Genomic DNA, 72,089 nt, shown 5'->3' with positions numbered 1-72,089 from the left:
TGGATGTACCCATTTGAAAGGTAATTTTTTTTATATTTTTCTCTCTAATGCTATTAAAAATTTATTGTATTATGAGATATATATTGTTGATAGATGCATGTTTGACCTCAAAAAAAAGTTCAAAATAAAGCAAAAGTAGAAGGTTCAATTTGTTCGGCTTACACTTTAGAAGAGATTTTAAATTTCTCATCTATGTACTTTGAGCCTCACATTCCAACACGTTACACTTGTCCACCTCATAATGATGATGGAGAACAAGTTATTATGGTTGACAAACTATCGATATTTAAACCACTTGGGCATGCCTTTGGCAGTTGCCGGTCAAGACTCTTGTAAGATCGAGAGCAAGATGCAACACAAATCTATATCTTTTTTAATTGCTCAGAGATCAACCCCTACATCAAGTAAGTATATATAATATGTTACACTAAGTTCTCTATGTACATGGTTTGGTTATATAATTATTTGTTAAGTGCAGATGATTTGATCTGGAGTTGCGAAGAGAACTTTCCCATCTCACTGATTCAGAATTACAAAAAGAACATAAAAATAAGTTTGTGGCATGGTTGAAAGAGTTGGTAAGGACGATGACATGCATTCTTTCTGTGTAAACAATAATATGTTACTTAATTGGTTGTGTTTATAGTCATTGTTTATGTTTATAGGTCCATTATGGTGATGTTGATGATCAAAGAATATGTGATTTACAAAATGGTCTGACCAAAGTTGTGCAATGTTACAACGAATACATCATAAATGGTTATCGATTCCATACAAAAGACTACGGTGTAAATAAGTCAATGATGAATAGTGACATGTGTGTCAAGGGTAGCAGTTACGGTGAAAATGAACTTGACTACTATGGTGTTATAGAAGAAATAATGGAGTTGACTTACTTAGGCATAAATAACAGGGTAACTTTATTCAAGTGTCATTGGTTTGATCCCACAACAACAAGAGTCGACAAAGCCTCAAGCATTATGGAGGTGAATCATAAATAAATGTTTGAAACATATGAACCATTCATATTAGCATCGCAAGTTCAACAAGTTTACTATACTTCATATCTGAATACAAGGAAGTCAGATAGAAATGAATGGTGAGCGGTTTGCAAGGTGAAATCTAAAGTATACCCCGAGTATGATCAGTTACAAGAAGACAAGATTGTTGAAGAGGGTGATTATTATCAATCAGATAATATGTATGACTTCTCTTATGGTCACAATGTCACACATGGTCTGTATGTCACATCTCTATTGTCCGATGGCATACATATGGAAGAATGTGATCCAAATGATATACTAAGTGGATGGGTGCCCGATGAAGAAGAAGAGGACGAAGAGGAAGAGGAGGAAGAAGAAGAATATGAAAGTCAAACAAGTGATGAGGAAGCATACTCGAGCTAGTGAAATATATTTTGTAATACATACCTTATGTTTGATGTGAATGATTTAAATGATTTAAATGTATTGCAATGTTTGATATAATGATTTAAATGTATTGCAATGTTTGATGTGAATAATTTGAATGTATTGCAATGATTTGAATGTATTGCATGAAGTTATTTTTTATTTGATTATGCATCAATGAAGATATAGAGTTGTGTAACTGATCCAAATAAAAATTTTATTTGTTAGAATATGGTTCATGAAGGTCATAGTGGTCGAGCACCTAGTGGTAGCTAGTGTCAGCCTTCATCTTCACGGGCTGCTTTGATAGGTATATCATTTAACTAATTGTATACTTGATTAGTTTAAATATGCATTGTGTGAATTTCTAACTCAATTTTCTATAGGTGATGTTTCGCCTGCACATGACCCACCTACACCATCTATTCATACACGTCACGAGACAACGTCGGATGCAGGGTCTTCTCAGTCTGACACACGATGACTCATTCAAATAGTATATATCGATAGTCGACCGTAAGTGTTTCATTGTCACTTATCCAATACTTATCTTATAAATAGTGTATATCGACAATCAATTGTTAATGTGTATCAATTCATGTACAACGCAAGGTTTAAGCCACAAGAAGTAGTATAAGAAATTAGAAAGTCACTACTACAACATTTTCTAGGATCAATCGCTCAATAAAAAGAGTACCCGAAAGAGGTGTTAGACAGATTATTATCCTCATTCATGGTATGCAATCATTTATCATAACTAATGTGCTTCATATTTAATTTTTTGTTATAGTCATGTGTGTTAACTTTCTGAAAGTATTTATAGGTTTCGCATCGCTTTACGATTGCAAACGAGGAGAAGGACGCGAGGGTAGTGTGGCAGAAGGTGGCTGGCTGCCAATTGATTTGCCAACATGCTGCATAATATGAAGACTGCATCAATAAAAGCAACTGGTGGGATAGATGATCCACTGCAGTGGAAGGGCTATGACCCTTCTACTATCAGGAGAGGTTATTGGGAGGGAATGTGCGACAAGTGGGCGAGCAATGAATTTCAAAACTGCTCATCAAAGGCTGCATAAAACCAAGCGAAGATGCTCGATGCCCATCTACACATGGGTAGATCTAGGACTTTTGGGAGCCACCAGAAGAAAATGGTAACTCATTAATATATATTGTCAAATTTATAAGTATTTCTGCATACTTTTTAATTGATTTTTTTATCATTTAACCTTAAAGAAAGCAGAAAAAAAAAAGCATTGTTCCTTACAAGGATGTGTTTGTTGAAACACATAAATGTAAGAGCACGAGAGAGTTTGTATTAGAGAAGACAAGAGCGACATCGGTATGTATTTATTGTATTAATAAACATTGTAATATACAAGTTACTATGAATTACATTATTATAAATATTGTAATTCTTAATTATTAATTCATATTATAATCATTACTTTGTAGGAGTCATACGAGCAGCAGATGATAGAGCGATATGGTGATGACTCCACTCAACATCTACCTTTTGATCCTGTAGCATGGGTGACTGCAACCAGTGAACCCAAAAAGGGTCGTGTGTTCGGGTTTGAGAGTAACATGAACACCACACCAATCGTTCCTTCCTGCAGCCAGGGCTCTCAGAGTTCTTTCGCCAGCATCAACTCCCACCGTCCGATTGACCCTGCTATGTCTTGGGATGGTGTATGTCAGCGTCTTGAGGGCAAAATGCGTGACTTTTTACATGAAGCCATTCCCAACCTTGTCCATAATGAGTTATGCAACTTTTTTTGGGACAGAAGAACTTCGTCTAAATTCAACATGAGCTCCGGTGCCGATCAGGTATAAAGATTCATGTAATTTGTTTTATGTCGTTAGATTTCAAGCTAGTATATACATGATTGAACACATATAAGCATGATTTCATCACTATAATTTTTTTTTACTGTCTTATAACACATATATGCATGATTGAATCACTATAAAAGTTTTTTGACAACCTTAAAACACATATAAGCATTCTTTCATCACTATGACAACTTTAGAACACATATGAGCATGATATTAGCATATATGAAGGTTTTTTGACTGCCTTATAACACATATATGCATGATTGAATCAATATGAAAGTTTTTTGACAACCTTAAAACACATATATGCATGATTGAATAACTATAAAAGTTTTTTGACTGCCTTAGAACACATATGAGCATGATTGAATCACTATGAAAGTTTTTTGACAACCTTAGAACATATATAACCATGATATTAGCATATATGAAAGTTTTTTGACTGCCTTATAACACATATATGCATGATTGAATCAATATAAAAGTTTTTTTAAAACCTTAGAACACATATATGCATGATTTAATCACTATGAAAGTTTTTTGACAACCTTAGAACATATATAAGCATGATTTCATCACTATAAAATTGTTTTACTGCCTTAGAACACATATGTGCATGATTGAATCACTATGAAATTTTTTTACTGCCTTAGAACACATATATGCATGATTGAATCACTATGAATTTTTTTTTACAACCTTAGAACATATATAAGCATGATTTCATCAATATGAAAGTTTTTTTACTATCTTATAACACATATATGCATGATTGCGATACATAACACATTTATTTGACAACCTTATAAACATTATATGCCTGCATGAATCACTGAGACATTTTTTTGACAATCTTAAAACACATATATGCATGATTGAATCACTATGAATTTTTTTTATCAGTCTTAGAACACATATCTGAATTTTGTTATTGTTCTTCACTTTATTGTTAGTCTATGTGTCATTCAACCATTTACTTTGATTGCATTAGACTAGATGCATTGCATATAATTTATTTCATTATATTTTGTTTATCAATACTAACATTCCAGTTCTCTAGTAGGATGTTGGAGATGATCAGTGTAGAGCAGCTGATGGAGGCATGGATGAAGGGGCATATCGAGACAATGAAGAGGATGATGCCCCAAATCTTGACGAGGATTAGATTAATCTGTTTAATTTGTTTCACGTACTTGTAACTAATTAGAACTTGTCAATGACTGTACTGTAACTTATAACTTATGTTAAATTTGTTTCACCTGTTTTGTATATGTATTTTTTATGTGTACTTTATTTTTTATACACAGGTTATATAAATTATACAATAATAAATTTTTCTCGATATTCATATTTCAAAAAAAAAATTTAAATTTGTGACGAATTAGCGATAGATACATATTTGTCGTTAAAATTTAGGGACAAATACATATTCATCATTAAATTTTAGCGGCAAAATACATTCCTTCGCAAAACCAAATCATGCCTTATTTAGCGATGAATTAGTGACAAACATTATCCATCACTAATTAGCAATGAATTGGTGACAGATAAATTTTATCATATTTTAGCGATCAGGATTATGCGATGGTCGATTTCCATCGTTAATTTGTCGCTAAACACGTTAGCGAAGGATTAGCGACGGATTAACGATGGATAACATCCGTCGCTAATTCATATTTTTCTTGTAGTGGGTAGCCATGACAATCAAAATTCTAATAGTAGAAATCCTGGTTACAGGAGCAAAAGTATCAAAATAATCAATACCTTTTTTTGTTTAAATCCTTTTGCAACCAAACGAGATTTAAATTTATCGATTGTACCATCAACTTTTAATTTCTTTTTGAAAATCTATTTGCAGCCAATAGTTTTGCAACCAATAGGTAAATCAACTAATTTCCAAACATTATTAGACATAATTGATTCAATTTTATCATTTATAGCTTCTCTTTAAAAAGCAACATCTTGAGAAGACATCGCCTCTCGAAAAGACACATTATCATTTTCAATTAGAAAGGTATAATAGTCATAACCAAAATTAGTTGGTTTTCTAAAGCGTTTATTGTGTCTAACTTCAGTTTTTGGTTCAACAACACAATCATTAGAATATTCAATCATGTCATTAACAAGATGTTCATCTACTATAATATGACTGCCATCAAAAAGAGAATCAAATGCATTTTTATATTTTATGAAAGATGCATATCTAGATTCTACAATAACATCATTAACAATGTCCAGAAATCTATATGCTTTACTATGTTCAGCATATCTAATAAATGCACATTTAAATGTTTTAGGTCCAACCTTCTTTCTTTTATTTTTTGGAATTTTAACATATGCTAAACAACCCCAAACACGAAAATAACTAAGATTAGGTTTCTTACCAAAACACAATTCATAAGGTGATTTTTTCAGATTTGGAATAAGGAACTCAGTTAAGAATATAACAAGCAGAAAGTATAGCCTCTCCCCATAAGTTGGAATATAAACTCGTATTAAGAAGCATATCATTCATCATTTCTATAAGTGTTTTGTTTTTTCTTTCTGCTACTCCATTTTGTTCAGGAGTTTTAGGAGCATATGTTTGATAGATAATATCATTATCTCCAAAAAATTTATCAAATTCTCAACCTAAGTATTCACCTCCTCTATCTGTTCTTAAATGTACAATCTTTGTTTTAAACCTATTTTGTACTTTAACAAAATAAAGGAGAAATTTTGAAAATGCTTCAAATTTATGTTTCATCAAATAAACATAACAAAATTTTGAGTAGTCATTAATAAATATAATAAAATACATATTGCTGTCATGATTCAAAACATTATCCATAGTACACATATCAGAATGCACTAATTCAAGCAATTTATAATTCTTTTCTACACTAGGAAATGTGAGTCTAGTTAGCTTGGTTTGAATGCATGTCTCACACTTATGATTATGTTATATTCTAACATGACAAAGAAGAAGACCAAAGTTATTCATATTATGAATGCAACGAGAATTTATATGTCCTAATCATGAATGCCAAAGAAAATAGGAGTCGATCATATAAACAGAAGTAATGGCTTCATTTATGCTCATCTTGAACATACCACCAATGACAAACCCTTTTCCTACAAAATTTTTCCCTTTAGTCACGGTTACAATCCCAGACTCAATAACAATCTTGAAACCATTTTGTGATAGTAGATCTGCAGAGATTAAATTTTTTCAAACTTCTGGAGCATAGTGGACATTCTCAAGTGTTAGGATTTTCTCGGAGGTGAACTTAATTTCCACACTCCCTTTTCCCAGCACTTTAGTTGAGGAAGAGTTTCCCATAAAGAGATTACATCCCTCCCCCACTACTTCATAGGACTTGAACAAGTTTCTGTCGTTTGCTGCATGAACAATGCTTCCAGTATAGAGGTACCAGTCCTTATTTGCTGCCACCATGAAGGTTTCAGAGATTATAGCAACAAGCCGCTCCTCTGACTCATTTGGCTTAGGACCAGTCCTCTTCCTTTCTCTGTACTCTCTAGCAAAATGGTCAAACTTACCACAAACATAGCAACTGATTTTCTTTTTATCAATTGACTTTTTCCCTTTCATAATTTTTTTCCTGGATTTTCATGATTTTCCACCCTTGTTACTAACAAAATTCACTTTAGGATAACCCTCTTTAGGACTCAAATTCATTTTGTCACGAAGACGAGTCTCCTCCTCAATTCGGATGTCCTTAAGAAGACCATCTAAAGTGATTTTCTCATTTTTATGTTTTAGGTGATTCCTATATTCTTTTCAGGAATCTGATAGTTTCTCAATGATGACAACAACTTGAAAGTCATCATCAAGATAGATACCTTATCCTTTGATCTTATAGGCCAATATTTGCATCTCATGAATTTGAGCAAGTATAGGCTTATCATCAACAATAGAAAAATTAACATACTGATCTACGATAAACCTTTTGTTACCAGCATCTTTTGCATTGTACTTGATGTCGAGAGCATTCTACAACTCTCTAGCCGACTTCAATGGTGAATACAAGTCAAAGAGAGAATCGGCTTAAGTATTCAGAATATGTCATTTGCATCAGTAGTTGTCAGTATGCCACTTCTCTCGCTCTTTCTTCAGTTCTTCTCTCTCAACTTGTCCAGCAACAACAGTGGGACATGCCTTTTTGAGGACATAGTCGATATACAACTCGATCAACAACAAGAAGACCTTTGATTGCCACCACTTGAAGTTTGATCCATCAAATCGATCAAGTTTTTTAAGGTCACAACTAAGCAGGTTCGTAGAGTTGGATGTCGAACTAGAGGCCATATTGAAGTTCTAAAATTGTTACTGCAAACAAATGACAAATAAGGATTTAAGGAAATGGAGATCTCAAGCCTAGAGGCACGTTCTTAAGATCACTATCTTTAGAACTTCAATCGCCCCAATCCAGGAATTTCGAAGATGCGAAAAGGGGTTTGTTACAACTGAGTTCCCAGGATACAACTAGGCTTGAACCTCAAGAGAGTCACTACTTTGCAAGAACAGATGACCTCTCCCACACTTGAACTCTGCAAGCCAAACCGGGAAGAAAGAAAGAAGAAAACTGGAGAGTCAAAAATTTGGATGCTTCAAAAGATGAAAAACAAAGAGATTTATAGACTTTTAGAAAGGCCAAAATGTTTTACGATAAATGAGATTAATGGCCATAATTCTAACGATTTGAAATTAGAACGAAAAGGTCCCTAAACGGTCACCCACCTTTGACTATTGATTAAAGGCCTTCAAAACCATCCAACAACCACAATGTACCATAAACTCTATATAAATGCAATTAAAAGCCTTTCAAACGACCAAACATCTCAAAACCGAAAAGTCAAAATGGACATTTGCACCTCACATGCACCTCACACCGTTGCGAGCGTGCGAAGTGCGCCATCAAAATGCCACATTGCGCCTCAAGTGCCCTTGCGCACACACACGTGCATGTGCGTGTGCATGTGCATGTGCATGAACGATACGTTCGTTGCTGCACGATACGTTCGTTGCTGCACGATGCACAACAATGTCTGCAAGCCACCTAAAGACTCAGGGATTACCAAAGTAAAGAATAGAGAACAAACCCTCTATTTAAACCACTTGAAAAACTTCTCTCTTAGATATGGGACTAAACATTTTCAAAGCACTTTTGGTGGGAAACAATAAATCACCAAGATTTTATAGTTATATTTAAAAACTTTTCTAACAGATCCAACCTTAAATCTCCTACAGACTACTTCTCTTTCACAAAATAATACATAATTCTAAATTTTGCAGTGCACTGTTGAGGATTTCCTAAAAATGCTCTTAAAATTTCTTACATTCCCTTCCAACCACGTCAACCACAATGAAGGGAGCAACCACCACTTCCGAGCAACAGTGCGCTTCATACCCCCTACCAGAGTCACAAAAAAGTTAAGCTGCTTAGAAGGAGAGTAGATAAGGTGATCTGTCAAATCATCACTTTAATAAAGTGATTTGACATCTTTCATCCCACAAGGACCTCAGGGTTCTTGCGTACATTGTGGATGGTGAGGATGCCAAATCACTTGATCTGCTCTCTTTTAGAAGGAAAGTTTTTTATTCAAGATCAATGCACATATTTAATGTTTGAATTACAACAGATGGTATATTAGAAAATCACAGTATAACTAGAACACTATGTTCATTATTTTGTACTCCATCGTCATTATGCAAATTAGCGGGGGTGTGACTACAACTCAAACTATGCCAAAGACTTACACTTTGTGAATAATACATTCATTTGCTGACATGTCTCTCTTTTCTGGATTCTCCCTCTCCCCATATGTCGCAGGAGCTCTTTGCTCACTATTCTATACTTGTCATTGTACGCATATATCTAGAGCTGAACCAAAAAGATGCTAATGACATTTTACTCTATCAGAAAAGAATGCAATCTAAAGTGGCAGGAGTACACACATTTGGAGAGGGTGTTGTGTGTTCTTCCCCAAAGACGCAGGGTTTGCTACAGTGCATGTTTGGGGGTTTGAATGAGCGCCACATATATAAGCATGTGGAGCTCGTATCCCCGTATGTGTCAGCATCACTTAGCGTCAGAGATCAGTGCAGTTGCAAAGACTTGAGTACTCTTTTTTGCCATGAAACGATGGTTCAAGAAAAGGACAAAAATGTCCTCTATCCAGAAAAAAGAGGATGATCTTAACTTTTTAAAAAGTTTAAACATTTCATTTTCGCCCTAAGTAGTAAACTCCTATACTATCAACAAATTACCCTTTGACAACACACCATCTGCTGTAAAAGGAGCTTCCTTTGATGACGCACCCTTTGCCATCGCCTGCCGCCACCGGAGCACCATTTGTCATCGTTTGTTGTCATCAGAGCACCCTTTGCCATTGTCTATTACCGTTGGAGCACCCTTTGTCATCGTCTGCTTGTGGGAAATAGTTAAACTACCAAAGGAATCAACATTCTGTTTATTGTTCATCATGATACCAGGGTGCAAGCGTCAAACTGAATAGATAGAATAGTGATTTATATGAAAGATAATGGTGGCAACGTCAAACTAGTAGATAGATAACAATGATTTGCAACAGAGATTAGATTAGAAAGTAATGATTTACAATAGAAATCAGATCAGAGAGTAGAGATTTATAGTAAAAATCAAATAAGAGAATAACAATTTACAGTAGAAATTAAATCAGAGAGTAGCGATTTACAATAGAAATCAAATCAATAAGTAACAATTTATAATAGAGATTAAATCAGAGGGTAATAATTTATAATAGAAATCATATAAGAGAGTAACAATTTACACTAAAGATCAGATGAGAGAGTAGCGATTTACAGTAGAAATCAGATCAGAGAGTAGCGATTTACAATAGAGATCAGATCATAAAGTAGCGATTTACAATAGAAATCAAATTAGAGAGTAGCGATTTACATTAAGATCATATCAGAGTGTAGCGATTTACAGTAGAAATCAGATCTGATCTTTGCTGTAAATCGCTATTCTCTGATTTGATCTTTATTGTAAATTGCGACTCTCTGATCTGATCTTTATTGTAAATCACTACTCTCTGATATGATTTCTACTGTAAATCGCTACTTTTTGATCTGATTTTTATTGTAAATCGCTACTCTTTGATCTGATCTTTGCTATAAATCATTGCTCTCTGATCTGATTTTTACTGTAAATCGTTACTCTCTGATATGATTTCTATTGTAAATTGCTACTCTCTGATATGATTTCTAATGTAAATTGCTACTCTCTGATCTGATTTCTAATGTAAATCGTTACTCTCTGATTTGATTTCTACTGTAAATCGCTACTTTCTGATCTGATCTCTATTATAAATTGTTATTCTATGTCTACTCAGTTTGATGCTGTCACCATTTTCTCTGCTATAAATCGCTATTATCTGTCTACTCAGTTCGACGCTTGTACCCTCGTATTATCATGAATAATAGACGGGATGTTGATTCCTCTGGTAGTTCAACTGTTTTTCATGAGTAGATTACAACAAAGAGTGCTCTGACAATAATAGACGACAACAAAGGGTGCTTCGATGGCAGCAGACGACGACAAATGATGCTCTGGCGGCAGCAGACGATGACAAAGGGTGCGTCGTCAAAGGGAGCTTCTATTACAACAGATGGTGCGTTGTCAAAGGGTGATCCAGAATGTTTAAGGAGAAATATTGTGAGGAGCTCGTGTTACAGAAGGGGAGTTTACTGCTTAAGGTGAAAACAAGATGTTTGAACTTTAAAGAGTTAAGATTATCATATCTTTTTTGGATGAAGGATATTTTTGTCTTTTTTTAGAATCATCGTTTCATGGCGAGAAAGGTGAGAAAAGGTACTTAAGTCTTTGCAACCACAGCGGACTCTGATGCTAACGGATGCCGACACACACAAAGATACGAGCCCCACATGCTTATATACGTGGTGCTCATTCGGACCCCCAAACACAGACCATTTGCTAAGTGCATCTTCGAGGGGAGAACATATAACATGCTTCAACACATTTGCAAACAAATCACTCCTCTCTTGTTTCTCCCTATCAAACATCATGTACAGGAATAAATTTATAATTTCAGTAACTGATCCATATCGTTGATTTCAAGCAATGCACTGAAAAGTCCTAAACAACTTTGGGAAAAGGACTATTCATAGTCAACAATACCAGAACGATTTATGGTTAGTGAAGTAATAAGGAGCAACCTCTTTGCGATTGAGTTTCCAACAGAGTAACATGACATTATAGATTCAAGCTGATTTTCAAGAAGTCAACACATGCACAAGCTACCATCAACGTAGACTTCCTGTGAACACCTATGGCATTGCCTGAACCACTCATATCTGGTGCCACTGGCTAAATGTTCATGCACTTTACATAACAAAGACATCTCTGCAACCGCGTTTGTATCTCTTCCATGAAAAACCGATACAGTGACACATGATGGAGTGCATATTTAACCACCAAAGAACACAAGAGTACATTGAGAAAAAAGGAAATAGAAAAGCTATCGACCCTTTAACAACATCCCCTAAATGAGACTACTAAAAATATTCCATATTATTTATACATGAAATATATAATTTTATATATTGTACTTAAAAAAATATGTATCTTTTATATATTACACTTGATAGTTCATATTTTATTTATATATTTTTTATTCGTCGTTCTTTTTTCATATATTTTATGCATTTTTTATACATTACACTTAAAATAATATATATTATACATAAATTTTTATATTTTATCTATACTGGTTGAGCTGAGCCGAGCTGAGCTGTAAGCTAACCGAGAAGCTCATGACTCAGCTCGCCAGCCATATAAACCGATCATAAACGAGTTTGTGATGAGCTGAACCGAGCCGAGTCTAGAGTTGCTCGGTTCGTTTACCAGCCCAAACCGCGAGTCCGCTCTCCGTCACGAGCCCAGCTGGACCCACCCCTGAATTATGGGCACGGACCGAGCCATGAGTCAAGTCACCGGAGCAAAAGAAAAGCGCCATCTAGCCGTTTTTATTCACCTCACTCTCCCTGAGGAGTCAAGAGAGGGTGGTATTGGTGGGTAAGCTGTCAAGCTTAGCTCTCTGTGGAAGAGAAGGGTGTGGCCATGGTGGCTCTCCGCTTTCCCCCGATGTCTCTCCTCGCCTCCTCCCCCCAAACCATCCTCCCGTTCTCCTCTCTTTCCCCTGCCTTCTTCCGGAGAGCCCACCGTCCTTCTCGGTTCCCATGTTTCTCTTCTCTCTCCACTCAGCAGAAGAACCAGCAAGAAACGGGGAAGGAGGACGGGGGCACCCTCCCGAAGGAAGGCATCGTCACCCCTCGATCTCAGGACTTCAATATGTGGTATATCGACATCATCTATAACGCCGAGCTCGCCGACTACGGGCCGGTGCGCGGCACCATGGTCATCCGCCCGTATGGGTATGCAATCTGGGAAGCCATCCAGGTGAGTTTTTTTCTGTGTTCTGGTTGTTTATTTCTTTGGAATTGGCGAGAACGGTTTGTGGGTATCGCTTATTTGTGGTGGTTTTGGTGGTGGGTGTGGCTCAGGACTACTTGAACGTGAAGTTCAAGCAGACGGGGCACAGCAATATGTATTTTCCGCAGGTATTTCCTTTGTTTCTCTTTTTGAGAAGATGGGTCGTTGGAAAGAGGCTTTAGTTTCCATAGGTGTTGCTTTCTTGGTTTTGTTTAATTGGTGGGAAGATAGATGCTTCTGTTATGAATGGATTGATTCATGACCGTATTCCGCTGATAATCCTGATTTCGTACTAAAGAAGAATGAGAGGGGATTTCAAAGACGGATTACCATTTTGTCGGTTTCTTTTGTGTTTGTGGGATATGTCTCTCGCTTGTATGATTCTTCAACGGTTGTGGTTGCTGTAAGTTTGATGATAATGAGTATCTTCTCTTCCTTTTGATACTTTGTCTTGGTTTCTAATTTCTAAACGATCTTCTATCTGACCCCCACAGAAGGCCTATCGAAATTTAGATACTACAGTTTCGTGAGCATTTAGTGGATGCTGTGCTATTTTTTCATAGCATGTTTGAAACATACAACAAACAACAACAACAACAACTATGCCTTCATCCCAAAACAATTGGGGTCGGCGATATGAACCAACAAAGAAAATCATTATGGGTCTTCCACATGAATCCTTCTCCTCCATTCATTTCTATCCAATGTCATGTCCTCGGTGAGGTTCAAAGCATTCATATCCTTTCTTATCACCTCCATCCATGTCTTCCTAGGCCTACCCCGACCTCTTTTAACTAATATATTTTCCCATTTCTCCATCCTTCTAACTGGAGCATCATTAGGCCTTCGTCGAATATGTCCAAACCACCGTAAACGATTCTCTCTCATCTTATTTTCAATGGGTGCAACGCCTACCTTCTTACGTATCTCCTCGTTCTGAATCTTATCTTTTATTGTATTTCCACACATCCATCTCAGCATACGCATCTCAACTACACTCATTTTTTGAATATGATGTCTCTTGGTAGCCCAACATTCCGTACTATATAGTAAAGCGGGCCTAATAGTCGTCCTATAAAACTTTCCCTTCAACCGCAATGGCATTCTACGATCGCACAACACTCCAGTTGCACTCTTCCATTTCATCCACCCAACCTTTATCCTATGATTTACATCTCCATCAATTTCTCCATACTTTTGAATGATAGATCCCAAATATTTGAAAGAATCATCCACCGGCATTTCGTGCTCATCAAGCTTCACTACACTCCCATCACTACTTCGTTGCTTACTAAATCGACATTCCATGTATTCTGTCTTACTCTTACTCAACTTAAAACCTCTTGCTTCCAATGTCTGTCTCCATAATTCTAACTTAGCATTAACCCCAGCTGTAGACTCATCAATCAAAACAATATCATCAGCAAACAACATACACCATGGCACATTTTCTTGAATTGATCTCGTAAGCTCATCCATCACTATAGCAAATAGGAAAGGGCTTAAAGCAGATTCTTGATGTAACCCAACCGTTATAGGAAAATTGGTTGTCACCCCTCCACAAGTGCGGACATTGGTTACTACTCCTTCATACATATCTTTAATTATACTAATGTACTTGAGAGAAACACCTTTCTTCATCATTGTCCACCAGAGAACGTCCCTAGGTACTCTATCGTAAGCCTTCTCCAAATCAATAAAAACCATATGCAAATCTTTGTTCCTCTCTCTATTTCTCTCAATAAGTTGTCTAAGAAGATGTATAGCTTCCATAGTTGATCTTCCAGGCATAAAACCAAATTGATTCTCCGATATCATGACAATCTTTCTCAACCTAGACTCAAGCACCCTCTCCCAAAGTTTCATAGTATGACTCATGAGTTTTATACCACGATAGTTTGTGCAATCTTGTATATCACCCTTATTCTTATATAGAGACACCAAAATACTCTTCCTCCACTCATTAGGCATCTTATTTGTCCGCCAAATCTTGTTAAAAAGATTTGTCAACCATTCTAAACCTTTCTCTCCCAAGCATTTCCAAGCCTCGATAGGTATACCATCTGGGCCAACTGCCCTTCTTGATTTCATTTTCTTCAAAGCCTCTGCAATTTCTTTTTTTTGAATCTTGCGCATGAAGTCACGATTCATCTCATGAAAAGGAATTGAAAAGTCTCCAAGATTCTGAGCATGACTTTCATTAAATAGCTTATCAAAATAATCTTTCCATCTCTCCTTAATCTCCTCATCTTTGACTAAAACCCTTTGCGTTTCATCTTTGATACATCTAACCATACCCAGATCCCTCGATTTCCTATCTCTCATCTTTGCAAGCCTATAAATATCCTTCTCACCCTCTTTGGTATCCAACTTGTCATAAACCTCCTTATATACCTTATCCCTCGCGTTCCGAACTACTTTTTTAGCTTCCTTCTTTGCTATCATATACTTCTCCAAATTCTCATTATCACGATTTTTACTTAGATTTCTATAACACTCTCTTTTAACCTTAATAGCTTATTTGACATCCTCGTTCCACCACGATGTATCCTTACCTAGCGGTGCACCGCCTTTAGACTCACCCAATACCTCCTTAGCCACCTTTCTCATGCCACCCGCTATCTTATTCCACATAGATTCTGAATCCTCCTCGAGACACCAATCAACTTCCTTAACTACCCGCTCTACAAACATTCCTTGTTTAGCTTCTTTCAGTGCCCACCACTTAATTCTAGGATCTATCATATGTCTATCCCTTTTGCGGTATTGTCTAATTCTAAGATCTAAAATTAAGACTCTATGTTGTGTAGCTACACTTTCTCCCGGTATAACCTTACAATCGATGCAACAACCCCTATCTCTCTTTCTAAGTAGGAAAAAATCTATCTGACTCGTATTAACCCCACTTTTAAATGTTACAAGGTGAGACTCCCTCTTCCTAAACCAAGTGTTTGCTAAGATCATATCATAGGACAAACCAAAATCTAAAATCCTTTCTCCACTTTCGTTTCTTTCTCCTATACCATAGCCTCCATGGATACTCTCAAATCCATCCCTACTAATGCCTACATGCCCATTAAGGTCACCGCTGATGAAAAGCCTTTCTCCATAAGATATCCCTTGTACTACTCCATCTAAATCTTCCCAAAATTGACGCTTAATGGAATCATCTAAACCTACTTGAGGTGCATAAACACTAATAATATTCATACCTAATACTAATTTAATAAGTAGAATCCTATCACCCTTCCTACGGACCTCAACTACATTATCTATAAACTCACGACTCATAACAATCCCTACTTCATTCCTATTCCTATTTATTCCTGTATACCAAATCTTATATCCCCATAGTATGTTTGAAACATGCAGAAATATTTTAAATAAAATCTCTGGTGACCATTTGTTTTTTTTTTAAGTAATATGGCTGTCTCCCAATCTCTCTTTGCTTCCCATATTGCTGTGTGATTTGGATATGCAGGCCGGAAACTATAATAAATTGATAGACTTTGCAGAAATATTTAATTTGTATTGGTGATCATGCTCCTAAACTTGAATGCATTATGGCGGATGTGGCTGTTAGCAATACACCTGCACACCTTGACGTTGCAGTTGCTTATGACAGTTGGCATAATTTTTCATTTTAGCAGAGTTGTGCAGTTATGTATATCACTGCTCAGTGGTAAACGAGCCATAGTTCATGTGGGGTGCATTTATCTTTAATAGTAAGCTGTCTTCTTAGGCTTCCATGTTACATGCAATTTCTTGTCATGCATAAACAAGTTTGTATCCTTGGATGCAAAACTGAATTAACATTATGCCTGAATCAGACATCCTGTTCAGATTAAGGAACATGTTGAGCAGCAGTAGACTTTTTCCAAAAACCAATTATTATATGTATTAACCATAATGGGGGTTATGCATTGCTTTCAAAAGAAACAAAAGGAATATGTTTCTGTGTGTGTTAATCTTTCTTTTTCGAAAAAGATAGCACACCTACTAGAGGCTAATTTTTAACTATCTATTGTTCTTCTACAATTTGTAAAATGTTATAAACCAACTGAGGTTCTTGAATTACATTTTATCTTCTGCTTTATTTTTATTATTGGGTGTCTGATATTTACATTATAACCTGAAACCAGTTTATACCTTATTCTTTTATCGAGAAAGAGGCTGCCCATGTTGAGGGTTTTAGCCCAGAACTAGCACTAGTAACAATTGGAGGTGGAAAAGAACTTGAGGAAAAGCTCGTGGTAATTTTCTTTCTATTAACTTGATTCTACTAAGCTGTTGTTTTTTAATGTTCTGAAATTAGGGCAGACAATTTTATCTTCCTTGATGTAGTCTGAACATTGCATTTTATTTCTTTGGAATGTACTTTTGAGGTTCTGGACAGGTTCGACCAACTAGCGAAACCATTGTGAATCATATGTTCACCCAGTGGATTCATAGTCACCGAGATCTTCCTCTCATGGTGAATCAGGTAAAACTTTTATCTCTGTTTTGTTTATATGGGGTGTGCATGCAAACATGCATATCCACCCATCTCAACACCGCCACACACACACAAAACACAACAGTAATACACAAAGTTCACTTAATTCTTTTTGCTCTGATGTTTTTGAAATTACTGTTAACCATGTCTTAGTTTCATTTATTTGGAGCGCCTATATTGGCATTTTCAATTCGCATGAAGTACAACTATCTTTTTTTGGAAGTATCCTTTATATTGGACATGTACTTTGAATGATTATATATATATATATATATATAAACCTTAAATTGTACTTTGCAGCTTGTCATCTTTGGATATTTCTTCATTTTTTATTTTATTAAGATTCTTCTATTTTTCCTTTTTATATAAAAATACCCTGCTGAGGTGTTATTTGTTGCATCATGCATTGCTAGTGGGCAAATGTCACAAGATGGGAAATGCGTACCAAACCATTTGTGAGGACTCTTGAATTTCTCTGGCAGGAAGGACACACGGCTCATGCCACAGAAATTGAAGCAGAGAAAGAGGTCTCTACTTACTGCACAATAAGAATCAGACTGACAGACATATAACATATATTTCCCAACTAAGATTTTGTTATTTCTATACTGCAGGCATTACAGATGATTGATATTTATAAGAAATTTGCTTATGAGGAAGCTGCAATGCCTGTTATTGTGGGAAGAAAGTCCAGACTTGAAACCTTTGCAGGTGCTTCTCGAACCTACACAATTGAAGCGATGATGGGTGATCGAAAGGCTCTGCAAGCTGGAACGAGTCACAACCTTGGGCAGAACTTTTCCCGTGCCTTTCTTACTCAGGTTTTAGAACTTTTTCATAAGATTTTGTTGTCAGGTCATATTTAAAGAAATGGTGGCATGCCCTGTCTTTTATCCTTCATCCTGATTTACAGAATTTTCTCGCATCTCTAAATGAGCTGCAGGAAAATAAGTGTATTGTTGTGTATGAAAGTCAATCTCTGTCAACAGAGTTTGCACTCTGCAATCAAATTTAAAGGTGTCATGTGTTGAGACTTATGTATCATATGTATATTAGCATTCTTGTGTGCTGGCTCTTTTTGTGTGTGTGTATATATATATAGCATTCTATCCAGGATTATTTTTGTACTTTCTCAGTTAGTGTAGAGTTAACAGTTTTTGTCCTATAGTGGTAGTAGAGGGAAAGTCCCCTTATATGACTGTATTCTTCTCATTTCAGAATTAATGAAGTTTCTCTCTCATCTTCTTCCTTGCTATCTCTCTCATGGTTGGAACTCTATTGCTTTGATATCATGGTGTCCTTTAATCCGCCCATTATTTCTAGTTCTGAAGACAACCATGGTTTTGTACTGATAGCATCTATCAAGCAAGAAGAAGCTCACACAAGGAAGAAGATTGAGAAGAGGCTTGAAGAAAGAAACTTTATTAGCTTTAAAAGAATGAATGCTACAACATATAGGGAATGTCCCCTTTAGCTTACACAAGAAGACAAAAATAGTTGACTATGGCTACTATAACTATGTTATAGAAATGCCTCTCTAGAATACACATATGTACAAAATAAAGGGAGTAGCACATATACATGTAATTTAAACTTTATTCCTTAACACTCCCCCTCAAACTTGAGATGATGTGAACACAATCATTCCAAGTTTGAAAAGAAAGGGTTGGAATGTTTTCAAAGGTAGACTCTTAGTAAAAGAATCTGCTATCTGACTAGCGGTCCCAATGTAAGACAATGATATGATTCCTTCCAAGTAGGCCCTATGAGTGAAGTGATAATCTATGTCAATTTGTTTGGTCCTCTCATGAAATTCTGGATTTTTGGTTATATGAATAGCACTTTGATTGCCACAATACAAGGTAGTGATACCCTCAACAATAACTCCCATATCCTGCAATAACCATCTCAACCATGTGATCTTTATAGTGACCTGAGCCATAACACGATACTTTGCTTTTACTGTGGAAAAAGCAACTCTGTTGCTTTTTGCTTTTCCACGATATCAAAGAATCTCCTAAAAATATGCAAAACTCAATCGGTCTTGACATACTTCCCCCCCAAACTCTGCATCACAAAATGCCTTAAATTTTAACGAAAATAAAAAAAAAGAATACAGCACAATGCATCATGCTCTTAATATATCTAATAATCCTCAATACAACTGCCAAGTGAAAATATCTAGGGGCACTCATGAATTGACTCTCTAGGTAATATCCGACTTGGAGATGGTCAAGTAAATTAGACTCCCTATTAAGTGTCTATATACAGTGGGGTCATGAAGAAGTTGACCATATGAATTCTTTAACTTGTAGTTGACTTCTATAGGAGTATCCACTTGCTTTTTGTCTTCACTTAGCATCGCTTTGTTAATCAGTTCAGCTGCATAATTATGATGAGTTAAAAAATAACCTCTTTGAGAGTATGCAACCTCAAGTACCAAGAAATACTTTAATTTGCCCAAGTCTTTCATTTCAATTTTTTTCGCCAACCGAGCTTTCACATTCTCAATCATAGTCTTATCATCCCCCACAATTATCATGTCATCCACACATAACAAAAGTATACACTGTCCTCGAGTAGAAGATGCAACAAATAATATAGGCTCATGAAAGCTTTATTTGAACTCCAATCTCATAACTGTAGTACTGAATTTGTGAAACCAAGCTCTTAGAGCTTGCTTCAAACCATTGTCCCCGATATCAGCAATATTTTGAAAATATCGCGAGAAATACCAATATTTTAAGGTAGCCGATATTAAGGGTAATATCTTGCGATATTTTTAAAATATCGCCAAAAGAGAAAATATCGAGATATTTTTGGAAAAAACTCTTTATTTATTTTAAGTTTGTATTTCCTAGTTTTTTGTTTCTTTTATATTTTAAAACCTTTAAAACATTGTTCTTTATATTTTTGGAAGAAAAATAATTCATAATTTATTATTTTTTTAGCTTTTTTGTTGTTGATTTATATTTTTTCATTATTTTAAACTCCCAAGATATTCTACCAAGGGATATAGTCAAGATATTCTCTCAGAAAAATACCCTCGCCGAGAATTACCTTTAACGATATAGGTGGCTATGCTTCAAACCATACAAAACTCTTTTCAACTTACACACTCTGCTCTCCTTATCAACCACTCCTCGAGGCAACTCCATGTATACTTCTAGATCCCCATTTAGAAAGGCATCTTGACATTTAATTGCCACAAGTCCTACCTTGTAACTACAACCATTGTTAATAAGGTTTTGATAGTGGTTATACGGGCAACTGGTGCAAAAGTTTCAACAAAGTCTATCTTGAACTGCTGACTGTATCCCTTTGCTACAAGAGAACTTTGTATCTTTCTATTGATCCGTTTGCCTTGGTTTTGATATTGTATGCCCATTTGCATCTAACCACATTTTTCCTATGTGGAAGCTTTACCAACTCCTGAGCCTTCATTCTTTCCAGTGCCTTAACTCTTCACACATAGCTTTCTGCCACTCAGGCTCCAACACAACTTCAACATAGGACTTAAGTTTATAATAGGATTGAATCATGGTTAAGAATGATTGTTGAATAACAGAAAAGGACTCATAAGAAACAAAGCAAGGAGGAACTAAAGGATGGGAGCTTCTATGCACCCGAGGAATAGGAGGAACAAAGGAAGATTCAAATGCTTGCTCTTCAGGATCGGCTTGAGGAACATTGGGACTTGGCTCAGATAAGTCATTATCCTGCTGATCGTGCTGCTCAAGGAAAGATTGGGTAGGGACATGTAGCGATCTTCTACTATAGGTATTCCACTCTTTCTCCTTTTCTTTCTCAAGATTTTATAGAAAAGAGACAAAGAAGGAGAAAACAGACTCAAGACTCTGAATTTGATGTTTTTCCTTATAATATGGTACGTGCTCTAAGAATTCTACATGCCTAGAAGTTCAAACTTTCTTTCCCACAGGATCAAAACATCTATATCCTTTATGCCCTTCTGGATACCCAATAAAGCAACACTAACTATTCTTGGTGACAACTTATCTGTAGAATGAGGGATAAGAACAAAGCTGGTGCTACCAAATACCCTAAACATATCATAGTCAGGCTCTCTTCCAAAAAGCTTTTGATATGGTGACATTTTTCCAATAATTCTTGACGACATCCTATTTATCAAGTGTACTGCAACTCCAATAGCCTCAACTTAAAACTCCTTAGGCACTTCACTGTTAAACAACAAGACTCTTGTAGTTTCCCGTGTGTGTATATTCTTTTTTTCAACAATTTCATTTTGTTTTTCACCACTGAGGTGGTATCCCATGTGATAAGTGTTAAAATGTAGTCTCTTATATATATATATTCATATATATATATATAGAAAGATACATATATATATATATATGTATCTATCTAAGTATATATATATATATATATATATATATATATATCTCAAACCCGATAAGGGTATTTATGTAAATTCACATATTTTATGCATATTTTCACTTGAGAATATGATTGTACTTTTTTCATTTTTAATTTCCTTTTGTATTTTTCTTTTTCCTTTTTTTCTTATTTTTTTACTTTTTGACTGATGTGACATGAGGGGGTCTTCAATACACATGTTGGAGCCCCCTCAACGATTACATTTCTAACCATTGGAGGGGCTCCAACGTATGTATTGGAGCCTCCCATGTCTCCAATGCTTATAAATAGGGGTGATCCCCTTTAGCCTTTTTTTATCTTTTTGTAAAGCCCCTTTTGGGACCCAATATATTGAAGTTGATATTTTTTATGCTTTTATGCATGTGTATCCGTGCCTTTGTGCACTTGTGAGAGTTCTCCTTTGTGCCTATGTGCACACTTCGTGTTTCTAGCATTGTGTTTATACACAAAATTGTTAGGTTTTATCACCCACGTTGCATTCACGCAGTAGCACCAGAGAAAAAGAGGTTGGAGACGTCTCCAGCAAAGAAGGGCTAACTTCGTTCACTTCTTGAGAACGTGCCCTAATACATCTTTATATTACTTATGGGTCTAAAATAACAATAGATAATGGGTCTGCTCCAGACCCAAACTCCAGACCCATGAGGAGATACAAGCATAATACATAATATAGAGATACAACAATGCAGTGACATAAATACCCCTGGATGACTACCATCCTTAATACCCGCCCTCAAGTTGTGCACGGTTTTGAACCATGGACAACTTGCCCTTTAAGTACCAAAAACGTATACTAGTGAGACCATTGGTAAAAAAATCTGCAACTTGATCTTCAGTGGAGATGTACACTGGGTCAATTTCTCCATCTTTAATTTTCTAACGAATGAAGTGCTGATCAATTTCTATATGTTTAGTACGACCGTGATGAATGGGGTTAAACGAAATTTGAATGTCACTTTGATTATCACAGTAGAGTGTGGTAGGCAAAAACTTTTCTCCTATCTCGTCCAGTATATGCCTCATCCAAGTGATTTCTGCGGTGGCTGCCGCCATAGACCGATATTCTGCCTCTGTACTGGATCGAGCAACGACTCGTTGCTTCTTGCTACTCCACCCCACCAGATTTCCATCGATAAACACATAGTATCCCGAAACTGATTTTCTGTCATCTGGATCTCCAGCCCAATCTGCATCTGAATATACGGTGATTTGATGTTTGCTCCCCTCAACCTGAGACCGATGATAAAGTAAGCCATCTCCAATCGTGTCTTTTAAATATCGAAGAATCCTTTTAACCACATTCATGTGTTCGGTACACGAATCATGCATAAACTAAGATACCTGATTTACTGCATAGACAATATCAGGCCTAGTAAAAGTAAGGTACTGAAGCATTCCCACAAGGCTACGATACTGCTTGGGATCACGATAGGGTTCTCCATCTTGGGCTTATGATTCAACACACTAGGAGTAGACAACGGCCTGCAATCTCTGATCCCTGCTTTATCCAATAAATCCATTGTGTATTTATGTTGAGTTAGGGATAAGGTTTCATTTTGTTGATCCACTTCTACTCCCAAAAAATTGCGCAATATGCCTAAATCTTTCATTTTAAATTTTCTTCCCAGTAAGTCCTTGATGATCTCTATATGCTCATCCGAATTGCCGGTGAGAATAATATTGTCTACATATATAAGAAGTAGAGTGCTGACCTGTTGATGCCAATAGATAAACAGGGAGTGATCAAGTTGAGATCTGAGAAACCCATGTCACTGAATTTCGAGCGAAAAACTATCAAACCATGAACGAGATGCTTGTTTCAAACCATAAATAGCCCTTCGTAATTTTCAGACATGTGAACTGGGACCATGTTCTGCATATCCAGATGGTTGTTCCATGTACACTTCTTCCTTTAGATCGTCATGCAAGAAAGCATTCTTGACATCAAGCTGATAGAGAGTCCATCTATACTGTACTGACAAGCATAGAACCAGTCGAATAGTACCCATTTTAATAACTGGACTGAATGTCTCATCATAGTCTTGTCCATATTCTTGAGTGAAACCCTTAGCCACAAGACGTGCTATATACCGTTCAACAGATCCATCGGGCCTGTATTTGATTTTGTAGACCCACTTGGATCCTACTACATTTTTGTGCGAAGGTCGTGGAACAATTTCCCAAGTTCTACATTCGTGCAACGCTTGCATTTCTTCGTTCATGGCCTCTATCCACCTATTTGATCTAGATGCGTCTACAAAATTGTTTGGTTCCCCTTGTTTTTCAATCTGGGAAATAAACAACTGTAAATCCATGGAGAAGTTATCATAACTTACCCATCTTTCAATGGGATGACGGGCTCTTCCAGACCTTCGAGGCTGAACGTCAGGGCATGAGTCATTATTGTGGCCATTTCTTCTTGTATAGACAAGTCCCTGGAATCTTGTATTACCATCAGACGTAGATGGTACACTCAATTGGGAATCTGTGACTCCCTCCATCTGAGAATTTTTGTCGGCCTCTTCTTGCGCAATAGTTGGTGATTTACACGAACAGTCATCTTGTGTTTTCGTCTGATCAAAAAATTCTGCAGCCATCCACGGTTCATACACTTCATCCCTTTTTCTCTGCTCTGCTTGCTTCTCTCCCTGACTCTGCTTTGCTGCTCTATCTGATTCTCCAACAATGAGCTCATCAAACACAACATTCCGTGAGACTTTAATGCGACGAGAGGTTGGGTCATAGCACCGATACCCTTTGTACTGGTCAGCATAACCAACAAAGTAGCACTTGCATGCCTTGTCTTGAAACTTGTCACGTTGAGAACTGCCAATGTGAACATAACAGACACAACCAAAAGCTCGCATTTCGTTATAATCAGGGTGTCTTTGAAAAAGAGTAAAATATGAAGATCTATCTTTAAGCAATTTCATAGGCAAACGGTTTATGACATATGTCGCTGTGTGGAAAGCTTCTGTCCATAAACTCAAGGGAACACATGAGTCGTTGAGCATACTTCAGGCACTTTCCACGATGTGCCTGTGTTTTCTTTCAGCAACACCATTTTGTTGTGGTGTATGTGGGCAAGATATACGACGATTGATACCATTCTTTTGGAGAAATTCAGTAAATTCATGTGATAAATACTCTCCTCCATCACATTGGAGATGTTGGATTTTGGATGAAAATTGATTATAAACAAGGGCATGGAACGAACAAAAGATTTTGAATACTTCAGATTTGTGTTTCATAAAATATATCCAGGTGAATCTAGAATAACTATCAATGAAAATGACATAATAGCGGCTGCCAGATAAGGAGGTCTGAGGAGCAGGGCCCCAAACATCAGAATATATGATTTCAAAAGGAATTGAAGCTCTTTGATTTATTGAATGAAAGGGGAGTACATGACTCTTACACAACTGACAACTGGAACAAAGAGGTTCTTCTGATCTTTTATTCAAACTAAACTCTGGAACAAGCCCTTCTGACACAAGCTTTTCAATAAACGAACGACCACAATGACCCAATCGACGATGCCAAACTTCTGACTTATTACACTTAGACAAACTAAGAAAATCTTGAGACAATTTTGACTGAACAATTGATGAGATTGGTGAAGCAACACGAACTGAAGATGGAGACTCCTTGAGGACATACATATTTCCTTGTCGCTCCCCTTCAACGAGCATCTTTTTCGTAAAAAGATCCTTAACACATACAAAAGAAGTAAATTCAACAAAAGAGTTAGTATCGTCAACAAGTTTAGACACAGAAACAATATTTTTAACTATGCCCGGGGAATGGTAAACATTAGACAAAGTTAGGGAGGAATTAGAAAGAGGAAGGTCAACGGTTCCAACATGTGATATAGGGTGAAGAGTACCATCACCTGTCTTAATGCTGAATTTTCCAAAATAGGAAATTGGTTTTGAGATCTTATCAACATCACCTGTAACATGTGCTGCCGCTCCAGAGTCAATATACCATGTTCCTTGTTCATTATGTTTGAAACTCAACCCTGAAATTACAGAAATCAAGAGGTTCTTCACATTGTCCTTATCCTCATCCTTCGGTCCCCCTATTTCTTTTCCTTTGCTGGGAAGTGTAGCCCCATTCATCTTTTCTTTGTTTTGAGGGTTATGCCAGCAATTTGCCTTAATGTGTCCTCTCTTATTACATAAATAGCATGTTGGTATATGTCTGGAGTCTTGATTGTTGGAAAATGAGTTGAATTGATTATTTAGAGTAGGCAATAATCCACGTCCTCCAAAATTAGCTCTTTCTTGTCCACGTCCTCCACGGAAGGATTTCCGCCCCCATTCTGATCCCACCCCTATGATCATTACCTCGTGACTGCTGTGATTTGAAAAGGTCTCCCCTTTAATGGTGACTTCATATTGTAGTAGCTTTGCACGGAGATCTTCAAGGTTTGGTAGTGATGGCAGACATAACAATGATGTAATCAACATGTGATAATCGAGCCCAAGACCATTCAGCGTTTGTTGCATCTTTTCTCTGTCAGGGATCTCACAACCCACCATAGCTAACTAATCTGTGATAGTCGTGACTCGATTCATGTACTCTGTCACAGTAAGGCTTTCCTTCTTTAACAATTGGAACTCTCTTTTCAAATGAAGAATCCTGGCCTCCGAAATCTGTGAATATGTCTTAGCTAACTTCTGCCACAGCTCCAAAGCAAAGCATTCATCGGGAATACTCACCAATACCTCTTGAGAGAGAGTGAAGGTAATGTATGCTACGATTGCTTGGTCTCTCTTCCTCCATGATGTGAAATCTGGATTGCGAATTACCGTGCTGGAGGCATCTTCTTTGTCACCCTATTGTTCCTGCATGATGAACTCGGGTGGTGCGCGGACTGTCCCATCAAGGTGCCCAGAGAGATCCAGACTCCTGATAAATGGCAGGATCTGTCTTTTCCAGGTCAAGTAATTTGAATTGTTGAGCCTTTCAGAAATGAGTTGTTCGAGAAAACTAGACGGCAAAGAGGGAGAATCCATAATGATGAAAAAAGAAGGAAGAACAGTGGGTGAGGATAAGACTGAAAAATTTGTGAATAGATGTGTAAAATCGTGTAAAATCTGCCCAAGATTGCAGTAAACGTGCTTGCTGTTTCTCCCTTTTTTTTTTATCTCAAACCTTTTTCAGATAACAACAAGCACCGTAATCAGTCTGATATGAAATCGGATTTGTTATAATCTGATCTGACAATCCAGTAAATGCAAAACAATTCAGATCTGACACAAGAAGATTCAGATCTGACGCAATTTTGGGGTAAATCTGAAATAGTTCAGATCTGCTGCAGTTTAGGATATGTATTGAAACTCAACAGACGTATCGAGATAGGGTCCCTTTAAAGTATTGAGAAACAAAAACAAAGGAGAAAAGAGAGCAGATCCGATGGCAACCAAATTTGGGTTTGCCGATCAGACCTAGGGTTGAAGAACTTGATACTAGGTCTGACGATGACCAGGTCTGATGACGTAGATGATGAATAAGAAGGGATAAAATGAAAGAGAAGAAGGATGATGGCTAAGGATAGCAGTTTAGGGTTGGATGAAGGCTATCGAAGAAAAGATGAATCACCCAACCTGTTTATGACAAAAGATCTGAATCTCGCAGGGCACTCTCGCTGGAATTCGTCCTGCACACTTTGTATGGAAGTCACAGGCGAACTTGCTTTGATACCATGTTAGGTTTTATCACCCACATTGCATTCACGCAGTAGCACCAGAGAGAAAGAGGTTGGAGACGTCTGCAGCAAAGAAGGGCTAACTTCGTTCACTTCTTGAGAACGTGCCCTAATACATCTTTATATTACTTATGGGTCTAAAGTAACAATAGATAACAGGTCTGCTCCAGACCCAAACTCCTGACCCATGAGGAGATACAAGCATAATACATAATATAGAGATACAACAGTGCAGTGACATAAATACCCTTGGTCGACTACCATCCTTAATAAAAATCTCTTTTTATAGAGATTTTCACATGGTATCAGAGCAAGGTCGCTTGGAGAAAGAAATTTGTGCCGTTCATCACAATATCGAGTACCTCGAAAAGCGTGTCTTCAACTTTTTGGTGATTGGCATAAGGGCTCCTCTTCATCCAATATTTTAGAAGATTACTACAACAAGTAAAATTTAAAATCTTATTGTGGTACATCTTCTTTTCTCTCATCTTACCTCTCTAATGGATAAAAAAGACTCCATTTTTCTCTTGGTTTCAAGCTAAATGACTTCAATTATCACGTATGAGCCGGAAATATGGAAGCCCACATTAAAGAAAAGGGCTTTGGGGTTACGTTCAAGGCTCGATTCCGGAATCAGAGCCTAAAATTACATTGATTCAATAAGGCAAAATCAAAATTCTTAAGGGAGATGAAAGAACTAAGGCTCTTGAGGAGTATAGTAGAAAACATGAGGAGTGAGAAATAAATAACTTCAAGATCTTGTCATGGATTTTCTCTTCCGTTCAGACAAGAATTAACGCCAATATTATAAAATTTAAAAAGGCTTCTCAAGCGTGGGAGTATCTTGAGAAGATGTACACTTCTAGGGGCTTGTCCCATAGGTATTACCTCTAAAAGAGGGCGCTAACCCTTCTTCAAGGAGAAATGACTATAAGGGAGTATTTTGCCGAACTCTCTTCTGTTTGGGATGAGTTTGCTATGCTCAAACCCAAATGGAGTGGAGAAGCCATAGAGTTTCGTCATAAACAACTTGAAGAAGATCAATTTTTTAACTTTTTGAATGGGCTAAGGCCCGAGTTTGAGCAAATTAGATCTTTTCTTCTATCCTCCTTCACCTCTCTCTTTTGAAGATGTCATTACAAAATTAAGTGGAGAGGAAACTCGTATGGGCATTAGCAAGCAAAATCTAAGTGTTCTTGCAATGCCCACAAATTAAGAAGAATGTGATAGAGCAAATGCCGTTTCTAGGCCTGGGAACAACTTGAGGACATATAAACCTCATTTTAAAAGCCAAAATCAAGGAACCAATGGTGGTCAAGGCGGAAGAAGGGACTATAGTAAAATTGTGTGTCACTTTTGCAAAGAGCCGAGTCATATCAAACCGGTTTGTCCCAAATGAAAGAAATTACTTGCAATGGTCACCATATCTCAACCACAAAAGGAGGAATCTACAAATGTAGCTCTCTCTCAATCAAATTATTGAAGCTCTTCAACCTCTTCTCAAGGGAGTTATTTTCGGTGCCGCCGTGTCTACTCCTCCAGGTAAAACTTCTTGGCTTTTGGATTCGGGTGCTTCATTCCACATGTCTTCAAACATTTGCTCTCTTTTCGAATGTTCTGAAAGTTCGTCACCATCTTTTGTTTCAACAACGGATGACACTTTTCTTGAAATTAAGGGAATTGAAAATTTTAAAACTCAAAACTTTTTTATTCCTAAAATTAGATTTATACCAAAATTGTATTTAAACTGACTTTCCGTCTCTCAACTTTCGGACCTTGGGTGTGATATTCAATTATCATCTAATAAATGTTTAATATATGATCACCGGTCCGGGAGGTTGATTGGGGAAGGCTCTAGGAAGGGAGAACTATACTATGTGGACTCTCTTCAAATTTTGAAAACCCCCTTTTGTAATGTGGCCCAACATAAAGGCATAAATGTTTGACACAAAAGACTTGGTCATCCCAACATCACCAAGTTATCCTATTTAGACTTTATTAAAAATCTTTGTAAAAGTATTTTCTCTTGTAATGATTGCATTTTTGAAAAAATGAGAAGTATGCCTTTTGAACAAAGATCTATGTTTACCACTAAACCTTTTGAAATTATTCATTCGGATGTTTGGGGACCGACACCCGTCATATCCAAGGGAGGTTTTGCCTATTATGTGATTTTTGTAGATGATTTTTCACGATATTGTTGGATATATTTTCTCAAACATAAGCATGAAGTCTTTTTATGTTTTAAATCATATCATATGATGATTAAAAATCAATTTAATAGTAATTTAAAGATATTTAAGACCGATTCCGGTGGTGAATATCTCTAATGAATTTAAGAAATATCTTGAAGACTATGGTATTGTCCATCAAAGATCGTGTTCTAACACCTCACAACAAAATGGTTTGGCCGAAAGGAAGCATAGGCATATCATTGAAACCACTAGAACCCTTCTCATTTCCCAAAGTATTCCAATTTTTTTTTGTACCGAAGCGGCTTATCTTATTAATCGTCTTCCATCCAAAAATTTAGATAAAATCTCTTCTTTTGAGACTTTATATGAAAAAGAACCCGATTATATTAGATTGAGAGCTTTTTGGTTGTAAGTGTTTTATCCTTACATATAAAAATGATAAACTCTCGCCAAAAGCCATTCCTTGTGCTTTTTTTGGCTATTCCGAAACCCAAAAAGAGTTTCTATGTTATGATACTAAGAATGATAAATTATGTCTCAAGGAATGTAACGTTTTTTGGAAAATGATAGTGGTTTTGAAAAGAATGAAGCTCATTTAGAAAGTGTCGACTATTCATTTCTTTTTGATCTATTTGTCTAAAGCTGATATCTATAGTGATGATGAATCAACATATAACAATGACAATGAAGTGGTTGAAATCAATAATAATTCTAACCCTACTACCTCTCAAGAAGAAAATATAACTAGAGACCCTATCACCTATACTCATGGAGATAGACACACCTTTAGAAGTGCTATTGAGCAATATAGTGAACCTAGCGAATCTATCTCCACGTATGATTCAAACCCTAAAAGAACCGAAAAAACTAGAAGAACTCCCTCTAGATTCGTATCCTTTGATTCTTTCTCTCCTAAATATCGGGCTTGCTTAAGTGCCATTCACTCATATTTTGAACCAAAATTTTTTGAAGATGCCAAACGATGTATTGAATCGAGAGAAGCCATGGAGAGTGAACTCAAAGCGCTTAGGAAAGCCAACACTTGGGAATTTCAAACGCTTCCCAGTGGAAATAAAACTATAGGATGCCGATGGGTGTTAAAAGTCAAAACCAAGAGTGATGGATCTCTTAAGAGGTATAAAGCTCGTCTATTAGCTAGGGATGGAAGTGGACCGGGGGAAAACGGGGCCCCGCCCCGTTTGGACCGGGGATGAAGGGCATGAAACGAGGATGGAGGCAGGGATGAAGGTTAAAATTCATCCCCGTGCGGGGATGGACTTACACTTTCCCCCGCCCCACCCCGTCTCAGCCCTGCCCCATCTCCGTTGATAATATTACTAAAATATCCTAACCTAAGTAATAAAATTACAAAAAAACCACATTTATATATACTAACTAACCCTAAATCGTATTAGTAAAAAAACAGAGTCAGTCGCCGACTCGCCGCCCAGAGAGAGAGAGAGAGAGAGAGAGAGAGAGAGAGAGAGAGTCTCCCTTTGCCGCATTCGCCTCCTCCTCTCTGCGAAAAAGAAGAAAGAGAGGCGTTTGCTTCTCATGATGGCATTTCCACTCCCCTCATTCAATTCTTTTTCCTTAATTCCATCCGTGTTCCTTCGGTCCGACCCTTCATAACGCTTCCACCTCCCACCGATTTCTCGCTCTCCGTGAAGGGATCGCCCCCTCTTCCTGCCGAGGAAAAGGAGTTTCCTCCCTTTTCTTTGTGGAGTTTTCATCGTCGACGGTGACAAATCGAGCTAGGTTTTGGACTTCTTTTACAGGTACGATTTTTCTTTTTTTTGTGATTGTTATTATATATATATATTTTGTGTATTTTTGGTTATTTGTTTTGTAAATGCCTGATTTGGTGTATGGAATGAGGTTTTGAGAGGAATCAGGTTATTTTGAGGGGTTTTTAGGGTTTTGATTTCTGTATGGGTGGTGTTTTGGCTAATTTGACGGCATTTTCAGCATTTTTGAGTTTTTGATAGTTTTGTTTTTGTTTTTCAAAATTTTGTGCATTTTTGAGCTTGATTTAATGCCTTGGAAATGACGGTTGTGATCGGGTTCGATTTGTTGTTCAGATGATGCAGCGTTCGAGTGAGGGTTGTATGTTTATGTCATTTTTGAAAATTTATTTATTTATTTATTCTTGTTAGGGGTCGGGGTCGGGGTTGGGGCGGGGCAAGGGGGGATGGGGATAATCATTTTGAGACGGGGCGGGGGTGGAGGTCCAAGGTGCAAATACACAAACCTACTAAAGGGTAACCAAGAGCACATAAAGTGCTAAACCCATAAACCCACAAAGGAGTTAAGCTAAAAGGCTAAAAGAATATTTCTTTATTATTTGAAATAGGGTAGAAACCCTTTTACAATGGAGCTAAAGCTCCCACAAGAATAATCAAAATACAAGGGTAAGTCCCCTATTTATAACACCAAGGAGAAGCAAGGAGGGGGGGGGGGCTCCTCTTATAGACGTTGGAGCCCCTCCAACGGTATTGTGATCGTTGGAGGGGCCCAACGTCTTTAAGAGAGGGCCCCCCAATGTACTTTGAGAAGTACAAAAAAAAAAAGATAAAATAAAAAATAAAAAAAGATTATAACCATATTCGTTAGATAAAATATGTGTAAAATTAAGTAAAATGACTAAACTACCCCTACGGCTAATAATAGAGAAATATATATTTTATATATATATATAATTAGGAAGATACGTATACATATATACCATATATGTAAATGTATCATTCTTTATGTATATAATATATATATATGATTGCAATGATTGAATAATACATTTTAACAACATTTGAGGCTGCAAAAAATACAAAAGTATATGTGTCAGAATCTAAAGATTTTTGTGTACGAATACCTCTAATGAAACAAATAAGTAAAGAAAATAAATAAGATTCATGCAATATTTTAGAGAGATGCAATTATAACAAATTCATAACTCAATTAACTATTTATGCAATAAGGTATAATTATTAAGCATGATGGACAAAATAAACAACAGAAACCACAAATTAAGCAATACAATCATTTAACATGCATTAAGAAACAAACATCATGCATTCACCAATATATCATAATTAAGGAAACAAGTAAATATGCATGATCTAATGCATAGTAGAAATATGCATGATTTCAGTGCAATGCATGAATAAATTATTATTTTTTATCAGAGTTTTTTTTCATATGCATGTTCTTATTAAATGCACAAAAATTAAGTTTCTCTTATTAATCACCGTTGCCCGCAGATACTCCAAACGGGTAAAAAATCTTGAGGTCAAGTAGGGTTCCCAGGGTAACTTAGTATTTTATTATTGAGTTCTAAACTTAGCCCTCAACCAAAATAGACTTCGGAACATTAGACATCCAAATCTAATGTCGGTACACTAGAGACATCCAAATCTAGAAGTGCCACCTTCTTGATATACCAAAACAATAGCTGTGTCTACACACCACCCCCAGACAAAGTGACAGATTCTCCCTAAAACCGTGTTCAGGACAAGAACCTCAATATCGGGTTCAAGGGTAACAACAATGCACAAGGAGTTTTAGTATCCTCACAGTTCTCTAAAACCGTAATGTCCAAGATTCCCATACTATAGAAGGGACATCAAGGAAACGTAGATTACACTGTTTTTTAATTTATTTTATCTTGTTATTAATTCATCTCTTTTAATTTACAATTCAACATGCAGAATTAATAAAACAAGCTCGCAAGTCAACATGAGAAACTCTTCACGAGACTATCACCCGTTGCAACATAGAATAATGCAATTAAAACCATAATATCACATTTGATTTTTGCAATGCATGGAACGACTAAAACAAAGAGCAACACATGCTCAAGGCTCACATAGCCCGTGACAATCCATTTTGATCATCGATGCTTTCATATGCAAAAATCATAAATAACATGCCACTATGCATTCCTTTTTAATGCTTCTCAATTCACATTTATTTATGCCAGTTTAAAGATGTGCATGAACCAATAATATTCATATGCATGTACATGAGTTCACACCTTCATGTTAAATGCATGCTTTCATTCAGTACACATATTCATGTCAAATACATTTTTTCATTCATGAATCATCTCAATTACAACATGTGAATATTCATGCAATTACTTGCATGCAAAACACATCAATTTCATGAATGCACATGCACATAAGAACAATTGTGTATTAACACTTCGATTCAGCATGATATACTAGCGTGCAAACATGCAAAAATTTTGTTCTGTTACATGCATAAAGCCAAGCCCTGTTTGATTAACAAATCTGAAATTTTGTGGATTAGACTGAATCTCTATTCAAGCTTGAATCGGTAACAACAATATGCATAAACTGGAAAAATTTGGTCAAGTTTCCAATCTGAATATATATATATATAATTTTTTTTTAAAAGCATTGGGCCTGCCCAACCGAGCCCACTCGGTTGGGTTCAGCGGGCTCGACAAGCCTGTCAGGTCTGTCGAGGCCTAGCTGAACAGGGTCAGGACTGGCCGGGCCTGACCAGCTGAACTGATTTGGCTGGTCTGCTCACTAGACCACAAAAACCCAGTCTGGCAGGGGGCCTGTCCGACCTGCCTCAGACCAGCCAATAGGCTGGGCCTGGTGGGCCGAGGCCTGCCCAGCTAAAACAAAACTTTTACTTACAAATTTTTTTCTTTTTGGTTACCATTCAAATCCCTGCATATAGCCTTTAAATCCGCAGTAATACAATATACATGAATTTTCAGTAAAAACAACAGAGACAAGCAGGTAGACTAAATTTGGATGAAGATATAGATTTAAAATCTATATACATAGCATGAACCCACCTTACGAAACATGTATATCAGTACAAGTTTATATATGAACTCAAAAGTCTGGTCTAAACAATAGGGGATCCCGCTCATAACTATCAGGATTAACTTTGATTAGGCCTCTAAATAGATTCTTTGGCTTAGATCAAGAATCCAACGTGAATACAGTCGAAACAGGAAACATACAGACCCATGGTTTGCTTAGTTTAAACAAAATTTATTCACAACAACGACCCTTAAAAGAAATCCAAAATTTTTTCTTGCCCAAATTTTTTTCCTGAACACACCAGTCGATCCTTGGGTTAATCCAAGAATAATCTGATGAAACCCAAGAAGAAAAGTCGTTTTATTTTTTTTCTTAAGTACGGACCTGACTTATCCCATAAAATCGATTATTGAGTTCAGTCCAAGAAATCTAATCACAAACCTCCAATGAAATCAATGCATGCATAAATCAATACTTCACGTGCTCTTTTAACAAAAGATCAATGCAAGAGCACAAACAAACAAAAAAACTGACGTATCAACTCATGAACATAATCTATTCATGCTATTGAAATCCAAAACAGAAAGAAAACGTATAAGGCAGACCCTATATTTTATTTTTTTCTTAAACTCCATGACCGATTCGATCATGCTCAATTCTCCTTTCGATCATTTTAAGAGAGGAACCCATACTAGAGTAAATATCTAGATTTACTCTTTTCCCACGGATTTTCACTAAAATATTGCATGAAAATCTAATCCATATTCAATTTCTCACTTGAATCAAGAGAGGAAACATATATCTTACGCAAAGATTGAAAAAAACAAGAAAATATTGGTGAAAACGACGGATGATTGGAGAAGAAGCTCTCTTCTTCTTCCTCTCCTTTTCTCTCTTTCTCTCTTTTTCCTTCTCTTTCTCTTTTCTTTTTTTTTTTTGATCTATTTATAGTCCTCTAGGGGGGGGGGGATGCCCCCCTTCTCCGGCCCCTTATAGATGGGCTTGAGAAGAGAGTGCAGCCCCCACCTGGAACTCTCTTCTCACTAGAGAGTTCCAAAAATTTTAAAATTCTTCAAGTTGACTTTTCAAACTTTTATTTTAATAGGCTTTCTAAAACCTTCTTAGAGGCTTCCATAAATGTTTAAGGACTCTCTTAAGAGTCCTAAACCAAAGCCAAATTAAAATTAATTAATTATTAATTAATAAATTAATTATTAATTAATTAATAAGTACTTAGAAGCTTCCAAAAGTTATTTTATTGAACTAGGATACTTCTTAAGTGATTCTATATGGGTTCAAGAACTCTACTTAGAGTCCTAAACCAAGACTTAAATCAAATTTTGAAATTAAAATTAATTAATTAATTAGTGTTAATTGATTAATAAGTATCTAGAAACCTCCAAAGGTTATTTTAATAACATAGAAGACTTCTTAACACTAAATAACTCCAATTTAAAGCTATCTAATGTATTTAAAGTTGAAAATTCGATGGGCATGTATTTGGATCTAGATTTGGATCCAAGATCCAAATCCATCTAAAAAATCCAAATGGGTCTTGGGTTGGATCAAATACAGATTAATATGGGTCTTGGATAGTGTCCAGATCCATATTAATTTGGATCAAATCCATCAGATCCGGCTCAATCCAAATCTGGACCCGAACTGACAAACTGTTCCTTTTTCGAAAAAATACGATTTTCGAGACAACCGTAACCCGAATCAAGGAAAATAAAATATTGTTACGCTCAGAATTTCAAGACACATTCAACGATATATAACTCAAATTTCGCTTCTGAAATTCGCCTAAAAATAACCCGAATTTTGTTTAAATTAGAGGTAAAAAATAAAACTTTTTCTCACATTTTGAGTGACTCATTTAGGCCTTGACAATGAGACCTGGGCCAAGCCTAGACTCCAATGCATTGGCCTAAAATCAAGAATCTACCGATTTTTCTTCTATACTTGGCCAAATTTTTGAAAATCTCAAATTTAACTAAGTGTGAAAATACACGATATTACAGCAAGTGAGCCCCACAATTGCATCTCAGGATAAAAGTCTTGAATATACTTATTTTCTTGTCTCAAAGACCTTAAGTCTTGCATTAATGGCTATCACCTTGTTCAGTTTTCTTGCATGTACACTTGTTTCAAGTAGCCCCATACATCTTTGGCTTCTTAAAACTTGAAAATGTTCATGTCGACTCATAATTGAGGGTACCAATTTTGGGTTTTACTGCAATTCCATTAAGATATCCTCTTAACTCCTTTCCATCAATTACTACCTCCATAAATTCAGATCAATAGGCATAATTAGTCCCATCAAGCTTCACAATTGTAAGCTGAATCGAATCTCCCTTCTCCATACTCATCACAACCCCAAACTATATAATATAGAATGCCTGCACACAAGAAAACAAACACACAACAGACACTACTATGCAGCCACACCCCAACCACAAGGCTATCCTCACCTGTAATAGCCACCAAAAGTTACTCTAAACACCAATACTCGAGCGCAAACATATCTCCAAGAACACAAATCCCAAGTCAAACTTCACAAGAAAAGCCAACTTCTAATCAAGCACAAATGAAAACAAGCATAGTTCACCCAAATTTGAAGTAAAACATAGCTCTGCACAACAATATAGGTCATGACAGTCAAGACTACCATCCCACATAACCACTTGAAGAACTCGACAAAACTCCTCCAAAATCAGTTAAATAACACCCAAATCACTTCTAACTAGTATTATGATTAAAAATGACCAGAATAGAGTGCAACCCAGACATTAAAAACACCCTATATGATCAGCATAGGTGAAAGATAGGACTGTGCAGAGGGAGTTCCTTTTCTCTCAGGACTCCTAGAGAAACCTGCCCAGGCTGGAGTCCTGCTCAGGTTGGGACGCCCCCCTAAACTTCTATCAAGGATGAGATTGTGCCTGTGTATTTTATTGTTTGGTTTTTTTGTAAATCTATATATAGATGTATCTTGCTTAGTTTATTTTCAATGAAGTTTATTCAGATATTTCTCTAAGTTTCGTTCTAGGGAACATATTTCTCTCTCGCCTCTTTTCCACGTTCGTCATCAACTCGGAGAGAAAGCCTTTTCTCCTTCCCTTGTCGTCAACTCCCATCCACCTCACGCTTCCATGTGTAGACGACCAGGAGAGACGACTCTCTCTCGCCCAACGCTGCACGCCCCTCCTGTTCGTATTGTGTGCCTCTCTCTGGAGTTGTGCCTCACGACTAGCTCACCGGAATTCGTAGGACCGTCCTCCATGGGAGTTTGTGTTCTAACACTGGTATCAGAGCATCATTCTTGGGAGCCACGCTGTCCAGCTGATTGCCTTGGACAACGCAACAAGGGCCCACACCATTCATAGTTTCCGTTCAGGTTCGATTCGATGCCCGTATTTTATTTTTCGAAACATATTCTATTCAGCTGTATCAGATTTTTATCATAAGTGGAGTTAGATAAGACCCAACGTTAATCTACCCCAACTTTGGAGGATTCGGGTTGATTCACATCCCCTAGGACGTTTTTGTCTGTCACCAAGAGCCGGAGGATAGTCGCGATGACTTGCATCTCGTGTGGTTGAATTTTTTCTCAAGCTTGCATCTAAGTATGGTTTTCAAAACTTCATCTCGGTGGTTTGACAACCCTAAAAATCCCCAAAAAATCACCATAGTTATCCCTAACTGTTCTAAATCGAACCCAATTTATAGATCAAAAAATCAGATTTTGATGTGTAGATATTATCATTTTACCGAAACCTGTCAGATCTAGCAACGGGATCCTAACAACCTAACGTGTTTTGAACTTCAAAAAATTGCCTAGGCTTGATCCTAGATCCATAAGTCCTGAAATTTTTATCCTAGGAACATATGTCTGTTAGCTTTCAAACCCAATTTATAGATCTCAAAAATTCGTTCGGATTGTTGAGATCTGATCTTATCTTTAAACTCTGTCCGAACCCAGAAAATTGAACTGAACCTGTAACGTCCTGGCCTAACCATACGACCAAACATAAATTAATCTCGACCATATAAAACCACAAAAAAATCTCAAAAAGTATATTTTTACATACCTGATACCTTAGACCATACGACCAAACCTAGATTCATCCTTAAACTCTAGCCTACTCCTCTACACCATTTGAACCTCCCGCGGTACTATAGCGTGGCATTGTAGTGCGTTACCCAGTCCAACACAACATAATCGTGATTCCCACCAATTCGTGAAGAATTTTGGGACACAATTTGTTGCATTGGATTCAAAATTAAATTTTCTAGCCGACCACATGAGCCACAACCTCAAATTTAGCACATATTGTGCGCAAAACACAAAATACTTAAAACTGGACCTCCGTGCATGGACATCAAAAGACTAACTCATTGATTACATAAAGGAGTGTCGCGAATGCTTCAAGGAGATTAAAGGTGCAAGATAAATAATGCCTTGTGGCAGCGCGAATTCGCTGAGCGAATGAAAAGAATGGATCTGGAATGGATCATTGATTTTGTAAATCTGTCATCGTTCTTTGAGGAACCATGTGAACATTGTCAGAAAATGGTTTTAGTTCTCCATGATGTGAATCTTGCATCATTCTTCGAAGAAGGCATGGCTGAAGTACAACCCCCCAATGCTCGTTGCGGGTGCACCAAAATGTAGCAAGTACTCGATTCAGTTGTGAGAAAAATGAGTGCTGATTCGACCTTGCTGATTGTTGCCCTCTACCAAGCATCAAGACCAGTTAGTGAAGGGAATCACTCATTCGACATCCGACTCACACAACCCTACCTTGTTGTTTCTGCGCATCACCATTTGTAAGCAGGTCGAAACGATTGTGTTTTAGTGTTTTCATAGAGCAACCATACAACCAACACACCCCCACATTGTTGTACCGTCTAACACTCACACACTCCTACATTGCCGCAATGCTCAATGGTTTGTGCATCCTTGCATTGCTGCTATGCCTTGTGCTCATGCGTCCTTGGTCACCAATTCTCACCCTACGTAGCTGCGGGTCATTACTGCAACAAGTCGTTGGTGAGGCTACAACAATCCAATGCATGCTATGTGTTCAAGGCGACGTTTGGTACAATTGACAGACAATTATTTGAGCACCATCTGAGCTGCCATTTAGATGGTTGGTTTACGGCGAAGGAGGAATATCTTACCTTAGTGTTTGATCCAGGAGGAAAGGAAGAAGGTCAGTTGCATCCCGGTTTTCAGATTTCTCCTTGAGGGCAAGGCGAGTTTGAGAAGGGTGATTTGTTACGGACTCTTTCCTGCTCTGAGTCCAACCCACCAGGACCCGCCACTCAGCTGAGACTGCATAGAGGGAATTCGCTTTCTCTCAGGATTCCTAGAGAAACCCGCCCAACCTGGGACTATGGTGGGAAGCCCCCCCAACGCCTATCTAGGGTGGAATTGTGCCTGCGTATTTTATTGTTTTGTCCTCCTATAAATTTATATATAGATGTATTTTAAATGAAACAAGAAGTGCACAATCACATTGCCAACAAAAGGCTGTACAAGTGTACAATCACAATATGGTCTCTAAAGGACCAAATACAATCTCATAAAAGAGATGAAAAACCCAAACTTCACAAGAACACAAAAGAAAAAATAAATGTTCTTTGTATTCTTTATCAAATATGTTTAAAGCATATTTGAGCAGGTTTACATAAGGCTCTATTTATAGAGCATGGAATACAACCAAAAAGGAGAAAAGAGTCGTTGGACGACCTCCAATGGTAAGAATTATGACCGTTGGGAGCAGTCCAATGACTAGTTGGACTGTTCCCAATCAGTTAACATTGAATTACATAATAAAGTAAAATGAAAAATAAAAAAACAAAAAGACTGTACAATCCCTATTGGACTGCATATATTACAATATATAAAAAGACCAAAATACCCCTGATATACGTATATATATATATATATATAAACAATGCATTTTAACACTCAAACTTATGGTGAGATCACTAAAAGTTTGTTAAGAAGAAACAAAAATCATGGTAAAGGAAGAGCTTTGGTGAAAAAGTCTGCAATATGAAATTCAGACTGAACATATGGTAACGTAATCGTCCCCTTCGAGTATTCTTCTCTAACATAGGGATAATTCATTTCGATATGTTTTGTTCGTTCATGAAATGTATGATTGCTAGCTATGTATATGGCACTTTTGTTATCACAACATAACTTTTAAGATTCTGAAACATCAACACCCATATCTGAAAGTAACAATCTCATTTACACGACCTCGGTTGTTGCTGTAGCCATTGCCCTATATTCAGCTTCTGTGAAAGATAAAGACACTTTTTGCTGCTTTTTGCATATCTAGGAAATGAGAGAATTATCTACAAACACACAAAAACCCGTAGTTGGGTGTCAGTTATTGGGATCTCCTCCCCAATCAGAATCAGTATAAGTAATAAGATTTAAAGATGAAAAACAGGATATGAATAGCCCTTTAGAGATAGTCTTCTTGATGTATCAAACTATTCTTAACACGACACTCATGTGAACGGTTGTAGGCGCATGCTAAAATTGACTTGCAGTATGCACTTCGTGCGATATATTTGGTCTATGAGGTTCATTAGTGGTCCCACTAACAAAACCCTAAAGCTTTTTTTCCCTGTGGTTTTCTATTACTGTAACCCACATCAAGTAGTCGTTTTCGTTGAGCTTGTAGGAGATGACGAAGGCAGATTATCTTTCACCCATTTTAATGGTGAAATGATTGGCTTGAAGACCACCACCACAAAGAGAACACCCAAGATGATTTTCAACGCTACAAGCTCCCAAGGCTCTGATACCATGAAATGAAACAAGAAGTGGACAATCACAATGCCAACAAAAGGCTATATAAGTGCACAATCACAATATGGTCTCTAAAGGACCGAATACAATCTCATAAAAGAGATGAAAACCCAAACTTCACAAAAACACAAAGGAAAAAATAAATGTTCTTTATATGCTTTATCAAATATGCTTGAAAGCATATTTGAGCAGGTTTACATAAGGCTATATTTATAGAGCATGGATTACAACCAAAAAGGAGAAAAGGGAGGCAGTCCAAAAGTCGTTGGACTGCTCCCAATCAGTCAACACTAAATTATATAATAAAGTAAAATGAAAAAAAGAGACTGTACAGTCCCTATTGGACTGCATATATTACAATACATAAAAAGACCAAAATACCCTTGATATATATATATATATATAAACAATGCATTTTAACAATATCCTACTTAGTTTATTTTTAATGAAGTTTATTAAGAGATTTCTCTAAGCTTCATTATTGGTTCATATTCTTGTTCTATGAGGGAATGTGTTTCTCCCTCACCTCTCTTCTACGCCCGTCATCAACCTGGAGGGAACGCCTTTTCTCTCTCCCTTGCCGTCGACCTCCTATCCACCTCACACTTCCATGTGTAGCCGACCATGAGAGACGACTCTCTCTCTCTCTCCCAACATTGCACACCCCTCCTGTTCGTGGTGCGCGCCTCTCTCTGGAGTCGTACCTCACGGCTAGCTCGCTGGAATCCGTAAGACCGTCCACCGTGGGAGTTCGGGTTCTAACATCACATCCTAGACAATAGATTTATCCTAAATCTTATAAAGGCTCCAGCAGGGATAGTTGAGGCAAAAAAATTAGCTCTTCATATCCATATCTTAGACAATCTAAAATCTTAAGGGTAGTTGAGGCAAAAAAATTAGTTTTTTAAACTTTTTTCTAAATGTTTCTCTGAGCATTAACAACAAAGTTATTATGTCAGAATAGTGCGTATTTCTGTTCTTGATCTTCTTCACCTTGAGGATCTTGTTTAGGTTCCTTATTTGCAGATATCAGGATAATATGCCTGGTTTTCCGAAATTTATTTTCTTTTCAATTCAGATATTTACACAGTGGTGTTACCTGCTTTGTTTGTAGTTTGAAACCTGGAACTTCTCCAGTTGACATGAGTTCAAATTTTGTTATGGACAGTTTACAGATGAAAATGGACAAAGACAATATGTTTGGCAGACATCATGGGCTATTAGCACCCGTTTTATCGGTGGTATTATCATGACTCATGGAGATGATGCTGGTTTGATTCTGCCTCCTCGAATAGCACCAATACAGGTGATCACGACTTCTGTCATCTTTATTGCTTTATTCCTCATCTTCATGATTTGTCATGCCCATTTATTGGCTAATCATGTCTATGAGCTTCCATGTTATGTTTGTGGAGTATCTTGAATAGTAAATAGCATAATGGGCATGTGAATCATTGCACGCATGGATTACTATAGCATCTGTTGTGCTTAGCCTGCTTGGCTTCAATTCTTTATTGAACCAGATCTGGATGTAAGCAAATAATGTGTCGAAAAAGCACTGGGAGTTTCAGTCCTGGAGGCTCATCTTTAACTGTAAATAATCAAATAAGATGTTTCACTTTGATGCTTTAAACTATCATCGGAGAATGGATTTGTAAATTACAATTATTGGGTTCTTTACTTTGCCTTTGCCTATTTGAAGCTGAACATATAAAGCTCCTGAATTCCCTTGCAGAAGTCAGTTTAGTTTGTTTGCATTGCCTAAAATTGCTGCGTTGATTCTTCAATGAAAGTCACTTGTTTGACTTTATGAGATCATGCTTGCTTCCATCAAGACCAGTGGTGGAGCAAGGATTTTTCACGAGTGAAGGGGTGTAGGCTTGTAGCGTAGTTGCATATGTGCATGCCACACTGTTAGCACCTTTCCTAGAGCGGCACAAAGAGGTTCAGGCTACACAAACATCTTGGATGCTGAATTTCCATAAAAGAAAAATAATTAGAGGCAGTAACTTTATTAGCCCAACAGTTATAATACAATAATTGCTAAATTAATAAATTTTAAATATCATAAAATTTTCTTGTCTTATCTTATGGGAAATAAATATCTCAAAAGAATGAATATTTTTTGAACTTCATAAAATTTACGGGGCAAAGAGAAACTAGTATTCACCATAATCATTTTAATATACATGTTGAAACTTTGAAACTGGGTGCAAGGGCACCATCAAGTCAACAAATACATTGAATATTTTAAAACTGTGGTTGGGGGTTGGGCGATGGAACTGCCCCTCTTTTCCCCTTGGATCTGTCACTGATCAGGTTGTCCAATGTGGAATTTGGTGCTACTTATATGTCCTCAAAGTGTTTTCAAGAAAATTCTGTTTTTCCTCCCAACTAATGTGGATTCTGCATTGCAGGTGATAATTGTGCCCATTTGGAAGACAGCTGATGAGAAAGCAGGTGTTCTCAATGCTGCATCATGCTTGGAGGCGGCACTGAAAACAGCTGGCATCAAAGTTAAGCTGGACAACTCAGAGCAGAAGACCCCTGGATGGAAATTCAATTTCTGGGAGATGAAAGTATGTATAATTGTTTTTGCAAATATGATCATGTTTAACGATCAAGAGGTGAATTCCATAATTCAGAAGTTTGTCTTGTTTAATCACTCTCTTGATAATCGTGGCTCACCATGTAGGACTGAAGGATTTAGCTTTGATAAATTAATTAAGGAGTTAATATGCATAGGGAGGGGGAGCACATTTTGCATCAATAGGAGGAACATGCTACTTAAGATTTGAACATGCATCTCTTGTAATTTTATTATAATGTGTTTAAATATGGTCCACAATAGCTCTGCATGCCTGGCTAGCTGGGTTGGCTTAAGGGCATTCAAGTTGAAGGATGTTGAGAGTTCGATAACCGGGTTGTGAGTCCCTTGCCGCCTATGTCACATGGATACGGCTGCGGATATGGGGATACAACCATGTTTAGGAAGTTTCTAATATTATTTTTACATAGGATGATATGGAACAGGAGCCAAAATGGGGTCTCCATGTGACAGCTTGCTGCAAGGCTGAAGCCAATGGGAAACAAACCCTGGTGCTCGGGGGGGGGGGGGGGGGGTTGCGGGTGCGCAGAGAACTCTTTCTTATGCAGCAGACAATTAGGGGTGTCAACGGGTCGGGTTTACCTGGACCAAACACTATAGGGTCTGGGTATGGTGACAAATAAGAAGACCCGATTAAGACCCAGGTCCGGACCCGAAGGTCCGATTAATACATGGACCCGAGTATAGTTTGTGAAATTTTATACCAGACCCGGGCCTGACCCAAGTTCCGATTAAGACCCACAAATTTTCAATGTAAAAATGATAAAAAAATATTATTTTACCGGGTATGGTCCGGGTCTGGTTCATGTAGTTCTTATCGGATCCGGGTATGGTTTCACTTATAGTAGACCCGATTTGACCCGGGTTCGGACCAGATACCATACCCGAAAATCTGGTCAAAGTCTGGTTCCACCTGGGTCTGAACCAGAGTTACCGGAAGCGCCTAGGTAAGTGGGGAAGCGTGAAACGTCGCGCTTCCGAAACGCGTGGGGAAGCGCCACTTTTTAATGGGAAGCGTACTTCCCTTTTATGGGAAGCACGCTTCACATCACGCTTCCCCCTCGCTTCTCCATCGCTTCCCCCTCGCATCACCCCTTTTTTCAATTTTTTGTATTTTTTTATTTTATTTATTTATTTTTCGCTTCCCCCTCGCTTCCTAGGTCGCTTCCGGTTCGCTTCCTAGGTCGATTCCGAGATGATTCCCGGTTTGCTCCTAAGTGGTCCCACGCTTCCCGCTTCCTAAAATTTTGAAAGTGCCTCGCTTCTCGCTCCTGCTTTCCGTATCTCTTCCCGCTCCCACTTCCTCAACTGGCAACCATGGTCTGAACCAAACCTGACCCGTTGACACCCCTACGGACAATGAAACAGGGCCACAGTCAATGAGGCACCTCTCGACCCATAATGGGATGTGCAAACCAAAGTGGTGGTTTCTCACCATTATAAAAAAGAAAAGTTTTTGAGTATGATGACTGTCATGCTACTACTTTCTTGATGCCAGAACTTGATGGCTCATTTCTATCCATCCCACTCAGAAATCATAAGATTTCATTTGTCTATTGCTCCTTGCTGCAAATTTGTTGGTTGGACTGAAACTGCATAAGTTTCCTTGTTGGATATAAGTATTTTCTAGGGCTTCTGACATATGAAAAAGTAGTATTGCTCAATTGCTCAAGTCTTTTGAAAGTTTTGGTGTTGATCTTAGGATATTTTTTGTACTTCTCAATAAATTGTGATATATTATTCATCAGGGAGTACCCCTAAGGATTGAAATTGGACCTCGTGATGTTTCAAATGGCACTGTAGTCATATCTAGAAGGGATATCCCAGGAAAACAAGGAAAAGTTTTTGGAATATCAATGGATCCTTCAATTTTGATCGCTTATGTTAAGGACAGATTGGATGACATTCAATCATCTCTTCTTGAAGGGGCTACTGCATTCCGTGACAGGTAGTTGATCTATCTTTTGTTTAAATATTGAGTTCTTATTTTTCGTGAATCTTCATTATCAATTTAAGAGCTGTTTATGGACATATAATGATGGGTAGATCTTTAGATACTGCCAAGGGTTAGGATGGTAGCGATTTAGGTGTTTCAACCAAGCATAGCAGGATATGAGACAGCTGTTGCTTTTTCTTAAATGTACAACAGTAGGATCTCCTTTAAAAGAAACAAATATTTGAAACTGTGTTGGTAATACTGCTTATGTTAGGTAGGGCTGTAGGAAAATAGGACATATGCTATTAGCTTTAGTAGTGACTTTCAATGAATTTCATCTGTTTTCTAAATTGCATAATTTTCATAAAACAAAAACTTAGAGCCTATAGCTTTCAACAGCGGCACATAATTTTCCTTGAGTATGAAATAACTGTTAACAGTGACACATAGTTTTCCTTGAGATTTTTTTTTGAAAGCCAAGCTGGGGTTAGTCAGACCCCCACCAGTTACTATTCAACGTATCACTGGGGTTTGAACCTGCAACGTCCCACCACAAGGAGACATGCACTGACAGCTCCTACCAACCACGCAGAGCCCCTCGTTGGTAGTTTTCCTTGAGAATTGAATGACAGTAACCTACTGCAACTAATAGGACAAGTTACCAGTTCAAGATGTATAGTTCACTATTCGGTTTACTAAGATACACTTTTGCTTATTTTATGTGGAGACGTGTGTACAGAAGAAACTGCTTCCTTCCCTTGTTTAGCAATGAGTGGACAAAAGGTTTGAAGTTGCAGTTAGGTTTACAAACTCCGTATTTGGTAGGGTTGGAGCTGATGGTTTAGTTTTCTTACTGTATATTTATCTTAAGGTGATTGCCTAATTTATAGCTTGGTTCTACACATGCATGTTAGGTGTTTCTGTATGTCAAGAAATCTTAGCCTCGTCCTCAATTCCAAGTAGTGACACTGTCCCTTGGCCCCTAAGTCCGCTTGAAGGTTCAAGAGATGAGGATTTGAAGTATTTATTTCCTTGCAAATATTTCTTTTCTGATAGTTAAGCTGGGGATAATGCATAGGGGCAGTTAAGATAATGCAGCTCTACTGATTTTTGAGTTATTTGAAGCTGGTTCATCTATAATCTCAGCCTCATTTTTGGATTTGATATTTCAAGAAAGTTGTATGTGTGTGTGTGTGTGTGTGTGTGTGTGTGTTTTTTTTGGGGGGGGGGGAGAGGATGAGTGGGTGGGTGTATGTGCGCGTGGGGATATGCATGTGCGTGCATGCAAGGTTTTGTTTGCTTATTTTAAAGTTTTAAATTGCATTTTTTTTCTGTGATGCATTATGTGCAGTAATATTGTTGATGTGAACTCCTATGATCAACTTAAGGCAGCAATTGCTCAAGGCAAGTGGGCAAGGGGTCCTTGGTCTGCCAGGTTAAAAATCTTAAACCTGTGTAGTTTTGCCTTCCATTTTATGATCATCCTCCATGATTTACTGTCTTTATCAAAACAGTGATGCCGAGGAGCTACGAGTAAAAGAAGAGACGGGTGCAACTATCAGGTGTTACCCTTTTGAGCAGCCACAAGGGCTAAAAACGTGCTTGATGACAGGCAACCCAGCAAATGAGGTCGCCATATTTTCTAAATCATACTAGAAGGCCCGTGCTGCATTTACATTCACCCTGTTCCCATGATGCAATTGCATCTGTATTTTTGTAATTCATGTAAAATGCCTTTTTTGATTTATCAGCTCATTGATGCCTTAAATACTTTCTAAGATCTTTTCTCTGCTCTTGTGAAAGTGATGACTTTTGAGTATTATCTGTACAAATTTTGATTTATCATTTCCAGTTGAATACTTGTCAAGTATAGCAATGGATTCTTTACGAAGACAACGTTGTTTTCATGTTTGATGTTATGCAGGACTTGGTTCTTGATGATGGACTTCATTGATAGACGATGAAATTATGCCATGTTTATGTTCCATATTTAGATCTTGATCATGAAAATTCCAAGTTGGTGAGGGGCGTTGTCTTGTAACAGTGGACTCGTGATTTAATCCACTTTCTCTATGAAGTTTGCATGCCAAGCACTTTGCTACCATTCTGACTTGTATGTGACGTTGGCCGCCTTGTTATCAATATCCACCAAACTCGTATTACATATACCGTAATTCGTGTTCAAGTCAAACCATTCTGAATGGGTTATCAGAATGTGACAAACTGGAGTATGGTTTCTACTTTCTAGAGTTTTTAGGATCATTCGTAGAAAACCGTTCGTGAGGTCATTGTCCACTATGGTTATCTAAACAAAGTCATTTAGCCACTGTCATCCACAGGGTTCACCAAATCAGATTTTTGTTTTATTACATGGTATGGTAGAGTAGGTAGGCCCTTTTCCTGTTATTGTGTATTCACAAGTATTTACAAGCTGATGTGCATAGAACCATTACAAAACCAGCCCGAGTTCATCCGGAACATCCCAGTCCGGAGGTATATTCCTCCAAACTAGGTGGTCCCTGTTCCCGAGGCAATGAAGCAGGAGCATACATATTTGAACAGAGGGTCTATCCTCCACCACAGTGAGACGATCCTTACGATGCCTAATTATGGGTGTCACCGTACCACCTCTGAGACTACCCCTCAAGGACGATTTCCACCTTGCTAGTACACCTTAACGTGAAAGAACGGTTTCCTGCCTCCGGCATCGCTTCAAGAGTTTCTGCAAGTTTAATGCCTGTTACCAAGAAGGTCTCAAAACTATCTTGTACCCCAAACGCCACCTTCCTCCCGCTACAGGACTGGTTGCCAATTGGCAGATGAACTCTGTCCTATCACGCTGGGGCGAATCTCCAGCCACAAACCCGAACTTTGACCACATTTTAACTAGAATTCTTTCATCATGGTTCCATGATAAATTGAGAAAGTTCTCGGTACATGCAGCCCAAATCTCTCCTCTCGCTTTGCCGATAGACGTCGTCTCCCCCTCATGGGTTAGGCGATTTCTAATTCTCCGGATCTTCCACAGGACAATGTGGAAGACTTGCTTCCAGCACTTTGTCTTCCACTTCTTAAATGTCTGCTCGAAACCACAAGGGGATCTCTTGGGTGATATCTTAGCTTGGCACTTTCCTCACTTCGAATCTGTTAGCTATATCCTTCACAGAGGTTCGCTGTGAAGGGGCACTTAATGAACAGGTGGTTGGCATCCTTTGACGCTCTGTCACAGAGATAACATCGATTTGGAGCCGCGATACGAAGTTTTTAGGTACGGTCTTGAGTGAGTAACCTCATTTTACAGCCCAAGTACACAACCCAGTTCGCCCTGGGGAGTTATTCCTTTGACCAGACAAATTCTCGCCATTGATTCAGAGACCTCTTCTCTCTGATTTCCTCCTATATAAGGTTCCTGCAAAGAGGAATAGTGGGTAGCCTTCTCAGCATTATCATATCTTCCGAATTAGATAGGGATATGGTTCAGTCTGTTCTCAATCAATTCCCTCATCTCTACCCAGTTATGGTAACATTGACGAACTTCAGAAAGAGGCAGATCAAGGTCCCCACGAATACCTATTAGAGCCACTCCAGGTCTAATTCCGCAGTTAGAGGCGAGGGTCCCCATGGATCCACCCATACACGGCACCTGTTTCCATTCCCCTATCTGCTGCCATCTTAATGCACCATTCGCTGCTGCCCTCCCCCGGCAGTCCACGAGTCGTTTGAACGTCTCTTGTAGTCCCACATGGATTTGCCTTTTAAGGTATTTGGCCCGAACGAGCTCCGCCCATGGTGAGTGTCCAGTCAAAACCAGACATCCCATGAATGACACGATCTCGCACTTCAAGACTAATGCACCTTTTCAAGGGATTGATGGTGTATTTTTTTTTTTTCGAAAGTCAAGCTGGGGTTAGGCAAACTACCAGTTATACAACTATACCTTGGGTTTTGAACCTGCAACGTCCCAATACAAGGTGACGTGCACTAGCTGGTCCTACTAGAGGGGAGCCCCCGTTGGTGGATTGATAGTGTATTTAGGGAGCTTAAATGCCAGAATCCAAAAGATTGAGAAGCTCACGAAGAAAATGTCGGATCAGGCATGCCCGATCAGCTTAAGACATCAGCTGAGCCTTCCAGAGACCAAGTTCTTTTGACCTTTGTGAGAATATCCTGACAACGCACTGCACGAAGCCTTCATATGTACAGAGGGAGACCAAGGTACTCAGAGAGGCCATTCTCAAGTCGCCCATACCAGAATGGAGCTCAGTTGGCTTGCTCTTTCACTCGAACCATTAACTGGAATGAGAAGGTATTTATCCGGATTAACTCAGTCCGGCTCTTGCCACAAAGTCCTGGAGTGCACAAATGGATCCTGATTCGGTTTTAGAGAGAAGAAGGATGTTATCTGCGAAGAAGATGGAGCTTACTTGAATATTACATCTGGATAGTCTGGGAATCTAGACTTCACTCGCCTTGAAAAAGGGTTATTACTTGGCCCTTCATTGCACATAGTAAAAAAATTTCTAGAGAATCTTGAACTTCTGGCCTACAAACAATTCATAAAAAAAAAATCACAACACTAATTGTCTTCTTTTCTTTTCTCCATTACCAATTCCTCTCACGTAATTGCTCGCTGACTACATATGCAGGAGACAATAAAGAACTCTCTCTCTCTCTCTCTCTCTCTATATATATATATATATATATATATATATATATATATATATATATATATCCTTCAGAGTTGATCACAGCACTCTCTTTTCTCTGTTACCAACTCAGAGTAGAAAATCACAGCACTCGCTCTTCTTTTCTCTGTTACCAACTCCTCTCACGTATCCACCTTCTGACTATATATGCACGAGACGAGAGAACTCAGAAAGGCACAGATCAAGATGGGGTGTCCTCTTTTCTGGGTGTCTCTTCCTTTATTCTTCTTGCCTCTCTCCTCCCACACCTCTCCCTATCTCAGACACTCACAGACAACATCTCCTCCATCACAGGCTACACCTGCCCCAACCAATCCCACCACCCATGTCAGACTATGGTCTTCTACAGAGCTCAATCCCCTAACTTCGCCAATCTATCCGCCATAAGCGATCTCTTTGGCGTTAGCATGCTATCCATCAAACAGGCCAGCAACCTCTCTTCCGAGACAGCCCCCCACGTGGATGGCCAGAAACTGATCATCCCCATCACCTGTCATTGTATGGGCAACCTCTCTCAGGCCAACATCACCTACCAAATCAATGCAGGGGATACCTGCTACATAGTCTCCACCTATTTCTTTGAAAACCTCACTACATACCAGGCAGTTGAAGTAGCAAACCCCACCCTCATCCCCACCCAACTTGATATCGGCGTCCGGGTCGTCTTCCCCATCCGTTGCCGGTGTCCGACGCCGAGCCAGTTGCAGAGCGACCTGAATTTCTGTTGACAGAGAGAAAAGAAGTAACAACAGATTTACGTGGTTCGGCTAATAGCCTACATCCACGAGAGAACCAGCACACAAGCTTATTATTCCATTCATCATAAACAACTTATATAAAGCCAGGGGAAAACATACGATAAGGCCAAAATATCAAGGCAGGTAACCACTTGCCATTAATAGTGGACCAATTCCAAGATCTAAGGGATAACGAACGACCTTAAAAGGTAAGATAGATTGTGAGATAGAAACAGTAACTGAAAGATATGAGAGGATATAATCTTCGATATTATCTTCTCAACACAGCAATCTTCGATATTATCTTCTCAACACTCCCCCTCAAGTGGGGTGTGAATATTGAAGCAACCCCACTTGTTGAGTGTATTTTGTAATTGTAATCGACTCATTCCTTTGGTAAGAGCATCAGCCAACTGATCAATGCTTCTTGTATAAGGCAAGATGATTTCTCCTTTTTGAACTTTTTCTCTGATATAATGACAGCCGATTTCTATATGTTTAGTCCTCTCATGAAAAACAGAATTTGAGGCTATATGAATGGCAGATTTGTTGTCACAATTCATTTTCATAGGACTAGTTATAACTATTCCTATCTCATTGAGAATAGACTTCGTCCAGATCATTTCACAAGTGGTGGCAGCCATTGCCCTGCACTCTGCTTCAGCACTAGACCTTGAAACAGTGTTTTGCTTCTTACTTTTCCATGAGACTAAATTGCCTCCAACAAATATGCAGAAGCCTGTAGTTGATTTTCTGTCTTCACTTCCAGCCCAATCTGCATCTGAATATCCTTCAACCATATTGTGCCCATTTCTTGTGTAAACCAGTCCTTGTCCTGGACTTTTCTTTATATACCTCAAGATGCGTTCAGCAGCTTTTACATGGCAAGGTCTTGGAGAGTGCATGTATTGACTTATAGAGCTGACTGCATAAGAGATGTCTGGTCTAGTAACAGTGAGATATATGAGTCGACCAACTAATCTCTGATATTGTTCAATATCTCTTTGTGGAATAACTTCTTCATTAAGATCAAATTTGGTATAGGCTTCTATGGGAGTGTCAGCAGGTTTGACTCCAAGTTTGCCTGAATCCTTAAGGAGGTCAAGGGCATATTTTTTTTGGCTTAGGAAAATTCCCTTTTTTGAATGAGCAACTTCTATTCCCAAGAAGTATCGAAGTTGACCAAGATCTTTGATATCAAATCTTTTATGTAGATGATTTTTAACTTTTGATATTTCAAAAATATCATCTCCTGTGATAATTATGTCATCTACATAGATTAATACAATGGTAGTTTTGCCACAGGAATGTAATACAAACAGTGAATTATCAGCAATGCATCTTTGAAAGCCTCTCTCTTCTAGCACTTGACTTAGTTTCAAGTACCATGCTCTGGGTGATTGTTTTAAACCATAGAGAGATTTTCTAAGCCTGCAAACCAAGTCAGGGTTACCTTCTTGGGGATGACCAGGCGGTAAATGCATGTAGACTTCTTCTTCAAGGTCTCCTTGGAGAAATGCATTTTTTACATCCAGTTGAAATAACTCCCAATTAAAATTGCTGGCTAGAGAGAGAAGGATTCTTACAGTGTTCATTTTTGCGACAGGTGCGAAGGTCTCTTCGTAATCTATTCCATAGGTCTGAGTAAATCCCTTAGCAACAAGGCGTGCTTTGAAATGTTCAATTGTCCCATCACTTTTGTATTTTATTTTGTAGACCCAGCGACATCCCACAACCTTTTTTCCTTTTGGAAGTTGGCAAATTTCCCAAGTTTTGTTTTTGTGTAGCGCATCAAGTTCTTCTCCCATGGCTTGAACCCAAGTAGCTTGATCCTTGGCCTCGTAATAATTTATAGGTTCTCTGTGTTTGTCGATGGCATTGAGGCACGTCAGAAATGCTTTTGATAGATGATCATATCCAATGTGCTTTTCTATAGGATGATTAGTAGAACTGAATGTAACAAAGTCCTTAAGATGGCCAGGAGGTCTAGTCACTCTTTCAGAGCGTCTTATAGGAATAGCATCATGATGGGATGAACTTCTATCTTCTTCATTTTGATGTGAAGAATCCTCAGCAATGCTTTCTGCATTATGATTTTGACGCTGCTTAGATAGAACCAAGTCTTTTGTCTAGTCCACGCTGGGAAGGACAGTTTGATTCTCCCCCTGAAAGTCATCATTGAGTATCTCAGTAGTATTAGAAAAATAAGGAACATTCTCATTAAACATAATATCACGAGAGATATAAAGACGTTTGTTCTGAACATCATAGCACTTGTATCCTTTCTTTGAACTGGAATATCCAAGAAATAGACATTTAATGGCACGTGGACTGAGCTTATCACTCCTAACTGAAATAAACACAGTGCACCCAAATGTCCGCAAGTGAGATAACTCAATTTTACGACCTTTTAAAATTTCCAACGGAGACTTATTTTTCAGACCTTTGCTAGGAAGTCTATTTATAAGATAACATGCGGTGAGAACAACATCACTCCAAAATTTCTTAGGCACATTCATCTGAAACAAAAGAGCTCTGGTCATCTCCAAAAGATGTCTGTTTTTTCGTTCCGCCACACCATTTTGTTGAGGTGTGCCGACATAAGTGAATTGATGATCTAGACCAGTTCTTTTTTCAAAATCTTCGAAGATTTTATTTTTGAATTCTGATCCATTGTCGGTTCTAATAGCCTTTATTTTTGAATCATATTGAGTTTCTATGAATGCATAAAATTTTGTAAAGACTTTAGGAACTTCATCTTTAGACTTTAGAAGATATAACCAACAATATTTTGAGTAATCATCAATAAAGGAAACATAATATCTATAATCTGAATATGCCTCCACAGGAGCAGGTCCCCACACATCAGAATGAATTAACTCAAACATCTGAGTTGATGCACTCTCAGTTTGAGAAAAAGAACAACGAGCTAATTTAGCAAATTTGCAAGTATCACAACTGCTACAATCAAATTGAGTATCTGGAAATAAAGTTCTAAGAGCATAGTTTGAGGGATGTCCTAATCTGCAGTGCCATGATTTACTGAGATCCTTTCTTTTTGCCATTGATGCATAACTGTTGAGATTAATTTTGTAGAGTCCTCCTAACTTTTGTCCTTCACCAATCGTCTTCCCCATCTTTCGGTCCTGAAAAATGACATTAGTTGGGGAAAAAATAACATTGCAGTCAATGCTTTCTGTGAGTTGTCCCACGGATAAAAGATTAGAGGCAAGGCCAGGTATATATAAAGCCTTTGAGATATGTTGCTTAAAAGAAAAATCTCCAATACCATGGACATGAATAAGATTTCCATCAGCAATAGTAACTGGCCCTTTGTTATGAACTTGACTTAGATTATTTAATAAGTCACGGGACTGCGTCATATGATCTGACGCCCCACTGTCGACAATCCAAATGGAATCAGATGAAGGAAAATAATTACCTGAATCAATGGAATTGGACACTGTGTGAGCACTAGGGACAAAAGAAAATCCAGCTTTGCTATAAGAGTTGAAAAGTTCAGTCAGTTTTTCCATAGTAATTGGAGTGCCTGTAGGACCATTCTGATCATGTTGGTGGACGACATTGGCTGAATCACTGGTGGCATTTGCCAAATCCTTGTTCTTGAAATTTTCAGTTTTATTTATATTCGGCTTTCCATGAAGAGTCCAACATCTTTCCCGAATGTGTCCTTCTTTCCGGCAATAGGTGCAATAAGGCCTCTTCCCTTTTGATCTTCCCATGACAACATTAGTACCTCTATTAGAGTTAATTTGAAGAGCCACACGATCTGGATTTTCAGTGATCGTGTCCGTCTGATTCATCACTTTTCTCCTGGCTTCCTCTCTCAGTATTGTAGAACAAACAACATTGAGAGAGGGAAGATCTTGAGTCATAAGAATTTGGCTTCGAAGGTTTTCAAAATCAGTCCCTAGGCCTGCAAGAAACTGAAAAATCTTTTCCTGTTCTCGAAGTTTTTGCAGAGTAATAGGGTCAGCAACAATCAGTTTGTATGAATCGAGTTCATCCCACATCCCTCGAATTTTGCCAAGATATTCGCTCACGGTTTGATTCTGCTTTTTGAGATTACCGATATCTTGGGATAATTGAAACATTCGAGCAATGTTGTATTGTTGTCCGTAGAGTTCTTTGGCTGTTCTCCAGATTTCTTCAGCAGTATTTAGAAACAAGAAACATTCAGCAATTTTCGGTTCCATGGAGGTTAACAACCATGACATAACAAGATCGTTTCCAGACTGCCATTCATCAAATTTGGTGTCTAAACAATCAGAACGGGGCAATTTTCCAGTAATAAATCCAGTTTTGCCTTTGCCACTTAGAAATAAGCTGGCAGATTTCGACCATGACAAGTAGTTCTGGCCATTTAACAGAATTGAAGTAGTTTTTTGGTTTGGACTTGCCTGTTCATGGATGAGAATACGCTGCTGATCACTGTTGCAGGTCTGTGAGGATGAATCACCGCTGGTGGAGCTGTTGCTCGTCATGGAGGATGAGAAACACGAACAACGCCAACAGAGAAGGTGCGGAAGAGCTTAATGCTCTGATACCATGTTGACAGAAAGAAAAGAAGTAACAACAGATTTACTTGGTTCGGCTAATAGCCTACATCCACGAGAGAACCAGCACACAAGCTTATTATTCCATTCATCATAAACAGCTTATATAAAGCCAGGGGAAAACATACGATAAGGCCAAAATATCAAGGCAGGTAACCACTTGCCATTAATAGTGGACCAATTCCAAGATCTAAGGGATAACGAACGACCTTAAAAGGTAAGATAGATTGTGAGATAGAAACAGTAACTGAAAGATATGAGAGGATATAATCTTCGATATTATCTTCTCAACACAGCAATCTTCGATATTATCTTCTCAACAATTTCCTCATCACATACGTCGTTGGCGAGAATGACACACTTTCTTACATTGCCACCATCTTCAATTCTACTGTTAAGAACAGTCTCTGTAAATAGTGGTGGGATGTCTAAGCTTGTTCCTTTTACCACCATTTTAGTCCCAGGCTCTCAATTTCCTCAATTCTCTCAACCAATTCCCCAGTTCTCTCCACCACCTTCTACTCTTTCACGGACCCCAATTCAGGTTTCCTCTTCAAGAAGTGATCGTGGTCTTGTTATACTCCTCTCTGTGTTATTGGGCATCTTTGGTGTCCTGCTACTCGTTGTTGCTTTGTTTCGTGTGTATTGGGTACAAACGAAAAGGGGTGAGGAATCCAAAATTGGGAGAGGAGGATCCATGCCTTTCTCTTCTTATGGAGAGGGTGGGCGTTTCTACCACTCTACCAATCCCAAGTCCAAAAATTTCGTTGCCAATAAGGAATTCCTCTCGGATATCTCCCAGTGTCTAGACAAATACAACCTCTACTCTCTCCAAGATCTTCGAAACGCAACGAACGATTTCAATCCGCAATCCATAATCCATGGCCATGTCTACAAGGCCACGATCGGCGACCTTGTTTTCGCTGTGAAGAAGATGAAATCCAATGTCTCGGAAGAGCTCAGGATCTTGCAGAAGGTAAATCACAGCAATCTTGTGAGATTGGATGGGTTCTGCGTTGAAGTTTCAGGAGTGTATGTTACTTGGTCTATGAGTATGTGGAGAATGGGTCTCTCTGCTCATGGCTTCAGTCCGGGAAGCGGCTCAACTGGAAAACCAGAGTTCAGATTGCAGTGGATGTGGCTAATGGCCTCAATTACATCCATGAGCACACTCAACCAAGTGTTGTTCACAAGGATGTCAAAAGCAGCAACATACTGCTGGACAGAAACATGAGGGCCAAGATTGCCAATTTCGGCTTGGCTAAGTCTGGATGCAATGCCATCACAAGGCACATTGTGGGGACTCTAGGTTACATGGCGCCGGAGTATCTCCTTGACGGCATGGTCACAACGAAGATGGATGTGTTCGCCTTCGGTGTAGTGCTGCTGGAGCTGGTTTCCGGCAGGCACGCGGTCGTAGGAGGGAAGCTGCTGTGGATGGAGATAGGGAGGATGTTGGTTGATGGTGATAGAGAAGAGATGGTGAGGAGATGGATGGATGAGCCCTTAATGGAGTATGGTGGTTACTCAATGGAGAGTGTGATGAGTGTTGTTTCTATTGCTAGAAACTGCATTGAAAAGGAAGCATCAATGAGGCCCAATATGGGAGATATAGTTTACATGCTGTCCAAGGCTGAGGAGTTGTGCTTAGATACACCACTTCATGAATTTGAGTCTTCTTCTGGTATTGGCCCAAGGTGAAATAGTTTGTGGCAAGTGTGTTGTAGTAGACTGGTTGAGGTTGTGAAGTAACATGTATAATTTAATGTTAGCAGTATCTCCTTACAAGAACAGTAGAAGTTAATACCTTGTTACTAGAATGGTAGAGAATGAATTACAGGACTCTGTACTATTCAATCTTGATATGCAAACTTTGGAGTTTTTTTTTTTTGTAAGCTAGCATGTTCTTGTGAATATAATTGAGAAATGCTCGGTGTTTGCAATTCTAAAATGTTTGTTGTTTGCAATTCTATCCTGCCAATTAGAGGAAGAATAGTTTATTGAGTTGAGCTGATCTTCTTCAAAGGCTATAAAGCAGTTCCTTGTAAAATATTTGCTTGAAAATCTACCCCAAAAAATAGATATTCCATATAAAAAATTTGGAGTTATGTACAAAAGCAGCTAACTTATCAGCTATTTACAGAAAGCCATCCAATGGTCGGATTATAGCAGTTTGCTGCCTGTTTTTTTATGTTTCAAAGAAATGTTTGGTCCTGAATCTTAAGTCATCTAATGGTCGGATTAGTGCCCTCATTATTGATTTCTTTAATTAAAGAGCAAAAGTTCAGTTATTTTATCCGAAAAGGAGCAAAAAGTCATTTTACACTTCAGGCGGGAATTTGAAATGAATACAAATAAATCAGAAGCTGAATGCAATAATAAAAAATTGTACAGTTTTCTGTAAATAGTTGGTAATTTGGATGGTCTCCTGTAAATTACTCAAATATTTGCTTATGAATCCATTAGAACTCTATTTAAGTCTGTCTACATGTGAAATGTGGTCTGATGAAGTCACAAACATGTGCCAGATCCAGATTCAGATCCAAATCTACATTGGACCTAAAGTTCGGATATAGGACCAGGGTGAAACCTTCCAAGCCTTGAGAACCAAGGAAATTCAGTTTGTATCTGCCTGTAATCATGGTTGCACCTGGATCTTAGATGAGCAAATGAAACTGGGCCACCACACAACCAAACCCACCTGGTTTTGGGTCAGATATACTAACCTTGATTTGAGTCTAGATCCATAAAGTCAAAAATCCTAATCCAAGTCCGAATTGGACATGGAAACATTCCATATATGGTGTCCATAATAGGGAGCACCGTATCTTAGGATCCATAGTGCGGTCGTTGATGAGTCAATGCCACCTGATAGACATTTGGAGCCAACCAGGTTGAAGTGATGAGGTCATCCAATTGGGTGTCATGGTCCAGTAGGCCATTGGACATCGATTCAAGCAATTTAGGGCTGCCAACAGGTTGGACCCACTCAATCAGGATCCGAATCCTAGTGAGCATCTTGCACCTGGTCTGAGTTGGACCTTACCTGGTTTAGGTCCAGTTCTTGATGGGTGGAGGGCCTGGAGGCCATACCAGAGTTTTTTGGGGTAAAACCCTTCTTTATTCTGTAAAATTTATACAAAAAACCAGGCCCGTACCCAGCTACAACTTGGACCCTCCTGATCAGGAAATTCACTATTTATTTGCTAGTAGATTTTGACACATTTGTGAAATTCAGCATGTGAACAGTTATAGTAAAGCCTATGTCACAGAGATAGGGGCAAGACTTTGACGGGTGACGCGATGCACACAAACATTTGTTTCATTAAAGGACATGAGAACGTGTTTTTTTTTTTAAATTTTTAGCAATAAAATATTTTGTATATTTTAATACATAAAAGTATATTTTAATTATTATAAATTTACTAAAATAATCTCAGTACGTGTCAGTGTCTGGTCATGTCACTGGGGACACGCCCTCATGACATAGATTAAAGCTAGGGTTGTCAATGGGTAGGGTTTGGTTCAGACCCAGGTGCAACCAGATTTTTGGGTATGGTATCGGGCCCGGGCCCATGTTTAATCAGATCTACAATAAGAGAAACCATACCCATAAGAACTACGTGAATTAGACCCCGAATCATACCCGGTAAAATAATATTTTTTATCATTTTTATATTGAAAAATTGCGGGTCGGTAATTAGCACATAGGAGCCGTTGTAAGTCATGATGACAACGACACTGACAAATATCGCGAGATTTATGAAAATCTTGCGATAATATCACAAGAAATTGCCTGAAAGTTTAAAACAATAATTTCTTGCAAGATTTTCAAAATCTCGCGAGATTTATGAAAAAACATAAATACCGTTATTTAAAAGCGATATTTACATTTTAAACGGCTATTTATCATGAAAAAAACATTTTTTTTTAAAAATTTTTTATTAATTTTTTCTTATAAAAAATAAATTTTATATTTTTAAATTTATTTTTTTATTGCCGAGATTTTGCCCAAAAAATGTGAGATTTATAAAAAAATTTCAATTTCTCACGAGTTTTTGAGAAATGAGAAATTGCCCTTTCAAACGTTTGTCACTATGATGACAACATAGCCTTGTTGGCCTAAGAAATTCTAGAATATTGTCATATTTTCTTGCTTTTTTTTTAGGCCCATTACATTATTTTATTATTACTTAAGTTTGTTATATATATATATATATATATATATATAGAGAGAGAGAGAGAGAGAGAGAGCAACTTAGCACAGGTGAAATCAAAGACGCTCGAGTGGGTGTAGGTGGTTGCTTGTTTATTGTGACTTTAAAATGAAAAAAATAGTGTGATAACCAACTCATTGCTTTTTTTTTTGCTGATGAAGGTAATTTCCGAGTGAGGTATCAACACCCTAACACTTACACAGTCCGCCAATTAAAGGCACTCGCACATTAGGTGTCAGTTGAACATGGGACAAAGGGGTCAGCACCTTCTCCCCCGGCCACTAATGAACTATATATAAGTGCTCGCTTCTAGGCTTAGTGTCCATCGATCCACAAAAAAATTCAAGTTTCAATGGCCCACGTGGAGAGCTTATCCAGTAGATATGTGTAGGGATGACAGTGGACCGGGGGAAAGCGGGGCACCGCCCCGCCTCGCCCAGTTTGGACCGGGGATGAAGGGTATGAAATGGGGATGGAGGCGGGGACAAAGGTTAAAATCCATCCCCGTCCGGGGATGGAGGCGGGGATGGACGTACACTTTTCCCCGCCCCGCCTCATCCCCGTTTGAACTGGGGATGGAGGACATGAAACAAGGATGAAGGTGGGGGTGGAGGATAAAATCCATCCCTGCCGGGGATGGAGGCAGGAGTGGAGGATAAAATCTTGAGGCGGGGCAGGGGTGGAGACCTTGTCCCCCGCCCCGCCCCGCCCCACTGCCATCCCTAGATATGTGATCAATGCCAGGGGCGGAGCCAGAAATTTAATCTAGGGTGGGCACAAATGCACAGTAAAAATAATAATTTTTATGACAAAAAACTATAATTAATAGCAAATGCAAAAAAATGAAAAAACTATAGTGTCATATAGATAATTAAGAACCTTGCTTAAAACTAAACATGTTTTTACTAGTAAAAAAAAATAGTTTTGTGCTGCTTAGTATCATCCTAACATACTTGTATACTTCAAAATTTAGCTTTGATTGATATAAAAACTAAAGAAAGTGCTTTTTATGAATAATGCAGTATGACTAAGTTTAAGTTTTGATCTTGAAATGCATTCAACAAGATGTGACAAAGGAACACAAACATCTTAAAAATAAATAAATAAATAAAATTTTAAAATATTTATAAAAGATATTATAAATAATTAAAAAGTATAAATCATTCAAAACAAAGAGAAACATTGATCTAACAAATTTAACATCAAATAGTTACTATAATAAATTTCTTTTACAATTGACAACATCAATTTTTCATATTTTAAAATTATTCATAATTGATTCATTGCTAGTGGTGTCAAATATATATGTCCTTCTTGATATAGATAACTTAAGTGTTATTTACCTATTCATTTTCTAATCAAGTACGCAATCGAGTCTTGATAATATTCATATTTGAAAATGCACTCTCAACACTTGCCATTGCGATTGATAGAGTTAAAGCTAATGTGATAAGCAAATAAACTAACAAAAACCCATTATGCTTTCAGTCTTTGCTATCATTTTTGTAAGCTCAGTTAGGCATTTTAAATTTGAAAATTTCATATTGCATCTCACATAAATGATATATATTTGTAGTTGATGGTCAAACATCAATAAATCCGGTGTAGAGAAGCTCTTAAGATAAAATTTAGTAAGACTTATCAACTTATTTTTTTTCAAATAAAAAAATGAATTCTTTGGACTTAAACATGACACAAAAAGTACCTTTATAATTTCTTCTGTAAAATAATTGCTCAACTCTTGAAGTTGCATGTTGATAATTGTATAAAATAATTCAATACGATAATGATGCAATATTATAATATTTTTAGCTCTATGTCTTGTTCATTATTGAGGTTTATATAAACCAATCATATTAAGAATGACAATATCACACTTGCTAAAAAAAACAAAAATACTATCAAAAAAGGAATCCCATCCCTTTTCTCACATTTCTTGAAGTTTTCGTATCTCTCATCCCTTATCACACTTGCAACTAATGCTAAAAGGAGTTGATGCACAAAAAAGTGAATATAAACAATTGATTCATTTTTATCTTAATATAAGTGTCTTGGGTCCATGAAATACTTCTCGCATATTACTTGCTCCATCATATCCCTATCCATGTAATTTCGCCAGGCTTAGCCTATGTTTAGAGAATACATCATCAATTGTTGCTTTAAGACTATCTAAAACCCGCTCGACTATCTAATATATCTCAAGATTCATCGATTAAAATATAAAAGAATGCATCTTTAGGTTTCTTGCACTACAAGAAAACTGTTAATTAGCGACAGAAATTTGCGACAGATTTTTTCCGTCGCAAATTTGCGACAGATTAGCTAGAGAAAACTTTCTTCATGAATCCATCGCTAAGTAGTGACGGATTAGCGATGAAAGTTGTTTCATCGCTAATCTGTCGCTAATTAGCGACGGATTAACGACAATATTTTTTTTCGTCGCTAATTCTCAATACAAGAAAATATTTTAGCGAGGGAATTTTTCCATCGCTAATTAGTGACGGAAAAATTCCCCCGCTAAATCCCTCGCTAATTTTCGATTTAAACCGAGCGCGAAATTTTTCCTCTCTCCCCGTTCGAAATTTAAATCGACCGCGCTCGATTTAAACCGACTTCGATGATGCAGAGTGATCGCTGTGCAAGTCAGTTCATGGTGGATGGCGATGATGTAGAGTGATCGCTGGAGGAGGGCGACGCCAGAGAGCACGGAGGACGGCGACGCCAGTTCATGGAGGACGACGACGCCGGTTCACGGAGGACGGCAATGCCGGTTCACGGAGGATGACGACGTCGGTTCATGAAGGATGCTGGAGAGCATGCCAGTTCACGGAGGACGGCGACGCTGGTTGACGGAGGACGACGACGCCGATTCACGGAGGACGACAATGCCGGTTCACGGAGGATGACGACGCCGGTTCACGGAGGACGGTGACGCCGGAGAGCACCGGTTCACGGAGGACAGTTTACGGAGGACGGCGACGCCGGTTCACGGAGGACGGTGACGCCAGAGAGCACTGATTCACAAAGGACGACGACGTTGGTTCACGGAGGACGGCGACGCCGGTTCACGGAGGACGATGACGCCGATTCACGGAGGGCGGCGACGTCGGAGAGCACCAGATCACGGAGGGCGGCGACGCCGGAGAGCACCAGATCACGGAGGACGATACAAGTCCGGCGACAAGGTAGAGCGATCGTTCTGTGCAATGCCTGTCAGGCGCAATATAAGTTCGGCTTATTGCTGCCGGAATATCGCCCGACAGGGATCAAATTTTTTTTTTTTAAATTTAGCGACAGATTAGCGACAAATAATGTCCGTCGCTAAGCTGTCGCAAATTAGCGACGGAATTAACGACAGATAAGTTTTTTCGCTAATTAGCGAGCAAAAATTCGCGATGGCCTCTATCCATTGCTAATCAGTCGCTAAACAGTTTAGCGACGGATAAGCGATAGATATAGTCCGTCGCTAATCCACGATTTTCTTGTAGTGTTGACATTTGTTGTTTCCACAACAATGACTGTTACAACATCCTTTTATATCTCAGGTGATACCAACTTGAGATTTTGTGAAGTATTTTGCAGTACAATATTTTTATATCATTATTAATATTTGCAAAAACCTTCAGCAACTCAAGAAAGTTTCTTCCATTAACATATTCTTTAGATTCATCTTCTCACAAAATGATAATCCCTACCTTAATAAATATCTGATTCCAGTAATTGTTGCATTGATGCAAACTTGGTATTCATTTCTTTGACGATCAGATTGCTTGTGAAACACTGTTTGAATATGGTGTGTTTATTTTGTTAGGTTCCTACACTTAGATTGTGCACCATTATGATAATTGTCAAAACCTCCAACATATTCATCAAACTTTTTCTTTTCTTTTATTTTCTTTTCAATTATCAAACCCTTGATAAATAAATGTTTCTCCACTTTCTTGATCTGCTCAATTTAGCTTGAACGGATAATAATACAAGAAAAATAATACATCTTTGGATTTGTTATACTCTAACCAACCTTTATACTCATCAAACCAAACATTGTTAAATCATCGCAATTTGTCCTTAATCCTCTTTTGTGAAAAGTTGTGCTTACGAGATTGACACAGACCTTTATGAATATACTCTATACAAACATTATCTTGCTCATTAGGATGATAATTAGAAATAGGAATACCGAGTCCTGCAGGTAATTATGCTTGATTTATTTTTGTTCAACTTTATTTCTCATATGATTTTCTTTTGTATCTATGTACTCTTTAATTGTAGAAGATTGATGAGAAATAACCTTCCTTATAACAAATTTATCCATCCATATACATTAATTGACCAAAGAAGAATAAAAGTAAGAATAATTTATCATTAATTATGTACTCACTTTTTGATAAAAAAAATATTAATGTGTATTTTTATATTAACAAAGTTAAATAAAACCTATTTAATTATTTCTCTAATCAAATCACTAACCAACCAATGTTTTTCAAATAATTTCTAAAAACGTCATATACTAATGGTTACTAACAAGTAATAAGTATTTAATAAGTAAATAAGAATTGAATTAATTAAAACAAATACATACTAATTAAAAAACCTAAAATTCTCATCTATGTTAATTGAAAAAATCCTAAAATTATAAGTTCTAACCAAAGTCAAGTATTAAAAAAATATATAACCTAAAAGTATAATCCAAAATTCATGTCATTTAAACAAACACTAAATCAAAACTCTAATTCTTATATCATCAATTATGCATTTATGTTATTCAAGCATGGAAAATCATGTTTAATGTTAATTTAAAATACAAAAATACTTAAATTAAATATTTATCTTATTTAAAAATAAAAATGAAAAAAAATAAATTTTATTAAAAGTATACAAAAAATAAAACTTAATTAAATACTCATGCTATTAAAAAAATTAAATGAAAACCTCAGTCTTAACAAATAGACTAATTGAAACAAAAAACAACAAAACTCTCAAAATTTTAACTAAAATCAAGCATGTGGATTATATACAATGTTGATTAAAATATATATAAAAATAACTAATTAATATTTATCTTATTAAAAACCTAAATGTTAATAAAAAAATACAAAAATCCCTAAACTTAAATGCTAAACCCTAATTCTTACATCATCAATTATGCATTTATGGACTAAACATGAGAGAGAGAGAGTAGACCTTGTCCCGTGTACGTTGCAGGAGCAATGTGGGTAATGCGCGGGATGACCCCATCATTGGGGGCCGTTAACGGGAGGGGGCCCATTGCCCACAGGTGGGGTTGTGAGCAAGGGTGAAGCCATAGAGGGTGAGAGAGAGAGGGGCCCACTAACCATAGTTGGGGTCATGGGGAGGGTAGAGTCGTGGATGGAGCGAACCAAGAGAGAAAGAGAGAGAGAGTGGGGGCTCGACTGTGGGGTCATTGACAAGAGCAGAGCCGTTAAAAAGGGGCCATAGGTGGAGCAAGGGTCAGAGAGGTCGAAGCCATGAAAAGGGGGCCACAGGTGCGGCAGTGGAGAGGGGGCTACAACCTAGTCGCGGGGAGGGCAGAGCCACAAAATTGAGAGAGAGAGAGAAAGAGAGAGGGATTTAGTGGAGATTTTGAGACTGGGGAGGGATTTGAGAAAGGGAGAAAGGTCACTGTCGGGCGACCTTTGGGTCAGGAGTGGGGCACTAGTGCTCACCCTGACCCGATCAGGGTGGGCACATCCCATGGTCTTCTGCGGGTCAGGATGGGTGACCCATACCCTCTTGGGGATTTCTGCGGGTCAGGGAGGTCACGTGCCCACCCTCCTCTTAAGGTGGCTCTGCCCCCTGAACACTGTTTATGTGCATACTGCTCATGTGCTGTTATTTGACGTAAATGTTCATCCAACCCAACACCAATGATTTTCTATATATAGTCTCATATTAAATTAGTTAAATTCCATGCTTTAATTAGTGCACTGATGGGATGAAAGGGTCATTTTTCTTTTTAATAATGAAGCAAAACCCCCACCGAGAAAGGGTCATATTCTACATTCAATATTAAGCATCCAACCAATGACCAGGATTGATTCAAGTTTAATTTCACCTGGATGTGGACTGATCCCAGCCATCCAGATGCATCAGCTGGATCCTATGTCGATCCTAGCCATCCAGATGCATCCGCTGGACGGATAGGATTGACATAATCTGGATGGCTAGGATCGACATAAGATCCTTTGTATATATCCTATGTAAGGATGGGGTCCTTTTTGAAAAGGATGGTGTGACAGATGAAAAAACATTACACGGCACTCTTGAAATATAAGCACCAGCAGCTTTCCACATGAAGAGGTGCATTTGGTTGCCCCACAGACACGAGGATCTTGTGGCTTCAAGTTAGATTTGGCATAGTGCAAACTGTAGACTGGACCCTCCAGCAAGCGAGGGATCTTGGACACGAGCATCTGAGATTCTTAAAACCATACAAATTTAAGTTTCCTTGTCTGATGGGATCAAGTGGGGACCAGAGATCTATCTAGGGGTATGAGATCCTACGATCCCAGATCTTGGATTTGAGATCTGACGCAATCAAACACACCCTAAGATTTTAATTCTCTGCTCTAAGCCATTGGATCATTGCTCGTCTTAAAGTAAGCCTTGCTAAAAAAATGTTAAAACACAAATAAAAATGAGAAAGCCCTTGATTTAGCTCTATTCTAGGGCCTAGTTTAAGTGGGAAATTCAGTTGAGCAAATTCATAATGTTGGTGTTGAGAAAGTTCTACACGTGAGGAGGGAGAGGAGACTTTCTGCTAGTGAGGGTTTGATTTAGATGCATCTTTTCACATGAATCAGCATGGTCCGCGGGCTATTTTTTTTTTTTTTTGATTTATAACCCAAAAAAACTGCAGCCAGCATGAAGATTTTGGTCACGCTAGCTGTTCCAGCCTTCCATATCTACAATCATCGTGCCGGTAACATAAAACTCAGAGGTTAGAACCTCCACTCCTGGTGGCCTATGCTGGGCATCGGCTTGTGTAGAGAGAGAATGCTCAGGAGAATCAAACCTTGACTGCACCCTTCCTACCCACTATGCCACCCCCCCTCGGCCGCAGGCTACCCTATCTTAATATTATGTGCTCTTCCTAATTGGTTGACTAGCTAGTTAGCCAATAGCCCATTGTACCTTGTAAATAAACAATGCCCAATATCAGAGGTCTAGACCAGAACAAAGGCCTGGGAAAATGAAAGCCATTGCACTTTTATTTAATTAAAAATCTTAAGAGGTTGGTCATCTCTTCAACCCAACAGTACAGGAGTCTCTTCGTTTTTTAAATTGGACACGATCAGGAGACGTACAAATCTTTTCACTCAAATCATGACCATGAAAGGGAAAACAAGGTTTGGTCCACTGAATCAATCGACATTGACACTCCAAACACCACTAACACGCTCAACAACACCTAACCGTCAAAACACAAAGCCTTCAAGAAAATTGAAACAGTGAGGATGGTTTAGGTCGACAAGATGATCGTTGGTGTGGTATATAGATGCAATCTTGCTTCAACCGTCTTCTGCTAGTACATCATCCCTGCAAGTTTCAACAAGAAATCATGTTAGTATTTTTATTAGTCACTGATAATACTATGCCGTTCCCAAAAATCATAAGATTATGAGAACAAAACAAAAGTCTAATCCTTGATCTTTATATATATATATATATATATATATATATATATATATATATATATATATATATATATATATATAATGTCGAACGATGTTACTGTGTCAAACAAGTGGATGTGCGCATCCACTCATATGGCCTTTAGCGGCAGTCACAACTGCCACTAAAGACCATTTTTGCAGAATTGTTTTCGCCGCTAATCAAGTGCGTGATCAGCAGCGGCAGCGGGAGATTGTCTAATGCCCCTATCCGATAATGGGGTGTCCGGCCATTCTCCCCTCTCTCTCTCTTTATATATATAATTTACTATGAAAACAACTTGGCAAACTTCAGTCTCTTTTTGTCCGAATGACCCTATGGATGTTATCTACATGTTATTTTTTAGTGGGAGTTGGCTTTTGGAACACCAGAATCCAGCCTGCGTACAGGTTTTACCGACCATGCAAAAATTTAACTGTTATATATATATATATATATATGCACCGAATTGTGCTGACCTATAAAAACATGTTTTTTTTCATCGAAGAACATGATTCAAAGGGTCGTTTTCCACTAAATCGAGTATGTTGAACACATCTACCGAGTTAGATTGAGTCAAAACCTCTTGTATCATGAGATTGCAATTAGATTGTACTTATAATCTATTAGATTATATTGTAATATATTAGATTATGAGATAGAGGGGTAAATAAAAAGGAGGGTGAGCCTGTGGCTCATAAAAAAGAGAAAAAGTTTAGTACCGTGATGGATGCAAAGGGCCCTACACATGTCACAATCATAAACGCATGAGCCATTGCAGAAAGCAGGACACACCAAAGTCATGCCTCTGCACCTCCCTTCCCCAATGCAATGTGCATACTCTCCCACCATGTACCTATTCTGGTTTCTTTTACGATGGCCGACATTTCTTGCTTCAGGGATGGGGTAGTTTGTCCCACCAAAACACCCTGCTCTCCAATTCCACTTCCAACCACCACCTCCTCCACCTCCACCTCCACCTCCACCTCCACCACCACCACCACCTCCTCCTCCTCCTCCTCCACCGCTACCACCACCAGAACCCCATCCCCATCCCCATCCATAGCCACATCCACCACAACCACAGCCACCACCGCCACCACCACCTCTTCCACCACCACCTTGACATCCACCTCTACTTCTGCCACTCCCTCCTCCACCTCCACGATGACCACCACCACTGCCGCCTCCACCACCACCACCACCATTGCCACTACCACCACCTCCACCGCCACCACCATTGCCACCCCAACCTTTGCCACTACCACCATCTCCACCACCATTGCCACCCCAACCTTTGCCACTACCACCACCACCACCACCATTGCCACCCCAACCTTTGCCACTACCACCACCACCACCACCTCCACCTCCACCTACACCTCCACCTCCACCTCCACCACCACTGCCACCCCTACCTTTGCTACCACCTCCACCGTCACCACCACCTCCACCGTCACCCCCATCCCCACTATTGCCATTACCACCACTCTCACCATTGCCACCACCTCCACCATCACCGCCACCCCCACTATTGCCACCACCACCACCACCTCCACCACCAACGCCACCACCACCGGGGCATGCATCTTTTGCCTCTACAACACTAATTTGCTTCCCTTGGCCACCTCCACCAACTCCATTTTCTTGGAATGAACTATTGGCACTCCCATTCTTACTATTCACTACTACATGCACGTCTGCGATCATGCTCTCATTTCCAAAGGCAACAACGCACGTGAGACAGCACAAATGCACCACCGCAGTGAAGAACACAAGGTGGCACAGTAATGCTATTCTCACAACACCCATTGTAATGAAAACTCATGTAGAGGATCCTAGGGCAATGGCACCAAACAAGAAGAGGGTTTCTATTTAAACAGACATTGCACTCAAAAATGTTGGTCGCATTCTGTCCCCACTGTGTCTCCACAGCCAAGCTGGCGAGAAGAGAAAAGGCTGCAAGAAGACAGCTTGAGTTGCACTCCATCCTAACTAATAACCCCAACTCTTCAAACCCCACAACTCTGTGTATGTGCGTCTGTGCGCGTGAATTATTATTATTATTTTTAATGATGAAATTCCTTTCCTTTTAATCTTCAGGTGGGGTCATCGATACCCAAGCCCTTATGGAGCCCACAAGTGAAAGGCATCTTCCCAACTGGTGGGAGTCGAACCTGAGACGAAGAGGTCAGTACCTTCTCTCCAAACCCACTACCACTTGGCATAGGCGGAGCTAGGGGGGGGGGGGGGGGGCAGTACTGCCTCCCGGCCCAGTTAATTTTTTTTTTGTTTTTTAAAAGCCCAGTCCTAGCCCAGCTCAGCCCAGCCCTGCCCTGACTGCAGCAAATAGTTTGATTGTCCATATGAAATAAATTTTTATTAATAATTGTAGCCATTTTTTACTTTATCTCAAATTTTTTTTTGGGGGCGCTGCCCCCGAACCCCAAACTATCACACCAATTTTTTTTTTTTGCTACACCCCTGTCCCCCCCCCCCCCACCACACACACACACACACACACACACACACATGAATCCTAGCTACGCCCCTGCCACTCGGAGTGTTTGTGTGTGAATTATGAGCATAACCAGCTTCCTCACCACCCTCTACCGTTTCTTCATTACCCACTGTTTTGAATTATTAGCACGGGGCATCAAGGACTCTACCATGCCTTGGTATAAACTACTGTTGCATCATCCCTTTCTAGCTAAGGGACCACGCCCATATTGAGAGCACTCCATTACCCAGCACCCAAAATGACTGCTTTCATCATGCTTCTTCTACTGATAAAATGATGATATACTAGCTTGCTATGTAATAACTTTTGGTTGGAATTCTTTTTTTTCTTGAAAGTCAAATTGCATGGGGTTAGGCAGACCCTACCAGTATAGATAGCCATTTTTCTTCCTTTTCTTCTGTTTTTCGCTTTTCTCCTAATAATCAAATTTGGGGTATAGTCTCTTTGGGATTTGAATCTGAGATCTCTCGATTATGATAGTGCGAGATAAGACCAAAGGACTCCTAATGTAAGCAGACTCCATAGATAGATAATTTCATTCATTAGGGATTAATGTTAGTTGGATATCTTTGTTGCTAATGACCTGCTGCATTATTCAAGTATAGGAGGGAGGCTTTGTGGTATGCAGCAAATGTGATTTTCAACTAGCATATTTAACTTGCTTGGTGCAGAATATCACAGACAATTTCGTAGATAAAAAGAACGAAAGATCTTGTTTTCTGGTTGATGAATGGGGTTAAAAGGTGAAAGAAAAGGATTTTACGTTCGTTTTATTCTTGTAGTTTTATGTACAGGGTAAAATGCGTTCTCTTGTACAATAATATAATAGAATACATACATGCACAGCAAGAGATGTTGTCCCTTATTATAAAACTGATCCATAACCTAACTCTGATTTGTGATAATGTTAATGACGGAATGTACTCCAAACCTTGGACTATCTTTAAACATTGTAGTCTTGGGGAACACCAACATAACAAGGTTGAGCACCAATCACTAGTTTTTTCATTGCGTCTGGATCATGAACATGTCACTTGTTTAGTACTGGTACTTTCCAAAAGATGATCGTTCCCTATTCCAAGAAATGTAGATTGCTTTGAGAAGAGACGCCGTCCAAAAGGACATTTTCAAGATGTAAGCAGTGGGAATGCTTTGTAATCTATAAAGTGGAACAGCTCCTCGTCCGTCCTTGCAAGGTTCACTTTTTTTTTTTTTTTGCCATAAGACACAAAAACAGAAATATATATAGGGTGCTCCAGATCCCATCTAACAAAGAACCGCTCTGGTTGGGGAATTTCGGTTCTTTTTTTTTTCTGGTTGGGGAATTTCGTTGAATGGTTGGCATGCAGTGGCTCGAGGGGAACATAACAAAGAACCGCTCGTACCAGTTTGAACCTAGCCTACAGGACTAAATCGCCCTTTCCGGCTTAATTTTGAGAATTCAGAATATGGTTTGAATACTTAGATTTTTTTTTATTTTTAAACATTGTAAATTTTTTTTTTTTAGGTTTAGCTCCGATGGCCCGGTAGGATCCATTTGGGCCGCAGAATTTTTGGGTAGTTTTTATTTTCTAATATCCAGCCAGTCGGATTCACCCTTGAGCGGGTTTGGATCCAACTGGCCCATTATGGCCCTTTCCAGCTGTTGGACCCAAGGACCCACTCCATTGAACCAATTGGGCAGCGTCTTAGGGTCCCAAGGGGAGAGACATTGGTCCCTCTCCCCTGTCTTGCTGTTAAAAGAAAAAGCAACGATGAAGAGGAGCAATTTTGCTTGCTGCCTTTGAGAAACCATGAGTGAAGAAGAGGATGACCCTCCATCTTTTCCCACCGATTTACCTCGTGTGCTCATGGCCTACTGTGTAGGAGTTGCCATATAGAAAGACGGTCAAAAGTTTACCTTTGCTGGTAC

At 38.4% G+C, this 72,089-nt stretch overlaps 3 protein-coding genes across 3 annotated transcripts; all 3 read left to right on the top strand.

Moving 5' to 3' along the window:
* The first annotated feature begins 12,297 nt into the window (after nt 1-12,297).
* Nucleotides 12,298-47,679, top strand: OVA6 (Class II aaRS and biotin synthetases superfamily protein). The gene is made up of 11 exons (XM_089984165.1): nt 12,298-12,712; nt 12,817-12,873; nt 16,888-16,998; nt 17,142-17,228; nt 17,654-17,767; nt 17,855-18,061; nt 42,370-42,507; nt 43,619-43,780; nt 45,558-45,757; nt 47,097-47,180; nt 47,260-47,679. The coding sequence occupies exons 1-11, from the start codon at nt 12,374-12,376 to the stop codon at nt 47,399-47,401; spliced, it is 1,641 nt and encodes a 546-aa protein (XP_089840291.1). The 5' UTR covers nt 12,298-12,373; the 3' UTR covers nt 47,402-47,679.
* Nucleotides 47,680-50,786: 3,107 nt separating this feature from the next.
* Nucleotides 50,787-51,179, top strand: LOC149817723 (serine/threonine receptor-like kinase NFP). Its single transcript, XM_089986061.1, has one exon. The coding sequence runs from the start codon at nt 50,787-50,789 to the stop codon at nt 51,177-51,179; it is 393 nt and encodes a 130-aa protein (XP_089842187.1).
* A 4,938-nt stretch (nt 51,180-56,117) lies between these two features.
* LOC149817722 (protein LYK5-like) lies at nt 56,118-57,466 on the top strand. The gene is made up of 2 exons (XM_089986060.1): nt 56,118-56,741; nt 56,855-57,466. Exons 1-2 carry the CDS (start codon nt 56,118-56,120, stop codon nt 57,464-57,466), a joined length of 1,236 nt encoding a protein of 411 aa, XP_089842186.1.
* Nucleotides 57,467-72,089: the final 14,623 nt, after the last annotated feature.

Source organism: Nuphar pumila, chromosome 13 (genome assembly GCF_984573655.1).
Source record: "Nuphar pumila chromosome 13, dmNupPumi1.hap1.1, whole genome shotgun sequence".
In the NCBI taxonomy this organism is placed as follows: Eukaryota; Viridiplantae; Streptophyta; class Magnoliopsida; order Nymphaeales; family Nymphaeaceae; genus Nuphar; species Nuphar pumila.
The sequence above is the reverse complement of the archived record's forward strand: the minus strand, read 5'-3'. Positions and strand labels throughout refer to the sequence as shown.

Excerpts from the sequence above, each read along its gene's own strand:
- OVA6 (XM_089984165.1), top strand. The coding sequence starts at position 12,374 with ATGGTGGCTCTCCGCTTTCCCCCGATGTCTCTCCTCGCCTCCTCCCCC. Across the intron at positions 45,758-47,096 it reads GCTACTGCATTCCGTGACAG|TAATATTGTTGATGTGAACT; the intron begins GTAGTTGATCTA and ends CATTATGTGCAG. Across the intron at positions 47,181-47,259 it reads AGGGGTCCTTGGTCTGCCAG|TGATGCCGAGGAGCTACGAG; the intron begins GTTAAAAATCTT and ends TTATCAAAACAG.
- LOC149817723 (XM_089986061.1), top strand. The coding sequence starts at position 50,787 with ATGGTCTTCTACAGAGCTCAATCCCCTAACTTCGCCAATCTATCCGCC.
- LOC149817722 (XM_089986060.1), top strand. The coding sequence starts at position 56,118 with ATGACACACTTTCTTACATTGCCACCATCTTCAATTCTACTGTTAAGA. Across the intron at positions 56,742-56,854 it reads AGCTCAGGATCTTGCAGAAG|TCCGGGAAGCGGCTCAACTG; the intron begins GTAAATCACAGC and ends TCATGGCTTCAG.